This window comes from Tinamus guttatus, unplaced genomic scaffold, assembly GCF_059628265.1.
Source record: "Tinamus guttatus ecotype Peru unplaced genomic scaffold, ASM5962826v1 Tinamus_guttatus_pri_ptg000218l, whole genome shotgun sequence".
Lineage (NCBI taxonomy): Eukaryota > Metazoa > Chordata > Aves > Tinamiformes > Tinamidae > Tinamus > Tinamus guttatus.
The window spans coordinates 312,463-384,551 of record NW_028288752.1 but is presented as its reverse complement, the minus strand read 5'-3'; the positions used below and the strand labels follow the sequence as shown (position 1 = coordinate 384,551).

Below are 72,089 nucleotides of genomic sequence, written 5' to 3'. Positions count from 1 at the left end.
ACCTATTACATACACACTACAAAGAGGTGTCTGTGAGCAAGTAGGAGAGAAACAACAATAATAAACTAGAGGAATAGCTTTCATCGGATAATAAATGAATCGCGAATAGCACACATGTCAGAAACACTAATTCCAAAAATAAAACTGGAACAAATACCTTCCTACCTCCTAAACTGGAACAAATACCTTCTTTATCCTTAGAAAAGGAGAGACATTTGCCTGAGCTAAAGGAAGGAAGGAAGGAAGAAAGGAGGGAGGAAAGGAGGGAGGAAGGGAGGGAGGGAAGGAGGGAAGGAGGGAAGGAGGGAAGGAAGGAAGGAAGGAAGGAAGGGAGGAAGGGAGGAAGGGAGGAAGGAAGGATCTAGCCCTAGAACTAAATCTGCCCTGAAGAAGAAAGTTCATGAATTTCCTTCAGATTATTAGTCACAGAATTTCTAAACACAGCAGCAGCACAAAGCTGCAGCAGTCACTGTGGGCAATGAAAATGAAAATGAATGTAGACCCTGTGAAGGAGAGAGGGCTGAGAACTCATCTGGTGAGTCTCCTTCTCCAAGCACTCCTAAGGAAGAGGTAGTAAAACATGGAGCCTCAAATATTTCAGCTGCATGAGATCGATCCTCCAGAGACATATTAGGGCGGCTTGCAGTCCTGAGCATTAGAGGTTGCTCAGCCAAATCCTTAGTTTGAGGCCAAGGAATCAACCCCTGCATTCAGCAGATGTGGATAAGAGAAGATATAACTAATCAAATGCAACGAAAGCTTCGTCAGTCCCTGAATCCCTCCTGTCCCATGCCACTGCATTGACCTGCGGATCACTTCTAAGGAAAGAAAGGATTGTCTGTTTAACAGACAATAACAACTCTCCTGGGACCATTGAAATACAACTGTGTAATGTGAACACCTGGTGAGTACAGAGTGGAGGCAACTAATCTCATTTTGAATGGGCCACCAGCCCAAATACTTTTTTCATTTATTATCAGGGTGGACTGCACTTCAGATGGACTAGAAATAAAACCTTCATCTTCGAACAAGCCCCCTGAGCCATCCCGACAGAGAAAGAAAAGGAACTGAGCCATCATAGCAAGATAATGGAAAACTCGGTGTCTTCTTTCTCACATCTTTGCTCGAAGTATTTGTCTAATGTATACAGCACTATCTTTCCTCAGTGGTAACATTATGCAGGCTTATAAAAATTCAAAGGCTGCAGATGTTCAGAAACATCATAGGAGCAGCTAGAGATGAATCCGAACTATGATCTTTCAATCCCCTTTCAGATAGAGCTCTTTGAGACCCTGCATCTTGAGAAACTTGTATTGACTTTTTCTAGAAGAGAATCAACGGCAGGGTTGGGGTTGCTTAGGAGTGTTAATATTATGGAAAAGCCTGTCCATACTGAATAGGGCAAAGAACTAAAAAGATTCTTTAGAAACCAGTCTGGAGAACAATACAACAGAGAGCAAAAGCCCTTTGGACGTAATTCTCTCTGAAACTCCACAGAAGGATTTAACTAGATTAACTACATTTGCTAGTTCAAATGTAACAAGGCTACATTGCTTAGGTTAGGAAATAAAATCCTGCTGCAATGCCGCTGTTCAGGATTGAATCCTTTAAGCTTACTCCTTCCTTCCTTACTTTGGCCAATGAGCAGTTTGGATGGTGATCAGTTAAGGACAGGGATGTTTCAGAAACAAACGTCAGACGGTGACTTTATAATATAAAGATTCATTTAGACTATTGGATATTGATAACAAGCAAAAATCAGACAGTGTCTATATGAAAATATAGGGGAGTAGTGATAGGGAACCTTCACTAAAAGGGTCCTTTTCTTCATTAGCGTTTGCAAAGGATGCAAGTGACATAAATTCAGAATGAGGATCAGACTGGACATGCCATGTCACAGTGCTCTCAGACATCTTGTGCTAGCACCATGTGCTACTGTCACATTCAAGCACTCTCTTCACCTAGGCAAATTATCATCATCTTCACATGGGCCTGTAATCTCACCTCAACAGGACATGCTATGTGCTGCTGTGCACAGGGAAAGCCTTTCCTCATAAATGCTTCATCCCTTGAGGAGAATAGCTGCATTTATGCAAAGGTAGCAGGAATATCTTCAGATGCCTTCATTTCTTCACTGTGACTTTGCTCTCTGTGGCTGGAAAGCAATGAGAACAGAGGGTGACACTGAGTAGGCAGAAGATGAGAGGGGATAGAGAGCATGTTCTAAGAGGGACAGTTGTCTTTGCCTTCAAATTTTGTGAGGAAAACAAGCCGCAAGGTAGTCACACACCATGACAGTATAAAATCCCCTCTGCTTGCTCTGCAATCAGCCTGTGTGGAGGTCCCTAGAGAAGGGACAGGCGCAATAGAGACCAAGGCAGCAGTGGCCTTGGTCGGAGGCAGCTGCTTTAAAGCAGCTTCCAAATAGCTTCCAGCAATAGTGCAGTATATTTTAAACTGCCTCGTGGAAGAAATCTGCATCTGTCATTCAGTCAGGGTTTCTTTTCACTCCCCAAGGATTGTGTGACTTTACTTCATGGGTAACAGTAAGAAAACCCCCAGGTAAAGATTTTTATCAATTCCTGTGAAATGGTGAGATCTTCATTTCAATTCTGTTGAAATAGGAGGCCAGGGATGAATGGAAGAGCAGGCAGTCTGTGCAAGCCAAAGTGAAAAAATAATTTGCTGAGCCCTGACATTCAGATAAGGACATCCACTCAACAAGTCCAGCTCTGGGGTAAGAGTGTGCAACTTTTATTGCTTAAGCAAGTATCTGCTTTTTAGCAAGAATCAAGGAGGCACAAAGGTGCCGCTACGGAGATATTTCCAAAAGGAGGGACTATGGACAGAGTATCTAAAAGATGAAGTACAGAAGACTTCTGCTTTCTCAGGTAGTTAAAAACCAAATTACCAAGGTTTTGCAGAAAGGAAGAGACAGAAAATCTGTAGTATGCAAAATCTTCTCACCAGTTCCATCTGGCTATATATTATTGCTTCAGAAAAATGGAGATATTTTAGGTGCGGCTTTAAAACAGGCAGTCAATTCCTTGACATTACACAAAAAAGGCTGGTTTTAATTTCCATGTTGAAGTACCTCCTTTGGCTTCATGTCAATAAGCAGCCAGGACAGTATGGCTCAGAAGAACAGTAGGAAGCTTTGTAATGTATGATTACAGAATGCAGTTAACAGGGACAGTAATTTAAACATCTTTAGTGACAGATCTAATATTAGTTCCTTTCAGCCTAGCAAATGGAATTGGGGTATACTGTTAACAAGGATTATATTATATGCCATGCTATAATTACAGAATATAATTATCACGATGCTTGCATATAATAAATATTGTTACAGTGTAGCAGTCCTTGTCTTGGCCTCCTTATGCTCAAATACATGAGACAAAACACTTCCCACAAGCATTTTGACATGCCAGAGAAAAGACAAGAAAGGAAATTGGATCGAGGCCAGGGCAGGGGATGAAAGGGTAGCTCGGGCCTCACAATAAAAATGAAAATTGCTAAACGTTAAAGAAGGTGGAGAATGGAGAGGCAGGAACAAAAGTAGAAGAGGGGGATATCCCAGAGACAAGCAGAGGCAATGCAAGGTGGAACAAGGTTCTAGGGGCACCATGAGCAGCAGTATCAGTCCATGAGCGAAGAAGTATCAGTCAGCATGGAGGGAAAAGAGCACAGAGAGACCAGGAGTGAGACTGGGGAGCTACCAAATGGTGGGTACAGGAGGGCAGAGGCTGCAGAGAGCAGTACATGGTGGTGTTTGGTTGCTTCATGGACCAGGGCCGTTCCTCTGCATCTCCCACCCTGCAGCCACCATCTTGGCCACGTCAGGACTTGACAGCAGCAAATGAATGGGGTGAGGAACTGACAGGAATGAGGTTAACACACGGGTTCCAACTAAACTTCTAGAAAAAGTTTTAATTTTTTTTTAATCCCAAAATATCCTTTAAAGGAGCTCCTCAGCAGGAGATGTAGGAAAATAAACTGCTTATGGATTAATGAACTAGTCCCTCAGAGTCTTTCATAAAAAGTTACGATATTATAAATGAGAAATGTTGTAAGAATAGCTAAAATGGGAATTTACACAGAGTATGGTGCCTTTTATTTGCATATGACCTCAATGATTATGTGCAAGATTTGGCCCTCCCCATAAAGTGCCACATTATGGTTACAGAAATATGATGCCTTTGTTTGGCAGAAAATAAATCTCTTAAGGTAATCAAAAATTCATGTAATATATTCTAAAAATATCCCCCCCAAACTCTCTATGCCAAACAAAACAGAAGAAAATATTTGCCTGTGACAGAATATTGATCCATAAAATGCTTCTTTTCTTCTCTCTCCTTTGCCCTCCTGATTTGCTTCCAAATTCACTTCTGGTGTTTTCAACAGAGCAAAGGGCCCTTCTTGAAAGGAACATCTTGAAACATAGCTTTGCCTGCTATCCCCTGATTCTTATTTATAGAGGGCCTTTGTGCTATTCTAGATAGAGAAAATTAAATCCATTTTTAGCTGTTTAGACTCCCCTCAGCATTTTTAAGGACCTTAGCATGAACAAGGATTTAATATGAACATTAGCACAAAATTGCTTTGGATGCCATCTCCCCTGTCTAGAAATAAATGGAAATGAACCTGGAAAAACATATTTCGTTTGCTCTGCAAGTCAATCCACCTAAAAAAAAATCCTCATGAAGAGGATTCTGCTGCTGGAGGCAGCAGCGTAAAGTGTCCATGTGTTCAGCTGGGGGATTTCACATCCGCTTTCTAATGCTAAGGTGTGTGTGCAAAACACATCTGCTAGCTCGAAAATGCAGAGTTTAGGATCACTGGCACAGCAGTGCAAAGTAGCCAGTATACACCAGTGTATCTTGCTATACTGGTTGTGAAAACGAATTTGGACCAGCTGTGAAATCCTTGCATTAGCCACTGCTCACTTCTCACACCTGTTTGGCTTGGAGCCCTCCTTGCTTAGGAGGAGAAATTGCACCATTCCACCTCTGAGATTAGTGCAATGCCTCCATTGCCCAGCCGGGTTAAGATACTTTGGGAAGTCTCTGACTGAACAAAGTATTACAACGCAGGGCTTTTTTGGGGTGGGACAATGTTTGTGCATGTATATGTGTGTCTTTAGCAGCAAACACTGCTACTCATAGCAAAACTCTAGGGGATACGGATTTCCAAATAACAAATATTCCACCTGTCTCTTTGGCCTGGCATCCTGTCGCTCCAGCATAGTAATGGATTAAAGCTTTTGTGCAGCTGACTGGTGTCTCTGAGACCCATTTTTCCATCAAAGACTCTCTTTCCCCATTAGCAAGTGTTTTTATTTGTTCATACAACAGGGTTTGGCTTGCATGGGTCTGGCAAGCACTGCCTGTGCCTGCTGAAAAGAAGGTGGAGACCGAAGCCAAACTTTTTGTGACTGTCTTTTAACATATCCAAAATACCACTGATGGGTGGCCGTCCCTTCTGCTCCCATGCTGTGCTCAGGCAGAATGCTATTGAGATAAACCAGGCTAACCTTATGGCAAGTATAAGCTGACATATGGTGTACAAGGCCAACTTCACATCCACCCATTTCAATATTGCTTTTGTGGGAGAAAATCAGGTATGAGGGAGTTTAAATATCGAATTTTCTTGCAGAAACTTACAATTTCCTTATGGGTGAGGAAGAAAAATCAGGGCTTATTGATAATTAAGATTTCTAATTAATTTCTGTTTTTTAGGATTCTTACTGTGACTTGAGCAGACATTGGACACTTCTTTATAGGTTTTATCCAGTGAGAATTTTCAAGAAAAAATCAATAAAAGGATGAGCAGGTTTTTTATGGCTTGTAATTTGTCAGCTTCTCAGTGCTGGAAGACTGGACTAATTAATCTTATCCTGACACAGGAAGACGGTGCTTGGGACCCAAGGCTGGGGCTATGCCTAGCCCCCTGCTGTGCCACAGAGCCATAGTTTCATCATTCAGAGCTTTGTCATGCACTGCGGTTGAGTCCAGCTTTTGAGGAGCAAAACAAACATTTCCACCTCCAGCTTGAAATTTGGAAGCAGCTTGAATTAGTGAAAACTCATGGGCATAATTCTTGTCATGGACATCAAGCATGGACATTGTGACAGTGCCAGCTACCAAACACTTTTGAAACACAGCCCCAAGACCCAGCTTGTTGCAGGAACCTAGGCCTGAATCTTTCACCAGGGAGAAAATATTGCAGTACCTCATGTGATGAAAGTGGAGGAAAATAATTGTAGCTACTCCTGAAAAATCTGTCTTATGAAAAGAGGTGGGAATTCATGAGTAACAAGAGTGCTTATGTGTACTGTCGTATTAAAATGTGTTTCTCTGAGGAAAAAAAATCGGTCGTGAAACACATATCAAGTAAGACAGTTAAATTGCTCTGGGAGAGTGAAAGGAACTAATATCTCTCCTGAGAAGAGAAAGATGTCTTTCTTAAAGACACCATAGCTTTTCTTTAAACAGTGTGTCCTAGGCAAGGAACTTGCAACTTTTGCTGCAAATACAGGAGGGAATCAAATATAAGAATCACTGACTTGAAATAAGAAGCTTTACACAGCCTGGTTGAGATCCTTCCTCTACCATCTTGTACTATCAGATCCTTTTAAAAGAGTTAAAATAACCTCATGAGTCTGTATCTTACAGACATTTCTCTATGCTAATTTGATGCTTTCAGTTTAGGACTGGAGGTGCTCATGCCATTGATAAATAACTTGGTACTTTTTTTTTAACCAAAAAAATGCTTTGGGAATGTATCATTTCAGTAACAACCTACCTGTCACCTATGTTGTTGGTCCCTTTCAGATTGTAACTAGAATCATAGAATCCATCTCTAAATGTATGTTTAAAAACAGGGAGGTTTTACTAAGTATATAGAATTTCGCCCATGCTGAGCTTTTCACAACATAAAGCATTAGTCAGAATGAAGAAAGTTCTAATACTTATGTTAGAAGGCGGCAGAAATACATCTGACAAGTTGATCTTCATGTTTCCAGCATCGGTGATGACAAACCAGTGAAGTAGTTTCTCATTAGGTATTTTGTTGATTTCTAGTTTTATTACTGGGGCAATATTTTTCTATGCACTTACAGAAGAAGTAAAGAAAAGTTACAGAAAATAACTTTTAAAAAATCTTCAAAGATTTGCCAATTTATAAGTAGCTTCTGATCTGTAAGTGAAAAATAGTCATTTTTTGCCCCTGGAAATATTAGTTCCTTATGTTAAAACTTTGCATATCTGTGTGAGACATGCACATGTATGCACAGAAGTGTATATTGTTGTTTGAGCAGCCTCAAATTGGAATTTCCCATAAATGTAAACTATTCCATGCAAGTGATAGAGTACAAATGCAATTACACCAGTGTGTTTCTTACATATTTTGGGGAATTACTAGGATCTGGTTATCAAATTTATGATGTTCTGCTCCCGTAATAAATAATCTGCGAACCCGTTAAAACTGTGTTTCTCATACGTCATTAACTACGGGTAGACTGAACATATGTGCTAGCATAATCTCCTTCCCAAAGCCAGATACTGTATATCAAACTTCAGGGCTTTCTAGGTTGCCTCTTTGTAATACTCTTGGAACCCAGGGAATTAAAGTGCTTGCTATGTATTTGAGACTTATTAAAGATTTGGTTCATTTCTCCAGAAGTCAAGTAAGTTTCCCCTGAACTTAATTCATCTGAGTTCTCATGGAGTATCTCCTGCCACCATATTCAAACCTTACCAGCAAAAAGAAACCCCTCCAATTTTAACTTGTATAAAATTACATATAAGTAAAAGATATTCTGATAAATATGGCATATTCCAGTTTCACCCAGATTCACAAATGTTAGTTCACTTTTATTCTCCTCTGTCCTTGTATCTACCTGGTTTACAGCCACTAGCTGATATTTTGATTTTCTTAACATCCCACAGCAATTAATATCCAGCCAATTTTATACCCTCTAGATGCAGAAAACTCTACATCCCTCATAAAAAATAAATCACCCTGAGAATGAAAAAAAAAAAAAAAAAAGAGGGCAGGAAGATTAAAAGATTTGCCCATGGTTGTGCTGGAACACTGTAGTCAAACCACAGTGCAGCTTGCAGAGTTGGAAGCACAATATGGAAAACCACCCTTTCTTTAAGCAATAAATATCAATGCTTCTGCAAATATTCATGATTTCAACCTGAGAAGAATTTTGATCTTTCTGCCAGCAAATACCACATCTTCCTGTAAAACAAGCAAATTGCCATTTGAATAAGAGCTGGTATTTTTAAAACACTTCATGTTACTTGTAGCAATGAAAATTGCGCCCTGTCTTCCAAATATTCATCTTTTCCTCTTTCCCGTATTTAGTTGTGAATTTGTGAGAATATTTTTACCCTCTTCTGTTTCTGACGAAGCTCAGAGAAGAAATTTGAGTGATATAACAGCCATCTAGCATAATGTTTACTAAATAGTTCTCTCTTACATCCCTGCAACTGTTTTCTTTGGAGGTAAACAAACATTCTTACAAATGCAACCGATGACAGACATATGAAATGATAAAAGTGCCCATTGGGTAAATGAAAGATCTCCTTTATTCTCAAAAACATGCAGCATTTAGAAATCTAATGTGGAGTGCTGCACTATGCCAGATACACTTGGAAACCATCCCAAGTATCATTTTGAAACTCAGCCTATTTAAAAGTTTTGGCAACTTTAATCATGGATACAAAAGCTTCAGCGAAATTGCTGTTTTAATGAGGTCAGTTCTGCCAGGAAGTGACAAAGCAACCCATGCCATCTGTTTGCATCTACCCACATTTAAACTGTTAATGTGAGCCAAGCTTACAGTCATCAGTATTGTTTTACTGGTATCATTATCTGGCCTAAAAATAAGGTTTGCTGATGTAACTCTACTGAAATCAGCATTGTTATACCAGATATAAGCTTGACCCAGTGGGTTTTTTTGGCCAGAAAAGAAAATAGGAAAAATTCAGCTCCATATGCCATGAGTGCAAGTGAACCTTGGCAAAGAAGATGGATCTTTTTTTTTTTTCCACAAATGCATTACAAGCTGAGAACTAGCTACACTTGTGGCTCACAGTGACAGTATCTGTAATCTCTTTGGAATTTAAGTGTTTAGAATAAAAAGAAATTATCTGCGTCACAATGATGTTTCTATTCAATGACCCAAATTCAGTAGCTAAATAAATCAAACTGATTTCTTTACTATACAAGCCCTAAATCCTTCAAGATTTTTCCCTATATTTTCCCCAGCTATAAAGCCTTTGGACAGTCAGGCTGTTAAAACATGATTATGAGCACTACTGGCTTCCTTATACTTCAGTGCAAGACTTAAAACCACAAATTGCTTTCTCACTCCAAAGATGCACATTGCTGAGGAACTTCTGCTTATATTTCATGACACATCTGCCTACACATTAAAATGAACTAACTAGCCTCACTAACTCCAGCCCGAGGTGAATCCTAAGCACAGATCTGTAATTCCCAACCCTTTATTCCTCCTCCTCCAGTCTGCCATCATCTAAGCTCTGAGAAGAAGACACTAGCAGGTTGACTGAAAGGAAGTCAAGGCACAATTCAGTAAGCACCTAATTCTAGGCAGCATCAGAACTGCTATGTGACATTGCCTTACACTCTATGGCTTCAAAACATCCCGGAGAAGATGCAAGGCAAATACTCTTGCCAACCTATGTCATGCTGATGAAGATTAGCCTAGATATTTTAAGCAACAATGTGGTTCCATTCATAAATCTCTTGCCAAGTGCCACCTTTCAAAGAAAGAGAAAGAGCAAAAGAAGAAACTTTGTTTATGAAATGATGGTTTGTTGAAAGAACCAGCGAAGGTTTTCAGATGAGGATGATGCCAGTTTGTGAAAAACAAACAGCATTAGCACCGCTGGCAGCACAGCAGTCCTTCATGCTAGAATATTTAGGCCTACAAACAGCAATTTATTTATTTCATTTTTGACTATATGACATTATGCACACACACACGTAAAGAGATGGTCAGGTACCTTCTATATCTACGTAAACAGGTGCTAACACGAAACAGAGCAAATAAAATCAGAACAAGAGAGAACGTAAGATTTTAGATATTATATTTTGGATACCAAATAGGTCATTTCTGAGTGGATGGAAAGGATTTTTTTTTTCTGGTTTCCCTCTTCCTTCCCACATTTAAGAGTGGCATACTCTGAAATGTGTGCAATTACTGTTCTCCAGATCTCTTAAACATAATTTTATACAAGAAAGATGTTAGTTTAATTGGCTGACTATAGGGATCTCCTGCAATAGGGATATTCTCCCTGGTGGAAGCTCACCTAGCAAAACCCTTCCCCAATTCTTGAGCCTTTCATTATTTTATTTTCTTATTTATTCAAACATAAGTTATTATCACCCCTATCCTCTGAGTTAATGACACATTTTTTTCATTTTGGGCAGCTTATATTATAGTCTCTGAGATTATAATGAATGTGGGAATTTCAGTTTGTTTTTCAGCGGCTCATATACATTACAAATCCAATGCATATCACAGGCCAAAAAAAGCACACAGCAGAGGATGGCACTTATGTAAAAGCTCTACAGAGCGCTGTACACTGGCCGGCTAATGTGTCAAAACTAAGCATTATTTTACTCATAAGTCTACATACAAACAGAATTCTCCTATCTAAATGAAATTTCTCTGGTTTCATTTCCATGTTACTTAAATTACAATACTATCCGTTACTCATGACATTGTTCGGGCCATGAATGATAGCAAGCTCTGGTGCCTTATGAAGTCTGCTTTGTAAAGATCTGGCACAGTCCGATTTACGCAAAGACTTTTTCATCAAAAATTTTGAATGTATCAATCTTTCCTTTTTTTTAAAAAAAATGCTGCTTCTTTCATCTTAAATGCCTGATTCTTAATCAATAGGATTTAACTAAGTTGTAACGTTATTAGAAGTTTCCATAGTTTTGTGACTAATTGATGCCAACATTCACCGAGCTTTATAGATTTTAAATTACCTTATTTGGCTCACATTTTATTTAAAATCACAGGATATCATGTTCAAACTTTAGGAAAAGTTACAAGGTTTAACTTTGATTTTTCTTTAATCACAATAAATCACTGTTCTTAAATCAAGATTACCTCAAATGTCGCTGGGCTGGACCAGCCCAAAGGCACAAGCACTGCTGCGGTCCCAGGCAGAAGCATAGAGGCCAGCACAGAGGTACAAGGAAGATTTGTTCCTAATGCACAAAGACCAGGTATTAGTTTAAGCTCTGAAGAGCTCTTTCCAGGTCATGCAAAGCTAGGAAAGAACTAACCCAGATTATCTTTGACACACAGGTAATCAATCCCCACTCAGCTTTGCTCCTCTTGGGCTGTTCCTTTCTGAACCTCTTATTCCTACTCTTTTCCTAAAAAGCCACCTGCAGCAAGACCATCTCCTTCCTATCTGCACAACATGCAATGATCCCTGGAGGAAACATTTTCTCACTCTCACTTTTTAATTGCTTGCCTTCATGTTTCCTTGTTATTTCATTTTCCTCCTAGAGGTCTTAATGTAAGATTTCAGAGGTTTGTCTGTCTGTCTGGAAACATCCTCTCTCTAAATCAAGAGCTCTGCAATGACTGGTAGCATAGCAAGCAAATACAGAGAATAAAAAATATATTTTTCCTATTTTAGTTCCATGTTATGTTGTATTTTGTGGGAGAAGTGGTCATGCTATCCCTTGGTAGCATATAGTGGGATAGCAGCAGCACAGGCACTTAACTTTTAGATCTAAAAAGTTATTGTTAGTAACAGCAAATGGGTTTCTGTACTTTGGCATGCTGTGCCTTTACAAAGGGATACACAGATAACTCACCTGAACACACCAATACAACCTTTGCTGTCTATCATCCATAAATACCTACCTAAGTCCCCAAACACAAAAAGTTAAACTAGGGTATCCTGGATTTTAAAATGATAATAGAACTCCTATTACAGTAATATTTGACAGTTATTTTCTGAAGGTAAATCCACACCGACACCCCTCTGGAGCAAACCCTTGGGTCGCCAGCGCGGAGCCGGAGGGGTGCAGCAGCGAAGCGGTTACACGCTGTGCTCCTCGCTCCAGCTGTCTCACCATAAACTGTGCGGCAGCAGCTCCAGAAGTTCACAGTAGCGGTACTAATTTTTACCAGCTGAGGCTTTGAGCCTTTATGTTTTGTTTAGACTTCAGAACAGACCTCGGATTTCTGCAGGGTGATGCTCTTCTAAACAAAGGGCTGATGTTTGCTTCTCCGCCTTTGCTCCGGAGCTCGGAGCGCCAGGGAGCACGGATTGCTCCTTCCCTGCTAGCCAGGAGCGTTTACACGGCTCATCCAGGCTCCTACAGCAGTAGCATGCAACTCTTGCAACAAAATGTCATTTAATATCGCAAATGATGCTGCCATGAACGCAGGAAATAGAGCACCTACCACATGGGTGCTACTGAAATGAAATTCGCCCCGCGTGCCAGCTTCGCAGAAAGGAGCACTTTGTTTCTGCGCGGCCTTGGCAAGCTTTTAACCCCGGCTAATTTAACATTAAAGTTACACTAGCTGTCTGAGATCCATATTGTTAAAGCCAGCTGGATATGCCAAAAACTACAAAGAGAGAAAGCTTTTTGCCTAAACAAATAACACTGACTGTCACTTTGTATCAGGACTTAATCCTGTTAATGAACTACAGGTGGAGCAATTTCCCCGATTGAATGCATTTTTCAGAGCCCATTTCCATTCAACGTATTGCAAGCTGGTAGCCATAAGGTATGTGCTGCAATCCTGACCTCGGTCTTGCTCAGCACCTCGTTACTTAGAGCGCCTTTTGCCTTTAGGTTTTTTTCAGCCCCGTTATCTATATCACGACTGCAAGGAAATGCTGTTCCGGTCTATAGCAGGGTTTGCAAGCTGTGCCCAGATCTGAAGCAAACTGCGGATCTGCAGTCTGCCGTGCTTGGAAGTTTTTGAGGAATTTCAGCTGGTATCATATGAGATCTCTCTGCTGAACTGAATATTGGAGATTTCACAGGATTAAACTGCACACAATGGAAACGAGCTACATACCTGAGTCACTCCAGATTCTGAGATCTCATATTGTGCCACCTTGAAATGATTTGTCTTTCTTTTGAGACCTAACAGTTGAATTTCTCTCCCCATCTTGATAATATGGTCATTCACGGAAGGCAAATCCATGGCAAATCCAAGGCCTATCCAATGGAAAGTTGCCACTGGTCTCAGCAAGCCCCTGCTCACAACTCTTTGTAACCAGGGTGAGTACCAGGAGGTTACTTTGCACTTATCCTGGTTGTGTATTTTTGCTGTTTAAGTTCAAAATTCTGTGGTTTTCAAAACCCACCACTTTAAAAAGCTTATTCATTTTTGCTGAAAAAACAGTTCTACTGCAGAAAACCGCCAATGCCACCACAGGGATGGCACCTACACACCTAACTCCCTTAAGCTGTTTTGCACATCATTACCAGGAAGGATTTGCAGCTCATTTTTAAACTAAATACTAGACAAAAAAATAGGTATTTTGGATTAGATTAACAAGCGCTTTCCTGAGTACAGGAACTAATAAAAGGCTGGCCTCTAGCAGGAGGCTATCTCAGGCTTTATTTGTTTTTACCCGATTTAGATTAGTCCTGCAGTTTGATTTCACCCTTATTAGACAGTAGGAAGGCCTCACACTGTAGCACTAAGGACTCAAGGAAAAGTTCATGCACGGTTGGCAGCTAATTAGATATCCTACACCCCATCCGGCAGGGAAATCTTCCAGTCACCATCATGCGGATGCCCCAACACTATTGCTCTTGACTCTCCCTTCCCTGGTGAATTAAAAAGTTCTCTTTTTCCTTTACATATCTGCATAAAATGTGTAGTAGAAACTCAATATGAATTCTATTTTTAAAATATTGGGATTATATTTACACCTTTTTGGGATACATTTATACTTACTGCAGAACAGCATCCTAATGGCCAGACACCCCAGGAAAGGATGTTTGCAGCTGCTGCATTTTTTTTTCTTTCTGACTTTGTTTATTCATTTGTAAAATTAGTGGCTGCATTTTTTTTTGTTCTTTTTTGATTTTTAACCTAAATAGTCCCCATATTTTAAAGATATATTCAGTAGTGCCAAAAGAATAATACAAGGCTTATGGAGAAGAATTCAAACATAAATCCTACTAACTGTCAAGAAAAAGTTTATATTTGTTATCTTCACAGTTGTAAGAATCTGACTGCCAGAAACTTGGTCATTTATGAAATTATCTGGCAAAGCATATGCATGTATCTCTTGTTAAACCACCAAAACTCAGGACGTGCTTAGGCACGGTGAGCATGGCCTGCAGTGTTTCGCTCCTGCTCGACTTTCACAGAAAAGTTCTTTCTAAAGCATAACACACTTTTTGCTCTATTTTAAAAATAATCGTTGGCAGCAAACTGATATATTCCAAGCACCTTTGCCCAAAAAGTTTCATAAAGGATAAAATTCCCTCTTGTTCAGGCAGCCAGACTCATGTATCACTTCTGTCTTATTTATATATTCAATGCATGAGTGGCAGGGCAGTGGCTCACAAGGTGTTTGCTGACAATCTTTGCTTGAGTAAATTCACTGTGGGATGCCAGATCCTTAGATGGTAAAATCTGGTCTATGCCCATTGCCTTCAATTTAGCTGTACTATGTTAGTATATATTTCAGGATCTGTTTATTTCTTCTTCATAGGAAAATGTAAGAGGCTGTATTACATGAATAGCCACAGTTTTCACTATCTGAGGGCACAAAGAATGTGGATTAAGTACTATGTAAATTTGGGGAAGATACGTAACTAATATAACAGTATCTCATGAAAACTGATCTATGCAGTAATAAGACATTATTTATGGTATGTTCAAGTAGTTGAATCCTGATGAATGATATCAGGTAAAGTAAAATATTAATTAGCATAACTGGAGATTCTTAAGATATTCTGCATAAATTTCATTTTTTTACTAATTTTTTGAAACATTCTGCATTTATGAATTTTAGAAGCTAAATGAAGCACAGCAGTGACTCCAGTTTATTGCCTAACAAAAACTATTACTCTCTCTAAGAGTTCTGACAGGCACAGCTAAGTCTTACAAGAGCCATTCCCTTCTCTCCAACCTCTTTTTTTCCCTCGTGAACACTCTGTTGCCATATTAACAATCAATTTAGAAAATCTGCAATTACCTCAGCAGCATATAGCAGGGAGCTGATTTTCTGATTTATATCTCTCTCAACTTATTTTCAAGGAAACAGTGTAAGGAAATAACCATTGCAAAAGACAGGAAGGCTTTGTGTATGTGTGTTTTATGTTCAATCTACATATATTTGTGGTGTTTACTTCAGAGCCTGTAAGTTTAGTGATAACGTTTGTAGCTCTGTCATCAATAGCAGAAGTAAGAGTTTTAAGAGAATAATACTCTGAAACAAACGTTGTCCCAAATAGAGAGTGCCCAGATTGTCATTTATTCATTTTTTTTTGCACAAATTAACAATATTTGCAAAGCTACCCCTTGGTCTGGATTATAGACCCAGAACGTAAGGAGCAGATTTCATTGCACACATGTTACAATGATTAATATTAGCACTCAGAATGAGTTTCCTAAGGGCTGTGGGAAAAGGAGAGGAGAGTCACTACAACACAACGATTCAGAAGACCTTTCCTAGCTCTCTCTCTGGCAAGGGGATGGCTTTCTGCCCCATCCACATATTCCTACATAGACTCCAAAAAGCTGCAGATTTCAGGCCATTGGTGAAATTCTGAACTCTGTACTCCAGAAACCAAGAGCTCTGCCTTCCTGTCGGTGTGCAAAACTGCTCCTCAGTCTGCCTTAAAGCATTGTAATTTGCTAGTTCTGATTTATGGTGTGAGGGAGAGGGACTGTGGCTTGCTCACTTCCCAGAATGGAGCTGAACTGGAAATATGCAGCAGCCTTTCTGTAAAGCTATGGCCTCTCCATCACATTCACAGCAGCAAGTGAAGATACAGATCTGCCATGTCCATGCGCATCCACGGCAGGAGATCAGTTGTTCATCAGATGCTGGCACACATACACCCCTGCATCATACATAACCTGCACAACATAAATGGATTTGAGGGCTCTTGGAGAGCTTTTAGGAAGACAACATTATACTACCTAGCATATTGTACTCATCATAAGTTGTAGGAATAGCGGTGATATTAAAATAAAACCGTTATTATGTGTAGAAGCTGCTTTACATTGTATTCACCCATTTTCCACAAGAACTATTGAAAACTCTGATAATATATGAGTAAGTTTATGAGTTTACTGCTTGGAGACTTGCACTGTTTCTGATACATTTTTTCTCAAAGCCCACTGTGCCAACCAAATGTCAGTGATACATGACTTTCCATGAAGATATATAGTACTGCAGACTTTCAAAGAGCTAGACTGAGGCTGTTGACCATATTTCTTTAGACTTACACTAAAATTAGAGTATGTGAAGGAAGTAGGCAATTGGCAGAATTGGTCTTTCCACCACATAAGATCTATGTCTTGGGAAAAGCATGTTTTGTGGAACAAAACTCTAATGCATTTACCATCTGCTTGGAGCTCTTTAAATTCACACTAATAATTTGCAAATTCAGTAATTCACACACACAAACTGGTATTCTGTTTTCACATTTCAGAAAACATTTCATGTGTGGTATTTTAACATTTCTAGGCTTCATTGCTTTTACCAAGTGCACTGTATAACACCATCGCTATGCTGTGAAATGTTCTCAAAAGTAATGATAACTGCACTATGTTTGTAGAGATGTGCAAGGTATCTTTTATATAAGGAGAAGAGACGTTGCTTCTTATTCCTTAATCTATTTATTCCTTAATTAGGGAAATGAGCATCTTTTAACAGACCTGCTAACCATTACTAGGAACCACAAAGATTCTAATAGAAGGAGAAATCAAGCTACAGAAATCTGGAGGCACCCATTTCAGAGCTCACGATGAGAGAAATAGATAAAGCAGGCCAGGTCTCTGTGTCTGTTCCTAGAGGAGCAATCCCCAAGCACACACTAGCAGCGTGGTGCATTCACTCAGCTCTTCTTTAGGACTGCCACACTCAGTGGTTTCAAACACCTCTGGGGAGCAGGTCACCACTAGTGCTGCATGAGCGCAACGGAGGAAAGGAGCAGTAATACATTAACACCTGAGTTTGCTCATGGAGAAAACGTGGAAAGGCTGAACCTTCTCCAGAGCCAGGTTCCATTTGGCTCAGCAGCGAGCTGGGCAGAGAAGTCAAACAAGGTGCAAATGCATGCTAGGTTAATGTAGGGGTATGGAACAGCCTTTAGGAGAGTCTAGTGAGATTAATTATCCTCTTCACATAGAGCAAGAATTCTTTGGTGTTATTTTCTCCAGATGCCCCAACATGCAGATAGAGCGAACTCGGTGTTGTGGTGGAGGCTGACCTTATAGGAAATGTGCTGCATGTTTGGGAGGCTCTGTGCCCGTAGGGACAAAGCACCGCTTGTATGGGGTGATTCCTTAGGGCTGAAGTGCCTTCCCTCAGCGTTGGGCATCTTCTGCAGATTGCTTTATATGTGAGCCGTGACAGCACAGCTTGGTAAGTACCTGCTTTCAACGTATTTCAAGGTGTATTTCAAGGGGATACACAATGTCCCTGGCCAGGCTTTGATGGCTTCTAAATGGCCCTGGGCAAAATCAAGCAACTGCTGTTCTCTATGGGCAGGACTGTGTACTTTCCCATGTGCTCTGTAGGAAAAGAAAACAAACCAGTTTTTACACTGGTACTTTGGCTGTGGAGACCACAGAAGGAGAGAACTATCAAATTGCTTTTCCTCAGGTCACAAGCAGGTTAAGTTCCAGAGGAAAAGTAGTACCATCACAGATAAGCCAAAAATGCTGCATCTTGATGAGTTACGGCATTCTTGTCTGGCTGGTACAATACAAGAGTTCAGAAATAAGTGGTAGCAATTTGGTATTTTAATTAGCACAATTGTAGAAAATGCTACTTGGCAAGTATCCAATATTATGTCTAACAGACTAAGCATTTGTCTGCCACAGACCTCCTTTGTATGACAAAGCAATAAATAGACATGATGTTACTTTATATGGTATAAGAGTGTCACCTTGTGAAAAAGGTAAGTGATGAAAACACAAAGTTAAAGTTGGCAAAGATAAAACAAGAGGATATGTTAAGCATCAGCAGTGACCCAACTTCATGAATAGCAGTATTCTGACTTGTAATAAAATCTTATGGTATCGTTTATATGTGCACAAAACACACTTTTAGTGAAATGTATATTCTTTTATGTTCTCTCCTACAAAACTGTACAAAAGAGAAATTAGTGCCGTCTTACTACCCAAAGCCAGAAAAGTGCAGACACAAAGACTGAAAAGAAGCCTTGGCTCGTTCAGCCTTGACTCATCACCCCTTTCAAAATTATACACTGCAACGCTAGCACCAGCATCTGACCTCGGGGGTCCTGAATACCCGCTGTGCTGCTCAGGGGCCCTATCCCACGAGAGAATAGCCCATTGCCAACCTACTCTGAGTGCTGAGAATGTTTCCCAATATGAAGCGTAAATAATTTCTTCTTTCAGGACAGCATTGCTTACTGCACCAGGGTGACTACTTTCTGTCTCCATTATTAATTTTCATTATTTATGGAATACTGTATCAGAATTACTGTTATGGCTTTCAGTTTAATTCCTTTAGTCCCTCGCATTTGTTACCATCAGATGTTTTTCTGATGTTTTCCCCTTCCTTTTGCTATATAACTTTTAAATATAATGCCAGAATAGTTTGATTTTTACACGACATACCCTGAAGAGTGGAATGATTGAATAGAATAAATTTGTTTAGAGGTAACTTAGCACCCTCTGGTGTATCGTTAATGTACTGCAAATTTTCTTTAAGATTTAAAGGAAGGCAACTCATCACAAGGCAAGAACAATTTAATGAGATGCATGTCCAGGGAAGAATATAGAGATTTTTGTACTTAATGTCAAGTAGAGGCTTTTTTTTTTCTCCTCCTCTTAAAGAAAGAATTACAGCATTAAATATTTTCAACATTATTTTGTTTCATACAAATTATAAAAGCACTGAACCTGGCATGTTTAATTCTTCATGTGGCTTTTATTATCTAGAATTTAATTTTGCTAGTAATTATTTTTATAATATATCAGACTCAAATTTAAGTTTTGGAAATGTCACATGTTGGTCACTTAATTGGTTTGCATGATTGAAATTTTCACTCTACCTGAGCAGGGAAAGAAGATGCGATGACTTGAAGACATTTCTTACTCAATACATTACTCATGACATTTCTTTTTAATTCACTCAAATTATATTTTTTTCCTTTATAATACATTTCAAAGCTTCAAAATCTCCAAAGATGAGAAGTGTTATTTTGTTTTTTTCATTTTTTTTGTTTTTCAGAATTAGACTGTAGACATAAGTAGATTACTGGAGTCAGTAAAATTGTTGTTAAAGTTGTGTGGAAACAACTGGAGTGAGCAGCACTATGCACTATAAATAAACCCTACATATTTCAACAAATACTAGATATTTCAGTAAATAAACCCTAGGAATTTTAAATGAGTGTAAAATCAAAATTTAGCAATCAAAAATGGTATATTCTGGCCTTGCTGTCCTAGACGAATCACTTTGCAATATGATAAAATAGAAAATAGAAAGAATGTCTTCTTGCAATCTAAACAAATTTGACAGGAAAACTTTTGAAAAACTATTCGTATGGAAGATGGCAATTATATTTTACTAAACTCATTTTTTTCAGCTAGTGCAGCTCGTTTTGAACTACAGAAAAGTAGGAATTCATTAAAAGATTACAGATAGTTATCTTTACAATAGGCACTATTTATATATATACACACACACACATATATATATTTATTTATGCCTTTCTAAAACTATATTTCAAACTAAAATTCTGCTTGAAAAATAATTTACTTAGAAATCTCGTCTTTGAAGCATAAAGTTGGAGAGAAGAAGAAAACACACCATTTTTTCCTTAGTAAAAAGTACTAACAATTACTCTTTTATAACGGGTTTACATTTAAATAAGGAAAATATGAAGCTTAAAATTTGCTATGGAATCTCTTACTCCCATAACATTCATAAAGTAGATGTTTCCTCACCTAGTTAACACTTGATCAACACATCCACCTGTTCAAACTCAACACGATAGGTAGCCTGATGGAAGATATTAAATGATTAAATCAAATTCAGAGATGGTTAAAACTGTCATTCAATTCTCATTTTTCCAAATGATATATTCTTTTTGCCTCAGCAGAACTCCTTCATATTCCTCTTTCTGGTTTTCCTTTTGTTTTTTTTTTTTTTTCATTTTCCTTTTAGGTCAATCAAAACATATCTGCTCAAAAGAGAATGCTTGGAGGACTTGATTTCACATACAATCTTTAGCTTTAGTATGTTTAGAATAATTAGGGTAAAGTTAGTGCCAAAACAAAACAAAAATATTTTTCTTTCAAAATTTTCAAAATATTTAGGATTTCTGAAAAAACCCACAAATTAAAAAATGCCGCAAATTCATAAATATTTTCAACAGCCCTCCAGCTGCACATTTGCTGCCTCAGTCATACCAAGTTTTTGCTCAGACATGCACAATAATGGTGGGTATCTCAAAGAAAGATACTCTTAAAAGAAAAAGATGTCATTCTGGGACCCTACATTCAGAGCCTCCATTCAGAGCTATTTCTGAGGGAGATTAGGTAGCCTCCAACAGTTTTTTCACAGTTGTTTCTCCATTTCATCACATCCTGGGAAGAAATCACCGTTACCTAAATCAAATGGGAAGCAGTATAAATATTGCACTTATAAGCATGGCAGTGCTTGTTAGAATGTCATATATCACCAATCTTTCAACAATGCAAATAAAAAGTGATCTACTGAAAAAAAAAAACAGTTTTGAAATCAAATACTCAGAAATTAAAATATATTTTAGGACTGGGGCCCATCTCTAATACCGTACAGACACAACCATTTATATACAGAGGTCTATGCATATGCAGCAATGAGTGTTCACTGAGTATATAAGTATCTTTCGTTGTAAGAGTTAATAAAGGCTGTTTATTTTTACAAATACACATTTTTACATTTTAAGGCAAAAAAACCCTGAAAATTACTACAGTATTTTGTACTCTTGTTTAAAACTATTATAGATGTTAATCAGCAATATCAGCAACATTTTAGACAGATTATTCAAGATGAATAGTCAGTTATGTACACCAGTTTGACATTTTATAGAAATTACAAGTACTCTGAGATCCAAAGACTGTGCAGGGCTTCTCCGGATGCATACTGAACAAAATCTATCACAGATGTTTGCTTATCTTTCTACTGAATGTCCTCCAAAATTAGTGGATCCTAGAATAACAAATACAGATAGAATTATTTTTAATAATACTAAAGGAAAATTTTACTCATATAAATACTTTTGAAATTTATTAAAAAAAAAGAAAGAAAAATTATCAAAATCTAAAATTACAAAATACATTTTGATACAAATTTTTGTACAGCTGTTTTTAGCAATTGAAATATGCTTCTCTATATTTCTATAAAAGAATTAAACTTCAATTTCTTTAAAAAAATTGTTCTATTTTTGTGTTTTGGGTGCACAGGTGAATGTCAAAGTAAATGCTATTACTTTGATATAAACTGCAACTAATTTATAAAGCTATAGCTGAAATCAGATCAATAGTTAAGTTCAATACTGCTGCTTTTTTCTGCTTACTTAGATTTCTACTACAGAATTTAACTGGTTCATATATTATATCACATGCTATATCTCTGTCCAGAAACTGCCACATGTAAAATATCATGTAAGCTTTGACAAGCTATAAGCATTCAAAATTTGAAAATGACCGAATTTCTTAAAAATATCTTCATTTTGCTTTCACTAGGGTAGTTCATACCTACAGAACAGCCTAGCTATAAACTCCAACCTGCTTGAGTTGTGTTGCTATTGGAGTAGAAAAGTCACTTTTGTAAATGAAGACTAAGACATTTAATCTGAAGACATTTAATCTAAAATTTTACTTTCACTTTTAATATAAAGTTTGCAATATGAAGACTCAATCTGCCCCAGTGAAATTCCTGCCCTGCCCACACACGCCTCTTGGGCTGGTCTCTGTGCAGCTACTTTTGTTAGTTCTATGCTGCAGCCATTACCCTGGAGTAGCGCTCTCTCTGTGTTCACTTGGGGATATTTGTGTTAGTGTCTTGGTGACAGATGCATAAGAAATATGAGTTTGAAACAGAAATTTTGATAAATGAGGGAACAATACTAAGACTGAAAGTTCAAGGGATAGGGAAGATTGCTACTAAAGAGAATGATGAGATAAAAACAAACAATAACAGAAGAAATAAAACTAATATAGTACAGAACACAGGAAAAAAGACTAGATATAAATAAGCATATAAAATCATCTAATTCTTTTCTTCCAAACTGCAAAGATGCAGAGCATGCAGAGAAGTATCATGAAATATCTAACAGAAATTATACAATAGGTAAATAATATTAGAAAATAAAATGTTTTTGTCATTTTCAATTTTATTTTCATAATTTCTTTACTCTTTGGTCTAAGTCTGTTTGTTGCAAATATCAGAGCTTCTCTTTTCTACTTTTCTTGCTTCTCTGGAAAAACAGACTGTAGTAACCTCTTATCTTTTTCTTTTGATTCATCCTAGTCCCTTTTCTACCCAAATATCCTGCATTCTTATAGCCATTTTTCATCATTTTTTACTCTGATTCCTCTACAGCCTTTGTTTTATAGCATACATTTTTCTGCATTCCTTTTCTTCTCCTAACTCTTTTAATATCTTCACCCTTCTTTTCCGTTCCTGAATGCCCTTCCTCCTTTTTCTGTCTTGTCTGTTCATTCTCTATTCCTTGTTTACTTCAAGAGGAGTTTGCTTATTTGTTCGTTTCCATTATTTTTTCCCAATTTCCTAATAACTAGATCACTAATACTGTACTTGTTACATTCAAATACTGCAGTTTACTTTTACCTTTCTTTTTTTTCACTGGACAGTGAGAGGTCTATTGTCATTCTCTTTCTACAACACTCCATGTATTCATGCAGGAACTGTTTCAGGTTCATTCTTTTCATTATAGACTATTCTTTCATTCTTTCCCATATAACCCACCATTCTTATTCCTTAATAACAGTCCTTATTAAAGGACTCCTGTTGACTATCTCAGTGTTATCTGTGTTCATTACTCCTTACTTCCAGCTGAAATACTGTGACTTACTATGACTCCCACTGAGTTTACTTCTTCCATTAATTGTTTTCTGTTCTCCATTCTTTACTTAAGAATTGTTGGAAGATTAGTTTTTGCCAAATTATTATATGCTTTGCATTGTTCAGAATTGCTAGGAATTTGTTAGAAAACAATAACTTAAATTGTTGGATTTAAATCATTGTTAAAATACTGTGAGAAGTGAAGCTAGAACATGTCATAGCAGATATTCTATTGTACAGATGGAAAATATTAAATAATGCTAATAAACCACATTCTCTTTCCAATTTTGATACTTTGCTTCCAGTTCTCAAATATAATTTCTACACTACATGATTTGTTTCTCTGAACACCAGCAAATACGCAACAACCATATCTTATGCTGAAAATTTTTCACTAAAGAATGTCAAATACTTGCCTAAATGTTGTCTCTGCAGAATACCAGGGATGGTGATGGGATGTCTTGTTGCAGATGACTGTGAGGAAGGTGGTGTAAATGGATACACCTGAGGTGTTCTGAAGTCAGAAGTCCATGACCCCATTCTACTACTTTGTGATCTGGATGACGATGTGAGTTGAAATTCATTATGTGGTAGTCTTATAGGTGTGGATCTATTAGTGAAATTAGTTTCTGAGTAAGATTTGAAGCTACTTTCATACTACAAGAGACTTCAAAGTTTTAAAATCACAATACTATCATACTAAAATAAAAAATTATGAAATGTTATGTTTTACAGATTCTTTACTCATCAAATATTTACTTTCTTAGAATTTTACACATTCTAAACAGCAGAAGAAAAAGAAAATATGAGAAGATAGAAAAGATTTTTTAAAATTTATTTTTAATTCATGATAAGAATTTATATTGTTCTTTATGATTATAGAAAACATGAGTTTATATTTTCTGGATCCATTTAAAAGTTTTTCTTCATGTTGATATTTTTCACAAACTGAGACCTTTTCAATGTCTAGACAAAAAGCCTGAGAGAGATGTTGCTACACGGTGCAAGATACTCAGGTCACTCAGAGAAAAGCTCTCTAGGCAATTTCTCAGTAAAATATTAGTGATATTGTGATGCAATCTCTGACTTTCTTTTAAAAGAAACATAAAGAGACGTTTTACTTTCTAAATAAAAATTTACCACACTTATATAAAAGTACTGTGTCTGTGGATGTATGCAACTACAAGAACTTAGACTACCTTTGAATGTTTTCAAGCAAGTAATTTCAAAATGTAATCTTCAAGCAATAAAAAGCACATTCATACAGGTGATAGTTAGCTTGCACAATAACATTTCTTCTTTAGAAAGACAGATACAGAAGATAGCCTCTAAATGTACGGATTCATTGCCTTTGAATGTACAGATTCATTGAGGCCAGGCAAAAGCTAAATTTAAGTTTAACTCTCCAATAAAAGACTGTAACATCTTGAAAAGCATGAGCTGGATTTAATTACCTTGTAGATCCTGCTTTACTGTTTTGACTTGACATTATTCCAGATGGCTGAGAACTTCTGTAAGATACACTACCTGTAAGAATTACATTTTTTGAATATAGTATTAAAATGAATTATCCATTTTACTTAAGAGATGTTTTCCTTTGGAAACAAGGATAGGCACCTTAACTGCATTTTATGGATCAAATTTATTATCAGTTAATTCAAGCATGAAAAAACGTGGACAATAACAATAGAAAATGAAAGATAAGAGATTAACTGACAAAATAAAATCCTCCTAACACTTGAGGAAAGATCAAAATAGCCTTAAAAATGAATAATGCTTTTGAGGATTTAGCAAAGACAAGACAACTGCTAAGGCAGCATTTGTTTTCCAGTATCTCTGGCTAGAAGAAGTCTGGCAGAAGTGAAAGCTCTCATAATTCCTCAGCAGCTCTCCAACAGAAGGTAATGGTGAAAAATGGACTTAAATTTCAACAGATTAATCTCCACATAGAGCTTAGATGTCAAAAAAATCCCATAATATTGTACCACTCCTGCAAATCTTTTCCAAGATTGATATGGATAGGTTAGTTTCTTTCACCTGCTCTCACTTATAAGAATATTAAGGTAGCTCAGGTGCTTTAGTTCTTCAGTTGTTTTTTTTTTTTCCCTGCCCTATCGATCTCCTTTAAAGAAGCTTTACCTGATGTACCAATAAACCATTGTTTGTACCGACTCTTGCTTTTATAAATATGAAATCTATTACCCGACTGTGCTTTGATTCATTCACCTTTGAACACTTCATTTATGGGCTGATTCTGAAATAAGCTGAGCATATAACCGTTTTACATATAATTCCCCTATCTGATTACATATCTATTTATATTCAGTCAAAATGGAAAAAAAAAAAAAAACCTAGACCACAGCTATCTTGTTATCCATAAATTTATATGCAAAATTGCATTTAAAAAGATCTGAACAGATAAATCAGACATAGCATGGAAAACAGCCAACATAATAAGTAAAAAATACTTTTTTCTATATTACAGAATCACAGAATGGTTGAGTTTGGAAGGAATCTCTGAAGATCATCTAGTCCAATGCTCCTGCTTCAGTAGGGTCACCTACAGCAGGTTGCCCAGAGTCCTGTTCAGATAGCATTTGAATATCTCCAAGGATGGAAACTTCACAACACCCTCCGACAAAAATTCATTACACTATGTGCATTACAATTGTAATTATCCCTGTTCCAGGATTTTTATACAATGTAAAAACATAAGAGTGCTAAAAGCTCCATTTTTTGCCTGGAGATAGATCCTCTTAACTACTGAATCCAGTTGTAAGTTTGCCTGATCATCTATTGGTATAGGAGCATGCTAAATGGAAAAAGAGAATGGATGCCCATGACTGCTTTACCTATGGATCACTGGAAATACTGTGAAACTCTTCATAAATAAGGAATGCACATAGGTTCAAATGGCTGTCATGCCTGTTCAAGTGGCTGCCTTTTCTTCAGAGAGCTACTCTAGCTCTATTACAATTCAGTACCGAAAGGCAGTCAGATAGATAATATGTCTCATACCCTAATAAAGTGAGTAAACTCTCTTCCTTAAGAAATACTTGATCTCAGATGAATTACCCTACAATTCTTATCAATAATTGTTTTAACTTCCATTCAATTTTCCCTTATTTTCTCATCTATTATTTAAAATTATTTTTATGGACAGCATTAATCTCTGATAATGATATAAACATGAAGACTAACGGAGAGCCAAGAACAGGTACTGCCAGTACATATGTTATGTTCTACCATATATCAGTACGGTATTTTCTTTGCAATTGTTCACTATGGCTACTCAGCAAACATCATTTTAGCTACAAGAAATGATCCATAGGACAGAGCAGGTAAATATGGACATTTATTTTATTCTTCACTTTTAACCATTTCTCATCAGCTAGACCAAGTCTACATAAATTCCTTACATTTCAAGACAATCCAAGCTTGTTCACTAAAATGATAAATCATGGATTTTAAATTTGAAATATTCTTAAAGTAACATACATTTTATCCATTAAATAATAAGTAAAAAGTAATTTATATTTTATTTTTACTTACCCATACGTCCACCTTGGGGTGGAGATATTAGTGATAGTCTTGTTGGACCAGTCACTGTCTCAGGCTAAATGAATGGCAAGGCATTAATTACAGTATAGTAATTGCCAAAATTAGTAACATATTTTAAGCAATAGTCTTCTACAAGGAATACCAAACCAGCTTATTTTGGGCTTTATCCGTTGCAAGACATTCAAGGAAGGGTTGCCCTTGGGAGAAAGAAATCTCCTAGACCACCATTGTGCATTGCTAACTTCCAAATTATCCTCTCCAGGTTTGTTCATAGCATTAAAATGCAAAACTGTAGAATTCAGATACTGTTTTTTCACAGATACACAGAGAGAAAAAAATACATGTTCTTGAGTTTTACATGAAAACCTTTGGCATATGACCTTTCTGTCAGATAAACAAAGTATTATATGCTTACACCATTTATTGTGCTAGGATTCCATCCTTAGGAAATCTTATTTTCCTGATTTTTACCTATCCTGACCAGAGAAGAATTCCTTCCTCCATTTTCATTTAGAGCTTAAAATGTCGGTTTTTAATACTGCCCCTTAAACAGATGATTGCTACCATTTAGCTTTTTCTTAATATCTGAAGATGTTATTCACACATTGATGCCCCTGGACATAGTCAGAGCATCATCATGCAGTCAAGGAGCAAATAAAATTCTTTATGAAAGGTGAAAACTAATGACTGGGTGACTAGCTTAGATCTGCACTGCAGACAGCTACCCGATGTTGGATGCAGGTGGGAATCTTATGATATACTTCCATTCTTTAATATATTTGACTTTTAAATTTAATCTTCAATCTCAGTTGCAAGCAATACAGACATTTATTCTGGAAAAAGCTACAATATTCTTATGTAAATATACTTGGAACTCAAGAACTTTATAACTTGTCCATGCCATAGGGAGAATCTAGAAATCAGTGTTCTGATTTATCTCTTACTAGTTCCTATTGGGAAATATTTGACTTCTACTAAGCATCAGCCATAGCTGAAATCATTGCGTATTTAAGAATTATTCTGAATGGGGGGAATATATTCTTCAAGTAATTAACTGGATAACCAAAAGCAAGGTTACTCACTTTCCTTATTGGTAAAGGTACAGGATCAATCTCCATTGACTCTCTTCTTACAACAAAAGTCAAAATAAGTGTGGCATAATAAAAGTAATGAATTCATTATAATGACAAAAATGCATTATACTCCCCAAGTTTAATTTGACTAATATGTAATTAATAATGCTTAATGAACAATACCTAAAAAAGCACTTAGTACCTGCTCCAAAAACCTCTAGAGGTGAAAAAAAAAAAAAAAGAAAAAAGAAAAAAGAGAGAGATTTAGTAAGAATCTAGTAAACCAGATTCTAGTGATGATCTTGGTTTAGATTCTTATGGAGAAAGTTTTCTTTTTATGACTAATGCTGTTATACTTCTATTTAAGACAGAATAAACATGCATTTATCTTCACAGTAATGGCATTCTGAAATTATATTTTTAAATGAGTCAGCCATGGGTAAAGAAATCTGTTAGCCTGGACAAGCTATACATTTAATTTATTTTAAATTTAATGAGCACTGAATGACTAGTTAGGGTTGATCCTACCTAACTAGATAGCTAAAATGTCTGCACTAGTCATTTAGATTTTCTGCACAGTTCAAGGGAGGAAATACCATTGGAGCACATCTAGATAGTCTGTCCAAAATGTCTTTAGAAAGGTGTATCATGCCTTAGAGTTTTTTTGTTGTTTGATTTTTTTCCAGTGAATACCAAGGCAACCTATATCACTTGCTAATATGAAAATTAGAAAATCTAAAACCCTCCCCAGCTCTTTCATATCTATATAGTTTGCAAAATGGAACACAAAAATTAGGAAGCATAGTCATTTTAAATTCACTGCCAAAAGTATACATAGTCTACAAAATAAATGGTTTTATGTGAAAAAATAAGTATTTTATTATTGTAAGATTTTTACTGGAAATGAATGGTTTTGTACCTACATTTCAGAAGTGGAAGCATGACTAGGATGGAGAGAATATGAAGAATATCCATTCTGTTTTTTTGAAGGAACTGAAGTTAGCAATAAATGCAATATTAGAACATTGCTATATATGGTCACATATACATAGTTAATATTTTAAAGTAACACTTCTTACAGGAAAGTGGATTTCTACTTGTACTGGAAAATGCCTGTGGAGTAATTTGTTGAGGTGGTTTCATACTAAAAGTAAAACAAAAGGAACAACAGATACAGGTTAAAATCAGTTTAGTTAACTCATTTGTATAACTGGTCAGCAGAGCATAAGATCAAGGCATATTATTCATTAATAGTTTTCTACCATGTCACAGTTCACCATGAAGCAAACAGTGTACCTGATATACATCCATGCACAACAATGGCAATTTATGGTAACATTATACCAGAATGCCTAAAAAATCTTCCTTTTAAGGCGCATATTTTCCAAGCCTTAAAAATATAGTTTCCTACGGGAATGTTGGAGTATTTCTGCTATTCACCAACAGTTACAGAACCTGATACTTTTGCTAACAACCATTCGCTAGGCATTTGTGGAAAACCACTAGGTCAAACTGTTTTGGTAGATCTCTGAAAATCTGAAGTTCAGTTAAACCCTACAGCTGGTATAACTAAGATTCTATTTAGCTGAGTGGCAGATGAGGAAAAGGAAACAGGACAAAAATATATCAACTATGATAATCCAACTATGATAATTCCTCTCTACTCTGTCATCTTACATCAAGCACCTTAAGAGAGCATAATCCAGTATACTGTGTACATGACCCAGTCAGAGCAAAGTGCATATGAAAAAATAGAAAAGATATGATGACACAAGATGTTGCAATTAAATTGCTGGCTCAGTGGACTGGCTTATCAAGGGCATTTTCTACTACTGGACTTCATAAAGTGACATTCATGGAGAAAGGCATCTCTTATGAAGATGCATCCATGGGGAGTAGTACATTCTAACTACATAGTAAGAATTCTGATAGCCTGGTACCAATTCTCACTAAAAGAAAGAAAAAAAAAAAGGGGCCAAGGCCCTTAATTTCTATTCCAGCAGTTTCTGAAGTCTTAGAAAGGAGTATAAAATAGGATATAGAAGCAAACAGAAAAGAAAATGAATAATTTACCATAGGAGATCACATCAGATTTGATTTGACATTTTTTGTTTTGTTTTATTTTCTGGTAAGCGTATTTTTATATAGTAGTAAGATAGTGCATTTAATCTCTGTTAACTCCATCTAAGAATTAGGGTGCTGTACAGGTCACTTTAGTCTTTAAAGCGGAGATAAGAGGGAGTAATTCAGCTAACTATGAAGTAAATAATGCTATAAGATAAACAACAACAACAACAAAGTTAAGAGAGTGCAGAAATGCTGTTACTGATGTCTCTTTCAGATTAGTTGTGCACTTGCTTCTATTCAGTATATTCCTTATTGATTTAGGCATAGGCAGCAGTTTGTGAAATTTGTAGACAGATTTAGAAAGTATCATCAACATGAAGGAGGATAAGATAATAATAATAAAAAAGTGATATTTTCAAATAAAATATTTGGAATAAAATGAAAGTTAATGAAAAGTAATAACATAAAGCACGGTTAGCGTCACCAATAAGAACTGGTATAAATTGGAAATTCAACAATGGCCAATAATAAAGAACAAAAAAGACTGAAATACATAAATCAATGAGGGGATAATAATAATAAGCTACCTCTTAGCACATTTGTGGAAAAGAGTATTTTGGGATGATTTGGATAGCTTATTTTTGCTACACAAGGGAGATTACAATCATTTTACAAAACTTTGGTAATTTGGCAAGTAGGCTAGTTATAGATACACTACGAAAGATATCGTGAACCTTCTAACCTCATGCTCAAAAGCTTGATAAAGAGCAGACCAAGTTGGTGTCAATGTAAACTAAAATTCTAAAACTGTATATGCCTTCATGTGCTTAATCCATCATAATAAATACCACCTGCTGTAAGTTCATTTTTAGAGTAATTACTGGTTTGATTTTTTATAAAAAGTATTATTTCTGGACAAGCTTGATCAACATGAAGAAATTGATCTGATGCCAAGAAACATTATTTCCATAAAGTTAAAAATAAAGTTCATTTATTTATAATTTATAACATACATATAATTTATAATAACAATAAATAATATTTATAATATCAAAGAAATAGCAAAGCATGATTTTTATCATTTTCTCAATTATCCCAGATGTAATCTGATTATGAACAATGCTTGTTTATTTCTGCCAAATTAAACCTCTTACCGTTGTATCTGATGCAATTGTTGCGTTGCTTTCTTGAGAGATTCTTCCAATTTCAGTATCTGTGACATAATCAGAGATTTAAATAAACTCTATTTTTCATTTACATATACCTAGTACTCTAAACTGTTGAAAGGACTTGTGTTTCGCTGGTTTTAATCTTGGATATCATTGCCATTTCAGATTTATTGTTAGATAAAAAGTGGCAAGCCTGTAGCAGTGAGGGTGACAGAGCCCTGGAACAGGCTGCCCGGAGAGGTTGTGGAGTCTCCTTCTCTGAAGATCTTCAAGGCCCCCCTGGACGCAGTCCTGTGCCACGTGCTCTAGGTGACCCTGCGTGTGCAGGGGGGTTGGACTAGATGATCCCTAGAGGTCCCTTCCAACCTTAAGGATTCTATGACTTTATGAAAAGCGGCAAGCCTGTAGCTTTTACATGGATCATTATACTCTGGTAATACAGGACATATAGACAGCACTTAAAAATAGTTTACTTCTGTTTGTCATCTTTTCCAAATGGCCATATGGCCATAAAAATACAGATTAAAGGCTCAACTAGCCCAGTATTCTGTTTGGCCCAGAGCAAACCTACGGACCACCGCCCTAATACTCTCCCACTTTTTTTTTTTCATTTCAGAGGATTTATGGAGACTCTTGCAATCTTGCAATAAAATAATCTAATAAAAAAAAAATGTCTAATAGATCTGCCTTGAAAGAACTTCTTCCATACAACATTGACTTGAGAAGGCAGCAGTGTAGACTAAATGCCTCCAGGCAGGGGCCAAGCTCCAGGAAAACACATTTCTGAAGCAACATAATGATCTCAAAAGTCCCAGAAGATTTATTTTTTTCCCAATAAGAGTTAGGTCTGATCAAGAGAGTGGCTAGCGGAAATGTCAGGAACAATGTACTTTATCATGCCTATCTCTCGGACTGATGATTTTAAGGCCCAAATCCTTAAAGCAAGTGAAAAACTATTTCTTTCTTAATATTTCTAGGTCCTAGCACAAATGTGGAGACTGAACTCTTCAGAAATATGAACAGCAAATGTCCAGACCACAAATCATCATCCACATCTCAGTATCTCTGCAAGTCGTGGAAAGAGCAACAAAGAAGCATTTCATCAAGGTCATGAAAGCTGTTAACAATGATAGTGATGACTTACTAGAAATAAGGAAGGAAACCACAAAGACAGACAAGTATGAGAAACCCCTGTTGTGCATTTCATTATGCAGTACTCTGCCTTTCCCAAAGGCTGTGAGCCAAGGCCCGAGGAGGGTGCCAGGAAGAAGCACTTGTGTCAAAGGGAAGATTTGTGCTTCCTCACCTCCTTCGGGCTCACTGCCATTTGCCAAACTGTTTACACCTCAGGCCATTCCACCCTTCTTCATATTGCCTCTCCATCTCAAAGCTGGCCGCAGGAAGACTTGCATGGAGATTATCACTTTGACATGAAGACACACTCACTCTTCACTGCCCCTGTGCCTCTACCTCTTGCAAGCCACCCCTTCCCAGCTCCCTTGGGTGCCCTGGCCTTGACAGGGGACGTATCACGAACTGAAACTCACAGGGAGGAGATGAGTATATTGCTGCATGGAGAAATTCTTATCTTCCCTGCTTACCCTGGCCTCATCACCAAGCCGTTTCTCCAACAAAACAGCCTCACCAGTGCTAGTCTTAGCAGCACATAGGATGTATATGTCATCCACTCACTTCCGACCCTGCTTCAATGCAAGCAGTTTTAAATTTCGAAGTCATTTCAAGCAAGATACCTGCTGGTATGTTGATCTACCAGTATTATCAAGTAGCTATAAGTTATACACCTGGCCTCATCCTTAGAGCTGAGTAAAACAGTCATCTATTTGCATAAATACTTGAAAGTAGATGAGAAATTAAAAAGAAATTTTGAATTTCTTTCCATCTCTCAGAGAAAGAGATGTGTATTTTGCTACGTGTTCTCCAGACAGTGATTAATTCTATGCATCTTTCCACTGAACTACCCCTACCTCGGGATACCAGCCTCAGGTGCCTACTTTAGTTGGTCAGTCTGAGCCTTCTTTTCCTCTATACTCATAATCTGAGAACCAACATTTCCTTATTGCTTCCACTGCCTCCTCCCTGTAGTGAATCTGTGAATCTCTTTTCTCCCTCTCTCTTGACTGCATGTAGTCTCCATCGCTTCACAACTAATAGCCATCTTCTTATTAAACCACAACTAATAAAGTCATCACAGATTTTATACAATTAAAAACTGTCACAATGACAGAAAGGAGGAAATCTTGATAAACTGTGCTAAATAATGCTATTAAAGGTGAATGTATTTGCTAAAAATAAACCATATAAGGCAAATATAACCAACAAAAATAATAACATCAAACTCAGAATTACCTTTTGTTTTTGGTAAGCTATTAAGTGTCTACGATGTTTTTCCTGAAATTCTGAAATCTAAAAATAAAATTTTTACAGTTATATCAACCAGTTATACAACCCTTTAAATCCTTATCCAACAAATAATTCCAAGTCCAAGTTATTATCACCGAGGTAGAAATTTTTATAAAGTTTATTTAAACTAATAAATTGCAAAGGCAGTTACCTGAATTGTTTCTTATTCATTAGTGCTATGCAAACACATAGAATTAATGGCAACATAAAATGTAATGTGCCTTACTGGCAATTAAAACTTGTCTTGTGAAATATCCTATTAATTAGATAAAATTGTTAGACTTGTTAGGTCTTGTGGTGATTTTAGTGAGCAGCACTTCTAGTCCAAATGAGGATCATAAAACACGACAGACTGAAAGTAAAAACATACATGCTAGGCAAAGAAAGAGCTTGAGGAACAAATTACAAAAGGTAAAAACTAATACTAATAAATTTACTCATAAATCTTTCTTCTCGTGTGCCAGGAATAAGAAACCTAACAGAGAATGTGTCAGGCAACAGGAAACACTCCAAGGGAAAAAAAAAAAAAAAAAAAAAAGAAGAAGGAAAGAAAGAAACCGCAGCGGAGCAGCTAATAGAAATAGTTACTTTAGTTTCACTGTAGAAGTGCCTGGGAAGTTCCCACTGGATCCTCATCAAAGGATCAGAACTGTCTTCAGAAGAACTCATGGAAGAAAAGGCCAAAAAGAATAGTAAAGATTCTATCTAGTAAGGATCTTGATTAGCATGGCTAACTCATTCCTAAAACAGAACAAATAGGTAAGCAAAACAAATTAGGTACAGATAGGTAGGGAAATGACCAGATATTTTCCACAAAGATCCACGCGTGGACTTTTGCTGTTCAACGTGTTCATGCACAATCTTCAGAAAAGGCGAATAGCAAAGTTATTACTCAATAGCAAAGTTTGCTGACGATATCAAATTAAACAGGATAATGAAGTTAAGAGGATGTGGTGAAGACATTCAGAATGACTCTGAAAGTTTGAATGGCTGGGTGATAAAACCACATCTGAGAATTCAGTACAGATAATGTGAAGTCATGCACAGAGAGGAAAAAAACCTAAATTTACTCAGAAAATAATGGTCTCTGGAACTGCTACCACTCTGGAACAAGTTCTTGGGCCTATAATGGAGGCCCGAGGTTTCATAACATGAAAATGTCAGTTCAGCAGCCAGTGGTAGTCAAAAAAGAAAATCAAACCTTAGGAACAGGTTAAAAACGAATAGAATAGGCTTTATAGAAATAGAATAGGCATGATTATTCCACTGCAAAAACAAACGATGCTACTGTACTGAATATACTTATCTCAGAAAGGGAGCAGTAAATCTGGAAACAGTTCAGATTAATTAGAGCTATGGAACAGTTTCAGTATAAAAAACAACTGTGATTATGAGTCCTAATAGCTGGGGGAAAAAAAAAAGGCACTTAAAGAGGGATATGATACCAGTTTAAAACTAATGAAAGCACAGATAGGATAAATGGCAATGCTTGCTTTGGGCATCCAGCACAGGATGCAAGAGCATCAAATAAAACTTGCAATAGCAGATTAAAGACAGGCAAAAGGAAATCGTTCTTCAAACTATGGACATCCTGTCCATAGTATGTGGCTGACACTAAATATTCAGACAACTTGATAATTACATGCAGAAAAATACTGACCAAAAGCTTCTGAATGTCTTTTGACACTGGTGAAAGTTCTGAATATTCCTCAATACTTCCTACATTTTACACTTCAATATGTTTTCTAATCTTTATTTCAGTCTACAGAAAACTCATCTGAGTCTCTCAAGATCATGCCTCTTTTTTCATTTCTTTGGCACACTATAGAAGTTTGCATTCAAGTGTGATTGGTGTTATATTGCTCTCTGGATTTCACAGTTCACAGTTTACAGAATAAATACTGTTAATTACATATGCTGTTAAAAACTGTATGCCTGGCCAGAAGAGAGGAAGGCTGCTTGTTTACCTGTGTCAGCTGTGCACCCTAGGAAGAGACGTGCTAAGGAAAGGGAACATGCTCAGCTTTGGAGAGATTTGTGGAGCACAGAGCAGAACAAATATGAATCCATAATCATTGCCACTGTCAATTAGGAGATTCCTACAATGAAGAAAGCAAATAATCTCTCCTGGTTTAATTTTCTGTTGATCAGCAAGTTTTCCACAAGGTCAAATAAGTATCGGGGCAAGGGAGATGAGAACATATCGTAAAGGTTGCTGGTAGACTGAGGGAGGACACATTACTACAGACTGAGAGTTGTTTAAGCTGCCATAGAAATGCTCAGCAAGGAGGATAAGGGCAAGTCCCACAACGAAGCAGCAAAAGTGAAGGATAAAAAGATCTAAAGGGAGCTTATAAGTTTATACACAGTTTTTGTTGTTGTTGTTGAACTCAGTAAGCTACAAAAATTGGTGGATTGGAAAATAAAACCAAAAGAAAGGATCCTTTAGTATTTGTAGACTTGCTCATTTTATTTAAAAAAAAAAAAAAGGCAGGATGAATATTCACCTCAGGGCTTTGGCCAGTTCAGACTTCTATTGCATAATTTTTTACTGCTATAATTAGCGTGCACTGCTTAGATCTGTTTAAGGTTCTGGTGGATCTAATATTTAATTACCTAATTTTGAAAGTGATTTTACATCATCAAAATAAACAGAATTAGCAGAATAATTTTTGTTTTCTTAAGAACTTTCAAACTCTGGAAGCAGAGTGAAGATAGAAACAGTCAAAAGATTTGCTTTTAAACATTCATTTTTTCCATGTAAATACATGGAAATAGTAGAAGTTGCTACTGTGCTACCGTGTCTTGTGCTGCACAGTTCTCTACTTTCTAACTGTTACTTTATTCAGTTAGAAAGTGTAAGAGATTACAGAGAACTGCACAGCACAAGAATACTGGCCTTGTCACTTCCTCCACCAGGAGAGAAAACTTGATTCTGATGCCTCCCTCCCCATCCTGCTTGATAAACAAGCATAAATACACTTTCAAGTATAATAAAATTATGCAATGGGTATGACTGTATTTACAGTGAAGAGAGAAACTCTGTATCTGTGTTCTGACTGATAGATGGAAGTTAAATCTCACGGACATTTTTTTGCACTCACCTGTGTTATTTCTTTTGAATATTGGTTGCATAGCACATCTAGTCCCATGAACAGTGATTGAATATCAGGATTTGTCTACCAAGAAAACAAAATATATCAAGGTTAGAGTTTTATTTGCAGACAATATTATATAAACCATTTGTGATGTGTTCCATTTATAGATTGATGTACGCAAGCCAAAAATATCAATTTTAATAAACAGATGCTTTAAAATTTTAATAAAGAGACTGGCATGATGCATAGACTATAAAGAAGCTCAGTTTATTTAATGTGTATGTTAATCATCTGGAAGGCTTTATGCTTTCGTTTAAAAATATCACATACATATGTTCTTACTGCAACTAAGACAGTAGCAAACAGTTTCAAGAGACCATTCAGAGATCCACAACTAGGTTTCTGGCAGCTCCTTTGTTTTCTGGGATTCTGGCTTCTCCTCCTCCCTAGTCATTCTTCATTTTGGAATCACCTTTCATAATCCATTCAAAAAGAATAGAAACTATTGCAGACTAAGTGTCAGTTAAGATTAGAAGTACTAAATAGTCTCAAAAACTTTAAAAAATTGAAAAAGGAAATAAAGGTGAATTATTTAAACAAATAAGTATACCATCTGCAGTGAAAGAGCATATCTTCTAGTCTGCTAAGAAGCATGAAGACGTATATTAACAATATCACACAGAAATCAGAAAGAATTGGATTTTGGTCTACTTGGAACTAGACAAATATACAGAGAAACACTCTTTTCCACTCCAGGAAAAGTATAACACTAACACAAGGTGAAGTATAAAACACTAGATAACAACTGTACTTGCCAAATTTATTTTCAACCTGTCCTTACATTCTATATTTTCAGTAACAGAAATGTTACATGTACCTGCCTTACATGTACAAAAAATATATATATATTTGAGAGGTGAAGATCCACAGATCTTTATATTTTTCCCCTTAATTCTATCAGCTACTTCCATGTTCTGTACAGCAATCCAGGTGAGCAAAGATTAAATGTATTGTGTGGTAGCTTTAGAACTGGGCATGTAGCTGCCAAATGCACTTTTGTTTATTGATGAGCTGCAGTTGCATTTCTGTCATCAGAAGAACTAACCTGAGTGTCCTCGGTTTCCTCAACTACCACATTTCATGGAATTTACAGGAGGAAATTAATTGTATTGGAAACTTCCTTGACATTAGCAAAAAGGGCTCAAAAATTACCAATGGGTAAAGTGGCATTCTGAGAAAGAGAAAAGCAGATGCACAGGCAGCACAGTCTAATCTATTGTCTATAGTATTTCAGTAAAGAAAGCAGAAGCGAGACAATAAAACTTCATCTAGAATAAACTTGCTCATAAAAATAAATTTGGCTTATTTAAAATAGGAGAAAAGCTCTACAACCTATCTGGGTTCTAACAACGAAAGGACCTTGGCTTGAGTCACCATCAGCTATATCCTGCAAAAACAAAAACGTTCATTTGACAGCTTCATTGCTTATTTATAAACTCTTTAAAATAAAGGCTTGTAGAAATTTGCTTAGATTTTATTTGTCGCATAGAGGAGTAGCAGATGTTAACATGATATTCCAAAATAATGAACAGTGAGATTCTGATTCATCAGAACACTTCATCATCTTCTAATAAAAACCAAGAAGGGAGCATGAGATATATAAGGAAAATGTGAAGGTGACAAGCATGCATTACTATAAAGATGAGAATATTTAATGTGCAGATGTTGATTGCCCCAATATACAATTTAATGAGGATTTTTACTACATTTATAGGACATCCTCCTCACTGGGAATTTTGACATACCATCAAAGTTGTAAAGGATATAAGGTATTTTGCCTCTCAGGTTCCTGAATTATAGACTCATTTTTTTATATATATATATATGCATCTTTAATTATCATTCCAATCATTTTATCTGTTCTTAATCAAGCTTAAGTAATCATCATTAATGTCTTTTTTAAGGAATATGGTAATTGGCTTCCTTCCTGTCCTCCAGAGCACTGGCAGGTTCTAATGAAACATCTAATATATTTGTTAATAGCACAGCCGTTGCACTTTTTAATTCCTTCAGTATTTTTGAAGCAGATTAAGTTCTGTTGAAATACTGAAATTTAAGACTCATTGAACCTAGAAATTAGCCCTGCTCTGAGTACAGGATTGAAAAAGATGACCAGAGGCCTCTGACAACCTAAATTATTCTAGAACTGAAATTAAAAATTAAAACTTGCATCAAAGGGAGGCTGATAGTGAATATTTATGGAAAACTCTCCTTTAGACATTTCAAGAGTGTTTTGTTTTATTTTGTTACCATACTCTACAGGCCTTTTTATTTTGCTGGCATTTTATCATTTTGATGTAATTTCTTTTCTTTTTTGATAGCATTGTCTTTTTCGTGTTATTTCAGTTCTGAAGGATTCTGTATTTACAAACATAAAATGTAAAGTATCAGTATTCTACTTTTTCACATATAGGATACACAGATAGAATTTTCTATAGTTAAGTATCCTTCGGCATAGCTTTAAAAATGTCTACAGAAATCATGGTCACTATGATTCTTCTGGGTCACCGTTTCAGGGTTAGTCACAAACTGGCCTCCATTTCATATACAGGATTATTGTCTTATGGCCTTGCAGGATTATGGTTTAGCTGTACTGAGTGTTCTCTGTATTTTTTTTTTTTTTATCACTGTAAGGCAGGCATGCCTCTTGAATAGGCAGTCTGGGAAAATATATGTTTTCACAACCCATTTAGAAAATCAACTAAGAAGAAGATCATTTCCAGAGAAAAACGAAAAGTAAATCTTTCAAGTGATGTCTCAAGGAAGGGAACAGAGCTATTCATTCTCTAGTAAATGAAGACAAGAAATCCCCATCATATTCCAGATCACAGAATGCTTAAGGTTGGAAGGTACCCCTAGAGATCATCTAGTCCAACCTCCCTGCACACGCAGGGTCACCTAGAGCACGTGGCACAGGACTGCGTCCAGGGGGACCTTGAAGATCTTCAGAGAAGGAGACTCCACAACCTCTCCGGGCAGCCTGTTTCAGTGCTCTGTCACCCTCACAGGAAAGAAATTTTTCCTTAAGATCAACTCTTCATCACAACAGAAGGCAATAGCCATTACAAAAATAGTTTTGCTTGAGAGAAAATGGAAAAAGAAAAAAAAAAAAGGAAGAAGAATACACTTGAAAATACTGATGGGCCAGGATGCAGATTTTTGCTTCAGTTCATTACATGAAATAATTCACTGAATCATCACTTTTTCTGATGCGCAAGTGCCAAAGTCAATACACATTTCCATACTGGTCATTGATATTACATAGTAGCCACTCATGTTTTTGAAAAACGTGGAGTGATTTTCAGTCCAGTAGAATATGAAGATTTACGTGTACTTAAATTTGAAGAACTCTAATAAAAGCTGCATAGTGCATACGTATGTAAGCCTACCAACCTATCATCAATAAATATTCATGTCACAGTTGGCAAACAAAAGGGAAGTATTTTGTAATGCAAATAATTTAGCTGCTAAGCAAACCACAGATTAGTGTAATACAAAATTACTAAAGCTTTCATTTACCTGTTTTGAAAGGAGTAACGTACGACAAGGAGTGCTACAGATCAAACATTCATCTTTTTTGCCTGTAGGATAAAGACACATTTAAAATATACATCAAACTGAACAGAAATTAAATATATTTTAATCAAATTTGATGTCTACACCTTTCTTTGGAGCCTGCAGAAGGAATCTGAGGTTTATATATGAAATGCAAATAAAGATGAATAAATAATTTGATTCTTCAAACATTAGCACACAGGAAAAAAAATGTATGTGAATATCATCAAGCCTTAATCTTGAAAATAAGCATTCATGCAAATGATTTTATGAATATGATTAGTGTCATTGAATGCAGGTGACTTTTAGTTCCTTTGATTTAAATAGGACTACTTGTCTTCTTTAATTAAATGCATGCTTATGTGCACTAATGAGTTAGACCCAACCAGATTTATGACTATTTAGTTTGGGATTTAGTCTTGCTCTCTAGATAAAACATACGAAGACCTAAATTGAAAGAATTCATAATTTTGCCTTATGATTTTTTCCGGTAACGTCAATATTTTTATTAAAAAAAAATCTCTTTTATTATTTGCAAAAGTATTAGCAATTATGCCCATAAAAATGTATATGAGTGCAATATTTATAAATTCTTTTACCATCGTTGATAATTATATATCTCCTTTCTAAGGATCAATGTTCATAAACATCTTTAAGGCAAAGTACATCGTAAAACTGATATTATCATTATTACTGAGATCACAGCAATAAGAAAAAAGAGTATCTCTCTTTTTTTTTTTTTCTGCCAGATAATATTACCAGCACATAAAAAACTGTGCTTCATGTTCTTGGAGTCTTCAAGATGTGTTTATAGAGGCTGCACTTTACAAACCTCTCTCCTTAACAGTGAAAGTGTCAAAACTTTAAAGGTCAAGAAAAAAAAAAAGACTTTTGAGTTTTGAAATATAGATGGAGCGCTTATGATTTGTGTCCTGATGAAAGACAGAGCTTTTATCATGACCTCGAAGGGAAAAGACTGGTGTTTGCCTCCTATTTGGTCTTTTGAAAAGAAGCCTCCTCATCTCCCTATGTCTTTTCCACAAATCCTTACCAAGACCACGCGAGGCCTGGCCTGTGGCTCAGGTATCACGTCCAACACACATGAGTCTCAAAACATCCCCTCAAATCTCCCTAAGGCTGTCACAATTTCTCCAGTTGTTTCAGTGGCAACAGGAGTAAGATTTAACATATTTGAAGATTGTGGACAAAATCTACACCCTATAACACGAATCCATAATGAAAGTTATTCTTTAACCAGTGAAAATCACTTTCTAACTACCTTTCCTGGATGAGTGAGACCACCATTTTATCTTTCTATTACAATGCAAACATACATTTAAGTATTACCTGTAATTGTAATTAATACATTCCAAGTATAATACATGTAATACATTTGTTGATGTATACATGTAATATTGTAGTTGAATCTAGATACATGTAGATACATGTAGATTCAACTTTTATTAAATCCTTCAGTTTGGGGGTCTAACGGCTTATTTGCAAAACCAGATTGATCTAGCAGAATTCAGGTGAAGACAGACTCAGGCTATTTTTTATAGTTGAGAGAAAATCATTAGAAAAAAAAATAAAAGGTTCTTAAATAACACTTGAGTAATGAAAATGCTCAGGCCTCTCATTTGCCCACAGCGAGGCCGAGCTGCTAATGCGTCATGTGAACTTGTGCATGGCCGGTGCCCCAGAGATGCAATTAGGTCTATTTAGTGCCCCAAATCCCCACAGACGAGTGGCTGCGGGGTGCAGGCTTCATCCTGAGGACCACGGGGATGCCCCAAACCAGAGCGGTGCTGCCCGTGGCGGCATTGGCCATTACCTTTCTGGAGGCAGAGCTCACACATGACATGGCCGCAGCTGGTGAGGCTGAAGCGCGGGCCGGCCTGGCTGGGCTCGCAGAAGCAGGCATTGCAGAAGACCGGCACGGCCATGGAGAAGGGCCGAGCGGGCAGCTGAGGCCGACAGCGGCCCCTCCTTGCCGCCCCACCAGCCCAGGGCCAGGCCTACAGGCTGGTGGCCTCCGCCATGTCCCTTCCCCAAGGAGACCCTGAGGCGGCACCACTCCCCACCCCACCCCGGCCTGTGGGGCTGGGGAGGGCAACAGAATTTGCCCCTTGGAGGGGCGCAGGAGGGTCTCCTGCCTCTCACCACACACCCAACAAGCTTCCCCACATCTAAATTTTTTATATATATTTATGTTTAATGATCCTTCCTGGTGAAGAAGGAAGCAGTCTCCAGTTGCAGGCAGGGCTGGCACTCTTGGGGCTAGTGTGAGGTGAGGCCTTGTTAATATCGAAAACTCCAATAGTCCCTTCACAAACGCTCGTGCGAGGCTTGCCCCTTTGGTTTTAAAGCTTAGGTGCATCGTTCAGTAAAGTCTACAGTTGAAATATGTTGGGGCCTTAGGCTTTCAGTAAGCAGCAGCTAAGGCCTGAATCACAACCCCATGTCAAATTTCCTCTTGGACATAATTTCTTACATGGTTTTGACTCGTCTTTCTTGTCTTTTTCCCACCACCAGAACTTATACATGTTATAAGACAGTGCTCTATGAAAGTGAACTGACTACCCCTAATTTACCCAGTGTTTCATGTAATGACATTAAAATCTCCAAAATTTTAAATACAGAACGCACATCGGTGAGCAGCAGCAGTTACAAGACATTATTTTGATTCCTTTAGTCCACAGAATGTTGTTTTTTGTCTCCATATCAGCTTTGTGGATTCTCACCTACTCACAGATGTATTTTCATTTCCATGCTGTAAAAGTAAATGAACTTAGCAGGGAAGGTCACTTCTTTGCTAATGAAAACAAAAGATGAGAGGATAGAAAAAAAAAAAAACAGAAAGCAAGCATCATCTTTAAAACAATAATTGTGCCACAAGAATTCCACTGTTCTCTAGAAGACCTTTATTTTAAGAAAATCCTTTTACATGCTAACTGAGTGCTGAAATGGATCATCCTATAGCTCCAACAAGGTCAGATTAATCTTAAATTGCAAACCCTCTTACACTACTGCTGCGGAGATGAGCTCATTATCTGAGATTTTAACCACAGTTCTGGCACAGGGTTTGCACTTGTATGATGCTATAGCTACTCTGCTAGTTGTACATAAGATAGCTAAATTAAAGCAAATCAGGTATATCCATTGAAGCAGCAATAAGAGAAAGGGAGATATACAATTAAGCCATAAACTAGTAAGTTCCTTAAACACTCAGTACTATAGTTACTGAATAATTAAAATGAAAATAATTCTACACAGAAACAGAATGAAGAATTTAGCATAGGAATAACTTAAAATCAGACTTGATGTTTAGAAATAAACCTGTGATCCCGTTTACTTTGACATACTTCATAAAGACCATAATTTACATAAAGAACTGTGGGAGAGGGCAAATCTCCACTCTGTAGCATAGTGGTTAGGGCTCATCTTCAAGTAATTATTCATGCAGGTCTCTCCCTCTTTCACAGTAATTGTTGCAACCGCTGATCATAATGTAACCATAATATAACCAAGCGTGTGCTCCACTGCCACCCACAACAAGGAATATTTTAAAAGAAAACGCTCACAATTATATTTGATGAAAACTAGGTGTTACACATACAGAAGAGCATTAGGACGCTCTCAAATTAAGCTCCACAAGAGATATAGGTGTTTCTCTGCCTAGCATCCAAATCCTGATTAGGCTGAAGGGCAGTTTGTGCCAGTACAGAACCAGATGTCTGAGTAGGGTACTTTAAAATATAGGAAATATTTTTTAGATTTCAATATTAAATATAACAATCCTCAGCTGAACTTAAATCCTACCTTAATCACTGACTTCTTGTTCTTCTAGATATAACTTTGCATCTATAGAGGTGATAAAAGATGGGGTACTGATAGGGAAGGCACAGGCAGAATAAAGGCAGGTGTAGAAGATAAAAAGCATGAGAGTTATATGAAATCTTTTTCTTTCTTTCTTTTTTCCACAGATAGAAACATTTTTACACACTAGATTTTCTCTGAATGTTTTTTATTCTAGAGGTTATTTTCCTAATTCTAAGATAGTTCAGTATCTAAAGAATGCAAATAATCTGTTTGTATTTAATGTCTTATTAATTCAAACGTAAGACTTTACGTGATGTCCAATTCTTGAATCTATGCATTTACTTTATAATATTTAAACAAGCTTCTTAGCTATAAAGAAATCTTTGAGAGATTTGATTTGCCAGACGCCAACGGAGATAAGGATTATTGTCTGCACGATAGCCCACCACAAAATATTGCTGTTGGTTTCTTCACTTGTCTTCCGAAACTTCTCTTCACGTTTCTGATAAGAGAGAAAAAGAACAGTTATCCCTTATCACTGTTTATTTCATGCTGCTAGCCTAGTAACTAAACATCCATCCCTCCAGTATATGGCAGTGAACAAAAACTCTTCACAATGATAAAAATGAAAGTTTATTCTTCTTATCCATAAGGATGTCAGATTTTCTTATCAAAACTCATTTTTTTGTCAAATATCAATAGTTTTTTTAATGAGTTAATGAAAAGTAATACTGTAATTAAACAAATAATAAACCTTATAATACTTTATAAAATAAATAACCCGCTGTACATAATTTTTTCATAGTTCAATTAGAGAATACACACTCTTTCATAGTTTTGGTCTTTGGATATGTGATGAATTTGCTCAAGCAGATGTCCCAGTTTAAATCTAACATCATTCACTTTGTCTTTGGCTTGAGCAACGGCTTCATCCAGAAAATGTTCTCCAACTCTGATGTCTAAATGGATACGCTGTGAACATAAAAAATATTCTTATGACTGTATATCTTCTGTGTTTCAAATTCCTTAGGGAAAAAGAAACAAAACAAAGTTTTCATTTAAGCTTACTATGGGAAAACAGTTTTAATTACTTATAGGAATCCTTACAAAAATTAGAAGCGTCTGTATCTTTAAAGTATCTTTATTTTAAATTTAATCATACAAATTTAAAATCTTCACTCATATGAGGACATTGTTCTATACTAATATTGAATCAACCAGTATGAAATTATTTTCTGTTCCTTGACATGACTAGTTAAAAAAAAATAATAAAAATTATTAGAACTGCACATTGCACTTCACATTCCACTCCAATATTGCAGAAATCACATTCTTCAATGCTGCTCCAGGAACCTTTTCATAAATGTGGTTGTAGATTTCCTCTGCCTAACATTAGGAATTTGAGACTGGAAGGAGACCAGTGGAATTAAATGCGATGTTCTCGTAGATGTTTAAGTGGAACAATCCATAAGGTATCTATTTCATGTCTCCACACACTTTATCAGGTATGAAATGCTCTCCAGTATCCAGCTGCAATTGTAAGATCTCAATTGTAAGATCTATAGCAAATATGTCCCAAAACCTCAGGATTAGAGACACATAGGAGAAGAACAGAAGAATATGACTTGCGAAATAATAAAACTGATTTGAGTATGACTAACAATTTATTTCTGCATATATAAATATAGAATGCAATATTTTCCTCTTTAATTTCTGCGTTGTTAAACTGAACAAATAATGCTTTTTAATGCTAGCTATTGTTCTTCTCCTCTGCATTTTTAAATAGAGCGAGTGTAACTATATATGGAATTCTAAAAAATATCTAGCTAATGATTTGTAAAATGGCATTTATACATCCCCCATCACCATCCATACTAAATAAAAATGTTCTGGTATATGCTCAGAATTATACTGATGATTTGTAGTTATATAGGACCAATCAATACAGCTTTATCTCCCTTATTCTCTCTGGTTGATGTACTTAAAAAAATATTAGTAGAACGTAAGTGCCTCTGCAATGTATATGATTAAATTTCAACTCATTTTCACAAGAACAGCCCATAAAAACACCTTATTTTTTTTCTGTATAACGGTACCTCTACAGTACAGTTTGTATTTTTTTCAGTTCTCTGTCATCTACATACTTCCAAAGTGTGCATCTAGGATGATATTTACTTTAACTCACTTTATAGTTTTATAAGATGTTTATATCTAGGTGGTTATCTATCCCATTTTAATAGTAACTGATAGAAAAGACAAGTTTTTCTTATGCATTTTAGTCAATTACCTTTTGAGAAGAGGCCAATAGATAACACTTTAATACAGTGTTTATGAAATTGTTTGCTGAAATAGAAGTAGATTAAAGTAATGATATCACCTTTGATGGCTTTTGTTTTTCAAAATCTGCTTTAAAACCAGCTTCATGGCAATATCAAAAATGATAATATATTCTTAATTTGAATATCTTTCAAAAATTTAAATGCCAGATTTTCTGAAAGAATTCAAAGATACCAGAATCTTTGGTATGGAGTAGGATAAGTGGTTTTGCAACAGTATTTGTCTTAGTCAATCTTATGTATCTATCTTTCTTGAATCAGATGGCTGTTGGCATTGATAAGAATCTTTTCATATTGAAAGCACTGCACAAGTATTAAATCAATCTATAGTTATTAGTTTTGCCTCCTTAATCTTGATTTCTTAGATATTAGAACAGAGTCTATTTATCTCTTCATCTGCATAGCTCTAGATTTATCTTCTGCAACCACTGGGTTTCTAATCTCATTTTTTTAAACACTGCAGTTTGTATACAGTAGATAGTATTACAAAGAAGAATAAAGAATTACACTTACCAGTTTACTTCCTGCAAATGCCATAAGTCTTGTGGAGTTAGACTGTAAACAAATAATATGTTCCCCAGACATATAGGATGTAAAAGAAAATGTTGCTTGTGGCCCATACAGTTTTTTCAGTAGTACCTGTAATTCAGTTATTATGTATATTGACTATTTATTTAAGTTCTATGTATAAAACAACAAAAAACCTGTGTATTTCATGTAAAAATGCTAAATTGATTTCTCTCTTGAAAAATGTAAATTAATCTGAATTTCTGAATAGATTTAGAGAGTAATAAACAATTTGAGCTCACAACACCAAAATGTTTTGAATTTGTGCAGTGAACAAAATCCAATGTTCTCTAGAATAAGCATTTAAAGCTGAAAAACTGCAACCTTATTTAGACCCAGAAATAAACAGTGTTTGGTGAAAAAATTCAGTTCCTCATGGCAATGCAGGCAATTGCTATGGGTGATGACAATACACCATCTCATTTTTAACTTTACTTTTGCAGTTTAATTTATTATTAGCCTTTCTTTCAGCTGCATAAATACTTTCTATACCGTTTTACTTCCTACCTTTTAAATCTGATGTGTTTTCTCAATTGTATCTTAGGTTTTTAAATAACATTATTTTCTGAATCTAGTAGTAATGTAAAAAGTATTGTGAAGATTAAAGAAAAAAGGTGAAAAAATGCAAAATCCCTAGCTGATTAAAATAAAAATTTTAAAACCACACAAATAATTGCCGTTTGTATTTTTTTTCTGATGGCAGTCAGAAGGTGCTGATGCATTTCAACATCAAAGTATTTAATTAGCTGATATATTGTGATTTTACCTTTTTACAAAAAGTGTCCATGTTTTTAGATAGTGTTGCCTTCCAGTGCCAAAGGTCAATATATAAACCCTATAAACATCCATAATAACAAATTTACCTCATCAGAAGGAGCTGTGACAGTCACAAACATTCCCAAACCAGGAGCAGACTCAAGAAACTCTTGTTCATGTATATCCCACTGTTGTACTTTGTAATTCCCTAAATAAAAAGATACACACCTTCTAAATAAAAAATAGCTTAATAGTAAGCATATTTATTTCTTTTCAGCAAAAATATGAATATAAATGATTAATAATAAAACTTGATAAGTATTTTATAGACTTACGCCTAAAAATTGCTCAGGCATTTTATAAAACAATGGCAAATAATTGAAATTTATAATAGAGTAGTAAATTTTCTAAAATACTATAAAAATGGTTGATTGATAAATAAGACTTTTTGATTACCCCTAATGCTCTGGCAAGATTAGTATCCCAAAGGTAAGTTGAGACCTCCAAGAGAGGGTGCATGTATTTTGCCCAAATTCCATTTTTAAGATTGCCTTTTACATGGATCTCAGTCTTTGTAAAAGCTGGTTACCTGCTTCCTTTACTGTTCTCTTTCAGTCTTTCCAATATAGTAAAAAGAATTTAATGGTTTTATACCAAGTGGAATGGTATTTTAGTACATCTTGAGTTCCTTCTTCACAGCTAGTGTTAAGCAAAAAAGTAGCTCTCCCACTCATATGGGAAAAATCATCTTACAGAAATTCTGATATGAATAACTAAATCAATTAGAATATGTAGAAGTACATGTTGAAATAGCAATTCTACTGCCATAAAATTAGAAGATAATCTCTTTCCTAATCAAGTTAAGGATATGGAAAACTTGCACTGATATAAGTTAAATTTCTTTAAGTTAAGTAAGTGTAATGTATACACACAATATGTGATGACATTACAACTAGTCGCAGCTGCAGGGGGTTATTTTTACTGTGCTCTCTTTCTTATCACCACAGTTTTAGCATATTTAGCAGCCACAGATTTTCCTGTTACATTTCAAGCTCTTTTTATTATTGCATACTTAAATCATCATATAATAATGACAAATACCTACCAATTACGAGGGTGTCGCTAGGAACATCCTCAATTATACATTTCTCTTCTCTTTCCCCACTATGAAAATACAAAGCAGGTGCGAAAGAAATCCAGAAGTTCATAAGAAATCCTATTAATTGCCTTTTCATGATTTTTATGTATCCTAGTTGTACTGAATTTGAAGATCACTATTTACAAATGTATGTAGTCCTGTAGCTGCTCCTTGTTTGCTGCTTATCAGGGTGTTTTTGAGAGAAGAAAAAAGCTGTGAGAAAAGACAGCTGGTGGTTACACATTCAGAAACAACTACAGTATTTTCCACAGAATGACGTAACAGGAAAAAAGATAATATGTAAAGTCTTGCTTCTTTGCCAACATCTAGATCAAAATTTTCTCTCTATATATAGAGGAACATGGAATTGAAAAGGACATTCCAGGTGCTTGAGCTCTGTTCCCTAGATCACTGTAACAAACAACCTAGGCTCTCTCTTTTTATCAATTGCTCAGATTTCAACTTAAAATGAATTTTTCTTCTACCTCCCTTTTATCCTGGCTGGTTATTCAAGAGCTTCACTCCTCCCTTATTTAGAGATTTTGTAATTTCCAACTTAACATATTGGAAATATATCTACTATTTACAAAAATCTATGGACTACATAAAATGGTTGAAAGAAATATGAAGAAGAAAGTCAAAAGAATCCGATTAATAAAAAAAATCTGAAACACTAAGTGATACTATACAGCAGGAAAATTTAGAATTAACACTTTATTTAAATAAGATTTTTTTTACATTAGAATGTCGTTTTCTTAGATACTCCATAACAAATTCTCTAAAGAAAATTACAGCACAATTCCAATAAAATTATGGAATTATTGCCCTCTCTAGTATCACAAAGGCAATAATCTGTATACTTGATGCCTAACCAAGTGATTCTCAAGTGATTCTCATCCTTTAAGCTGAGATACCCGTGTCTGAGAAGCTGGTCTTGGGGATACATGATCACTTTCCAGGAGGGAAGACCCATCTTTGGGATCAGTGCCCTATTCAGAAGCTTGCTGTACTCCTCCGTAGGAAACATCATCTCCTTGCTGGACTTCTAGCAGCATTTCTTTTACTTGAGAAGATGAATAGGTAACTGGATTTTCTTTTCTGTTTTGCATTTGTATAACTGTGATTTGCTGAGTTGCATCCTCAACACTATATGCAGACCAAAGGATCATGACTGGCTCTTTCCCCTTACTGTTCAACACCTCCTCTGTTTTCTTCTTTCATCTCCCTAATAAAATGTCGCATTTGCATTTATTGCATTATAGCCATGTGTTTTCTATTAGATTCTCTAACTCATGGTCACCTGATAAAATTCTCACTGGTGTTAGTTTCTAACGACCTTGGTAGTTAATAGTAAATAGTTGATAGCTAGTCTTTAGCAAACTTTAGTTGGGTTTGGAACTGTTTTTGTTAATTGACTTTAAATACCATGAACTCAATTTTTGACTGGACAAGATGTATTATCTAGCAAAGTATTAGAAATTAACTCTATTTTTAGTTGACTACATTTATATCAGTAAATAAAACCATGTTCCTCTCCCTATCCATTTCTGAGAAGTCCTTCTGAAAAGCAGAGATGCTACTAGTGCTTATAGCCATGGAATTGGCTCCATCACACTATGAGACCATTTCTTTTCCTTGTCTCAAGGAGGAAGGGTGGAGAGAAATTCATCCTCTATTTCTCTATAGTAGCTCTTACTGGATTATTGCATACTGGAAACAAGATCTCATTCATGTTTATTGGCCTTCACTGCACGCTAGCTAAGAAGCTGTCTCAATAAAAATGTTTTTGTCTAACATTGGCCCAGGGTTACAACCATTATCAATTTAGTCAGAATTGATAGCCAAGAGCCTTTCACGCTAACTCTTATTATAAACGCTAATTATTACTAGTCACAGATCACACCAGTCCCTTTTGTATCCTGGCTTACCTACAAAGTACAGTCTGCTTTTTCCCAATCAGTAAACACTAAGCTGCTTCTCTGGGAAGCCATAGCCTATAGGAAATCATAAATGTGGACATCACTTCAGTTGTCAGATGAGCTTCGACGTATTCACAGCTAAATGTCCTTAAATTTATTTTTAAGCACTGGACAATTTTTTCTCAGTAGTCAAGTACCCTCTTACACTCTGGGAATTTAATTTTGTGTTCATAATTTATGTAAGACCCCCATTCAAATCTCTGGTAAATTTTGCCACTATGCTTACCTCTAAAGGTGTCTTCCATCATTGCAACAGTATCTGCCCATATAGCTGATTCTTCTTTCTACATAACCTTCTTACTTAAAAAACAAAGCATCTTTACAGATCCAATCTATTTTTCTTTCTGAAGTGTTTTCTGAGATTAGTTTAAGATAGAAATGAATTTACCTGTTTCCTTCCCTAAATCTTGTCTGGCTAGGACCATAGTATCTTGTCTGCCAGCTATCTGTAGCACGGGATAAAAGGGAAAAGTAAGGAAAGGCTCTTCTCTCCGATCAGCAACTAGGGAACTGACTCAATAAGAAACTTTTTCCCTTAAAGAAAGTTATTTATCACTAACTGGAGTTTCCTGAATGTGTTGTCCCTTTGCATATTCATTTCCTTTTCAAGTGAAAAGTGAATCAGTTTGCAAAACGGGCAAGAGGGGAAATCTGAAGAATGCAAGCCATGTAGAAATACTAGCTAGAATTTCCTATTCTTAGCTCTAACAGCTGTATATTCCTCCATGTTTGTAGATCAGCTTACATTAAGCTGATAAAGTTTGAATTTCTTTGGGACTTTGCAAGATTTTTCTCCTGAAACAAAATATAAAGAACAGTCTAAATGCTTTTACCCTCAGATAATGCATTGGGTCCCTTGACATGAATAATAAAGTTTTTGGTATTTAAAATATTTCAAAATGAACCTACATAGTCCAGTATCTCTCATTCAGTACACTGTATTTTCATAGAACTGGAGTTTGCTAGAATAAAAGTTTTGTTAGGTGACAGCATTTTCCACTCTAATTTCTTATTTTGAAAGCCTGGTGGTAGTGGTGGTGGTTCCTACCGAGGTGGTAGCCAAGACTGTGAGTCACGAGACCTTCTTTTTCCAACAAAGGATTGTCTGAACATTAAAAGTTGCAGGCTGGAGCAGTTTCTGAAGTATTATATTTACTTATAGTTGTATATACTTTAGTTTCAGTTAATTTTAACACCTTTGTAGTTTTCTCTATACAAAGATTCTGATTATACAAATAACAACAAACACATGTGAAGAAACACGGACACATTTATTGCATATATAACAAGAATGATATAATTTATGTTACGGTCTGCAGTGTTAACTTCCTAGTGATTATTTTGGAGACAATTGTCCCAGGAGAGATTCACAACAACAATTAGTCATTTTTTTAAATCACATCTAAACACTATAAATTATGTTTAGGATTCTTCTACCAGTATTCAAACTCTGATTTCTGCTTGTAATTTTCTTGGCTAAGTGTCCTAATGGTAGATATTCTTCTCATTCTTCTCTCAGAAAAAAAAAAAAAAAACACAACTTTTCATGCATTCATAAGACTCAAAACACATTTCCTTCATTACCTTATTGTCATAATGATACTGGAAACATCTGATCACTCTGAGTAATGTAGATAGTTTCTGATGTAATGCACATTAGACATGTTTAGAAAGACAACAGAAACGCCAATAAATTATAATAAACATAATTTAGAGAAAAAATTAGATTTCTAGGTATAAATAGCTTTAAATCAACAGATTATAGTACTTAAGAACATATTAGTTTAGATTTTATGATTCAAAGATTTTTTGATATGTGAACTACAGTCTTTCCAAATGTCTTCTTTTCTGCCACTAGAGGGTACTCCAAGAACTTACAGTATATTTATAACATGGCTTTATTTTGTCTTTTTTTTGGTCTGTAAATGATCAAGTACTGTTGTTATACTAAACCTTAAGAATTTACCCCCCCAAAAAAAAAATCTTGAGATAAAACAACTTTCCAAACCAGCCTAAAATACCTTTTTTTTTTCCCCCTCAGAAAAATAGTACAGCATACCTGAATTAGAAGGAACATTGACTGACATGTAGATTAAATTTATTTAAACTTATCCTACTTTTAAATTATCTAAATTATTATCTGTTCTTTCTTTCAGATACAATTATCTGGTTCACATCCTGTTTCTTCATCCAGATCTGGACAGGGAGTTCCGTCATTGGCAGGCTGAAGAAGTACAAAGCGCGTTCTGATCTTGGTCCCTGTTTTTCCACAAGGGCCTCTGCACAGGCCCCATGAAGACCATTGTGAAACCTCACAGTCCAGGGGTGTCTCTGCAATATGCACAAGAATAAAGGTAACTTTACAGAAATTTGTGCTTAAGGCAAACACATAGTTGGTAGGGCATTAAGGAATGATGATCAAGTAGTGGCCTTTCTTAAACAGCAATCATAGAATCATAGAATGCTTAAGGTTGGAAGGCACCTCTAGAGGTCATCTAGTCCAATCCCGCTGCACACGCAGGGTCACCTAGAGCACATGGCACACATGATATTAATAAAATCCATATGTTGTCTAATAAAGAAAAACAAATGTTTTCAGATCTTGAACTCATGGATATTTATTTTGTTATTATTGCAGTCTACAAACTGTTTGAGGTACTAAATCAGTGAGTGTAGCTATTATTTATTGAATTAAAATTATAAAATTGACATCGAAGAAAGGTGCATTTGAAATGACAGCATTCAAACAATTGCATGGCTAACTAAAAACATCAGAATTAGAGCTTTTATGGATCTTGGATCTTTTATATAAACTTGGATTTCTTCCTAGATAAGCTTAGGGAACTTTGTCTATCAAATTCCATTTAACTCTTTCTCCAACTTGCTTCACAAGTAAAGAAAATGAAATTCTTTTATCATTTTACCATCTTGCTATTTTCTTGGTAGGTGCACTGCAGTTCTCATCACCAACAGAGATATCCTTTTTTTTTTAAATAATTAAAAATACATTGAAAGTCCTTTTATTTATTGCATCCAAAGAAGCCAGAAACTCTAAAGTATGCTACATACTATATACTTGTAAATATCTCTCATGAAAATACAGATGCTTGTAACTTAGCAGGTTAAATAACAATAGTACTTGTCAGAAGAAATTGTGTCAGTACTGTTTATTACAGCACTAGAGGATAAAATAGCTGTGCACAAACCCAGCTCTAATTGGTGTACTGAATATGTGACCTCTGTTATAAATTTCTGTCACTGTGCTTCCTCTTAAAATGGAACTAACTGCTTCTGTTGTAGTCACTGATTCCTATGCTTCTAGTGACAGTGAGGGACATGATTTGATCTCCAGTAATTTAATCTGCCCTTCTGCCTCTGAAAAAAGGTTTTGAATAGGCTGATTTACTGGTTAATACACATTCCAGTGGGGATGTATAATTAGTAATGGTTTTTGAAATACCGTATTTTAAATACATTGCTTTAACTCCATACCCTAAGTAGCGCCAAATATTCCTGTTCCAATCTGCATAGAGAATGACCTTTATTTTACTGATTGTGAGGTGAATTAAACATGGAGCTATTGACATGCAATCTTCATTCTGGAGAAGACATTTCTAAGAATGCCCTGGGGATTTAGCCCATTGCTCTCTCATATAGGATTTGGGCTGTCAGTCTTCTTAATCTTTTCTATTATATTAACACTTGCTTTATAAAAAGCCAATAGGTAAAGAGAATATCCAGGTAGACAATATCCATCTGCTGTCCATCTCTCAGAACAAACATCGTAGTAGTTGATCTGAAGGTTTAAAAATGACATTTAAAACTGACTTGAGTCAGTAGTTTGTATATTCTCCTACCTAAATAAAAGGGGTTATTTGCTAGATTTTTAAGCAAAAAAAAAAAAAGAGAGAGAGAGAGAGAGAGAAATCTTTTTTTATGTGGACATGTGCATTGCTATCATAAATATATCAAGGTCAATTAACTGAATTATTTCGATTCTTACTTCAAACCCTCTGACCTAGAGAGAGGCAACAATAATACTTTTTCCTCTACCATCATTCAAAAACCCATAGAGAAGTATTTACTTCAAAATAAACAAAGGTCTATCTGATCAAATATTATTTATTTCTCATAAAGTTCTCAGATCTACATTGACACTAAGACCTGAGTAACCCTCACTGTGGATCTAACCCAAACATTTAGCTAGCTATCTAGCTCAGATAGGAAATTCATCCCTTAGTGTTTCTTTCAGATACTCTCCTTCATGTCAACTTGCTTGTTTTATTTCCTATGTGTTAGTTGGTTAGGATGAATATTCTATATTCATAGAAATAATTTCCAGACTATTTCATCCACATAACCTGCCAGATTTCCACATATTTTCTGAATGACTGGAAAAAAATAGAATAGAGCATATCAAATTAATAATCACTCACCTGACATAGACTCTATTATTTCATTGCTTTTAGCTGGCAAATTGAGATGAGAAACAGGAAGGCCCAGTTGATTTTTCTTTAATTTCACCATTGTTACTTGAGCAATAGGTGGCAAAATTTTGAGTTTGGGATAATAAAATGAATTTGCTGGGTGACTTGGAGAGGAACAAGTGATCTGTGAATGAAAAAGGGAACCTCAAATGAATTTCATCATCATATTAATAGCACTGTATTTGACACATTGTGTGATACTTCTTGGCAAGTAAAATGCACCAGTTTATAAGCCCAAAATTACAAAATTACTGCAGGTAATCCCAGGTCCATGGTGCAAAATACTATGGGAAGTGAGCACAATGAATTGTAACAACCTTTGTTAATGTATTGAAACATATGAAATGGTTCGAAGGGAAAAGTGGGTATTATTACAAGGTGGAAAATGATAGAATTTACAAGAGTATTAAATGATATTACTAAATGTGCTATAGCTACTGTCATATGGATATAGGAGGTCAAATGTAGCTGGTTTTCAGATAGGCATTCACACAGTCCTTTTTCATGTTTAAATTCAACTTTTCTACAGCCAAATGCCAATATTCAAAACATGTTTCCTACCACTTTTAAATGACAAAAAGCAAAGTATGAGGTATAGAGAATCTCGAGTGAGAAAAAGAGATTGTAAGTGACAGTACTGCTAGAGCAGCAAAAAGTTCTTCCCTGCTTTCTCTTGGCTCCCTTCCCTCAAATCTAAGTTTCAGGTTTCAGCAATTTTTTTTTTTTTAAAACCAAAAACTCCCACCCCACGTCAACACATACAAGAGTTCTCTAATTTCTACTTTTCTATGAAATTTCCTGTATGTAAATATATGCAGATAAATATTTAGTCCTCACTGGACTTTTGTGACTATTTCCTTATCCTTTCCTTATTTATGATGTTAAAAATCATCTTAAAATATTCATACTTTAATTATTTTAAATGTAGGCCAAATGTTCATAATATATCTACATTTACCTAGATGAATTTAAGAGACATAGAAAGTAAAAGCCACAGAGTTATCAGGTGTGTAGCAAATCATTATTTAGCTCTCCCAAATACTAAAATCAGAATTGCAAGAAAGAGAGCCTACTGTATAAATCACAAAATAGTTAATCTCTTAAGGGGAACACTTGAAGTATATAGTGTGATATGATAGATCCTGCACATACACCTACCTCTGTAACTGTGTCCTGTGGAATGGTGGCAAAATTTGGGGAGGAAAATGTGAAACCACTGTCAGTTCCAGCATCATATGGAAATAGATCTACTGACACTTCTTCCATCCAGTGGTCTCCACCACAAAGATTTAGGCTGTCAATACCCACAAACCAGTCGGGGCTTGGCACAATTCGTACAACAAAGGAAACCTAATGAAACAGAATGATCCATCTCATTTATTTTGAAATGTTACAGTCATATTTATAGTAGTCTTATTTTAGAATTTTCAAAAGTAACGCTTTGTTTTACTCTCTACTTTATAAGAATGTACAGAGCTCCTTGCATTTTGGATGTAACATAATTGCATTACATTGTTCTTTACCAATGAGAATTCAAATATTTAATTTTGTCTACTTGTGACATGAAATAAACCTTTAAAATCAATATGTTAATTACTTACTAAGGGATGTCTTGAATGCACTTCTAATTCAGTGGATGTTTGTCCTGTACCACTGGAAATGGCAGGAGCAGAGAAGATTCCGTGCACACTTTGAATTTTCTCTCCAGCTTCTTCTATTTCCTTCATTAATACCCATGCTTCACCCTTTTCAGCAAAATCACGAACACCATTGCTGGCATATTCATTTTTTTTCCACATGCTGTAGTCAGAACTATGAGTAACACCTATTTGAGTGAATACATTGCATGACATAAAAGGCTGTTTTAGATTGTCCTTTGTTCTTCAACTTCTCTGTTTTATTTCTGAGGTTAAAAAGCAATTGTGTATAAAAATGAGTGGACACAAAAACATTCAACCTATCACTGTTTATTTCAGCTGTAGCCAATTGAAAACAGAAGGCAAATGAAAACAGTTGCAGATTTTGAAAGCAATTTTGAAAGCACTGAGGACACTGCAATTTCTGCATTTCATTTCTAGTATCTCTGGCTATTTTCTTTCTTTTTGTACTTAAAACTGAATGTTAAGACCAAAAAAAAAAAAAAACAGAGAGAGAGCGAGAGAGAGAGATTCACAGTATTGAAGAGATTCGTCTGTTCTTAAAACTGTACATACTTCACTCACCTAGCATTGAGGACCACTGTGCCGGTGGCCTATAAAGTGGATACTGCTTAGGAAAAGCAGTCTGACTCCATTTCCCTGTAAAGATTATGCTGTATTTAGCAAGTTCCTCTGCTGCGCAAATAGAATCATCACCCACAGGCAAGCTGCTGGAGTAACCTAGAATTGTTATAAGCAATGTCCAGATAACTTTACAGGAGCAGTAGACAAACATCAGGTTTTCCATTCCCTTCCACATGAAAAGAAAAAGAGATTGTTAGCCGTATTAGTCACCCTAAACTCAAAATTGAATAACAGTTACTTAATAAAATGTAACATAGGGTAAGCTATAACAAAAAGAAAGCCTATATCCAAAGCACTGAATATTGTTATGCTTTTAAAAATTATTATAATGCTTCCAGATTTGATATTTCCATGCTGTATACAACAAATCTGCAACTCTATCTAGGACAAGTGTTACTAATGAAAATATAAATATCTTAACCCTGTTCATAGTGCTACCTCAGAGAAAATCTGTTTCTGATTTTCTTTTGAAATCTTATTAGAGTCACATCTTGAATTAATTAGAGTAGCAACTGTTTCTGTGGAAAACATTAGTGGTATATTTATTCTTCTAAAGATTAAATTGCAGGTTACTTTGCCAAAAGAAATGATTTATTTTAAATTTGTGTTCTGAAAAGACTGTTTTATGGCATAACATTTAAAGTCAAATACATTTCAAATACATATAAATTACTTTGCTGTCATAACTTGTGCATTTAAAAAATACAATGTAATTGTTTCAGATGGTTAAACTTAAGCATTAAGAACAATATTTTTAAGAGCTACTGTCGTAGGTTATGCAAATTTTGTTTTTTAAATTAATATAGTAATTGCATCAGACTATTGACTCAAGCAATTGTTTAAAATAACAGTCTGAAAAAGTTACTTTAAAATGCTTTTGTCCTTTGAGAAAACTATACAAATGTAACTGAAATGCTAGTAATATATAAATTTGTTAAAAGAGCTGTAAATACTCACTATATATTTCCTCGGGAGGACTGGTAGGGGGAGAGCACCTGCTTTTGCTGGCAGCTGAGCTGGTCTGCAAGAGAAGACAGTAGGAGTCTTGCTATTTATGCCTGAAGAGGATCCCTTTGGTCCAACAATTATTGTAATCTTTAGACTTTCCAGGTTTGCAAAAAGCATGCCATCTCCTTGCTTGCAATCTTTTTGGAGGTTTCCTGTATGTCAGCTGGTTCAGGTTCCTATCAGAAGACTGTGATGCCAAACACTGAAAACACTTTAAAAACCCTTCAATTCTTACTCACAGTTTGAGTTTTCTGGTGACTGCAGTTTTCTGTTCTTATTAATGCCTCTAAGCTATATGAATGAACTGAGTCCAATCCTGAAATAGTTCTAGTGAATACTCTTCAAATGAGAAGCATGTTTTCTTGTAAATTTTATTGTCTGACAGATGCTCCTTCCAAACATTTACAGAGAGCTTGCTAACTCTCTCACACCATATGTATGTGTTCAAATAAAAGGGGTGAGGCAGCTAAAAAAGTCAGAGGGAAAAAAAAAGTTGCAAGTTTCATAATTGCATATACTCACACAGACTGTGTCTCCTGCAAATATGAATTAATTTAAAGTAGTACAGTGTATATTTTTGTGTTCTGCAGTGCCGTATGCTGAATGATGAAAGGGCTTAGTAACACTGTGGTTTCTTTGGAAAGAGTGGTTTTGGGAAGCTCCAAGATTTTTCTTAGCTGTCTTCAGAGTAAAAACCCCAAACAAAAATCTTATTATTACTGCTAAATCATACATCCTCTCTAACACAGTACACATACACATAAAATTATCTGGTAAATACTATGCATAACACAATGACCCAATTAAGAAATAATATTTAATATTTATTTTAGATTTTTTTTCCCATCACCTTTTAAAATGCCCATAGGGAAAATTAGGGCTTTATGCCATCCCTGTAAGATTAACAAATGCTATTGTGGCAGATCAACAAAGGAAGCAAGTTCAAAAGTTTAGCATGCACCATGAGGAAAGTCTTGTATGGAATCTTCTTTTCAAAATGTGAGGGATATCACTTAAGTACTTCCACAGACCTCAGATATCATGGTACAGCATATGGAAAAAACAATTACTGCTCAGATGAAACTCCCAGACTATCATAGCTTAAACGATGTGTGCTTTTCTCCAGAAGGGGTTACCAATGAACCAGTCTGAGTCTTAGGGCCCTGTATGCTGGAAACTTTTTGTCCCTTCTTCTGCTATCCCACTTCCATGTGGTAAATTAACAGGAAAAGACCAGAAAAGAAAATAAATGTCTGAACAGCACTTCCATTGACTATACTCCTGGAAAAAATGGAATCTCTAGCAATCAGCAGTATAGATGGAGTCAGCACCCAGCATCAACATGTATGCTGGGTCAGCACCCAGCATCATCTATGTATGTCTGCATAGATCTTAGGTATTGTGCAATGGGTTAAGCAATCTAGATGTGGCCTTGTTGCTTATTTCTAAGTCCTATTCCTCTATCCTGTGTTCATGCCATTGAAAATAGCCATGTTTTTCATAATTTAGTTCTGTTTCAGGAGCCAGATTTCTCTAAAAAAACTATACTGAGTATCTAGATTTCATGGATACTTTTAAAACAATTCTTTAAAGTGTTTGTTGATGAAGGATATGTGAATTATAACCACAATTCCAGATCCATACATGTTTCCTTAGATAATTCAGTCTATTTTTATCAGAAGTGGGTGATCTTTCTACCCCATGCAGCCTTCTGAAAGAACTATACATAAGTCCCATGAGTATTCAAGTATATTGAATATAATACTGTTAAAATATAAGTGTTTAAGGGTACTATCTATCTTAAACAGAGTTTTCATTTTAAACTTCAGTCAGTGTTATTGTAAACATCTTTATCAGCACTATTACTGAGCCAGGTAACCTCACCCAATGAAACTCTGATGATTCCAGGAAGACTCTTAAAATAACAGTGAAGTGATTCGCTCTGGATCCAGGGGAGAATTTATTTAATATACTAGGCCATCTTTCTCCTAATGAAGAAAAATTGCTTCCAAAAGAAATCTCAGCAGACTAGATCATTCTAGTTCCATGACTACATATCATGAATTTATCCAGGAACAGGACAATACATGCAGCCTAGATAATTTGGCTCAGATACTATAAGAATAACATAATAAATGATAAAAGATATTGAATCACTGGGGGTAATTAACTTGAGAAGTCGTTTGAGGTTTTTAAGCATAGATTAGAGAAAAAAAATACCAAAAATAGCAAAAGTTATAGCTGGTTCTGCCTTGGAATATTAGTATATGATCTTCTGAGATTATTTCCAATTCTATAGTTCTTCATGATCAGTTTGTTCTTTTTCTAGAGCTCAATTACTTCCACTTCCTGAGGTCATCAGTCTCTTCAGCTTCAGAAATACAGCTAATGGAAGACAATTTGGGCTAGTTCTTCTACCTTCCTGCTTTGCCAGTGTAGGATTAGAGAGGCTTTGAAACTTCTAGTTTGAAAACTAGATTCTTTCCTCAAAGATTGCAGATATTTACAGGAAAATTTGATTTTACTGCTTTTTGTTTTCCACTGATCCCGGTCCATGACAAGATTCTTACCATTCCTGCACTGGTCTTTTCTCTATTTATAATGAGGAATTTACCGAGTTTGCATGAAAAAAAATCTTCAGGATTTGTTGGATTTAATAATGAGATTGCTAGACAAAATACAGCTTTAAACTTTAATTTAGCATCCTTTCTTGCCTCCCTACCTATGGCTCAAGGGGAAGAGAAAAACAGGAAAAAAACATACCTAGTTATGGTGTCAGAAAATACTAACTTGAAGACTTCCCAAAGTTATTTCTTTAAATGTCAGCTGTACTAATCATATGATTATGTCTCTGACATTGTGAAGGACATCAAACCCAAATTTAGTATCTCATAGCTGAGGGGAAAACAAACAGATTTCCACTCAATGATTTACTTTCATGGCTGGGAAGCCAAATTTCTGGGATGCCAAATTTCTGTGGGCCAGCAGTTGGAGAAAAAAAATGCTGTGGGATCAGAACCTATGCTTGCATTCTTTCTTCAGTTTTTATGTCCCATTAAAAAGCAGTTGAATTCTCATGGAAAAATGAAAAAAACTTCCATTTAGAAACCTTTCTCTCCATATATAATTTTTTTTCTTTCCTCTTTTATAGCAGAACAGCTTTTGTTCTTTAAGATTGTGTCTCTTCAAGTACACCTATTTTCCATCCACATTCATACCTGTATAGCTCCTAAATACTTGAAGGAGTAATTATTAATATTAATGCATTAAGATTTGTTTCACTTAAGCATCAACCCTTTTACTTGTGTCTCTGTGCAATTTTTGCTGCTTTTTATCAGTAAGAAAACAGTCCTATAGTTTCAGCAGATCCCAAGACAGACAGGATGAAAGTGGGAAAGTATAACACAGAAATAGTGTTCAAATATTTTTATTTTTAAATCATAGTCATAACTGTGTGTAAAATATTCTGTTATTTTTATTAAATTAAGAAAACAAGAAAAAGTGCTTATCAGTACAGTCGATATCATATTGATTTTTGAATCATTTGCACCATATGAAAACATTTATATCTACATTTTAGCCAATCACTTAAAGATAGCACATTAAGAGTGTGCAAAATCTGTTTTGATTAACCACTATAATTTAGCCTTTCTTTGCTAAGGAACAAGACTGACACATTTAATCATAACTTCTCTGTTAAAATGTAAGATTAAGAGAAAGGAGATTTAACTAAAATGACTGATCTGAAGTTAATTTTCCCACCTTAACTCAAAACAGGAGCTCTAGAAATCCTTTGTGTTCATTTATCTATATTTCTGAACCATTGCCAAGCTAATCTGAACTATTGCCAATTTTAACAAAATGACCTCAGTTTTTCTGGTAAGGAGTATATGTGCAACTCTGAATATGCACAGGCTGTTTAATATGCTTATAAATAACTAGCATCTCTTTGTCTACCAAGAAAAACATAACATGGTATTACTTAAGAAGGATTATGCGCTCATACTTTTTCTTCTGTAGTTACCATGGATACACATACTGTTATGGACACTCAGCAATGCCAAAAGGTTCACTTTCAATCAAAACCCTGTGAGCTTTAAGTAGTAAAATCTTAGTAATCAGAAGAATATTTTATCATGGGGAAACTGTGGTGTTGCATTAGAAGCTCGTTATAAAATGCAGCACTTACAAAGGAGGATGAAGCATTCACAACAACACATGGTACAGCAGTAATGAAGGCAACCTTCAATAGCAACTGATGCATTGAGATAAGGGTTTCATGTGCAGATTACACACCCAAATTGAATGCCTATTTATGAACTAGACATCTAAATTGCCACTATATATTAAGTAGGTCTAGCCTTTATAGTCAATAGAATCTTGAGAGGTATTCGGCTCACCATTGAGTGCTTACCTGCATTTGGCCAAATAAACAATGCATTAGTAGCTCTCTAGTCTGCACTAACTGTTTCGATGAGCGCTCCATTAACCAGACATCTAGCTCACTTTTGGACTTCTTGGGGGGTACTTTTCTGGATAGCCACTTCAGGGCAACAGTGATTTCCTAATCTATTCCTTAATCATTCATTAATGCAGCAGCTGCCTCTGTGTAAGAAAAAACAAGAATCAGCTGTATCAGTAAAGGTCAGAACCTTTTTCTCCTATTTCACTACAATCCTTCTGACATAATATGCATAACCTATTATTCTTGGCTCTCACAAATGCTTAGCAGCTAAAACACCCCAATAACTTAACCATCAAGGCTATCTATCCAACGTTTCTCTATCTAATTATGACTAATGGAGAGAGTTGCCTTGACAACAATGAACTCAACCAGAAAAAAAAAATAATTTAACCTATCTCCTTAGCTCATCAGCTGAACACAAATCAGGGATCTCCTTCCCTTGACACTATGGTTAACATTCATAATAAGTACGGAGCGGACTCACAAGGCCCAGGCACTGAGATAGTTCCTCTAGCCTGGATCTGGTCGTTCAGAGCTGTTCAGAGCTCTGTGTACCTGCAAAGACAACCAGTGCTGTTACTATATCCTACTTTTAAATTTAGTTTGTTCAAGTAACTGTAGTGAAACCTCTAACTCCAACAGGAAAAACTTTGAAGAAAATTCAGTATATATTGTATTGCAGCCTCACTAGAGTAGCAGACAGGACATTTCCACCATGTTGTGCATACACATCATGTAAAAACAATGTGCTGCTTAACGTATTATTAATTCCATAACTATTAGGCTGGATTGGGCTCAGAGACGTTATAGAACATCATTCCAATATGTGGTCATACCAAGATGGTAGGTTTCAAGTTTACTAAACTTGTTAAGCATATTGATTTGGGGATTTTTTTTCCAATGTTTGTGATGTAAACAGATACACTATTTTAATCAGGCTTACTCTTCTCTCATTGTTTTCATGCTAATGGAAATCTTCATTTCTAACTCTCACTTGTCGATAAATTCAAGAGTTTACTATTATCTCATAAAAATATTAAAGATAACAGTCTATACTAGAGCTTAAGAAAAACGAAACTAAAAGCTGGATATGTGGTTGAAGAAAATGAGGCAAAAATAACAGCAAGATGGTTGGCATAATCAAAATTTGTTCACGTTTTGTGAAAAATATGGCTTGCATCTTCCAACAAATTCAGTCTTTCAATTACATCTTCCACTTTACTTGTAAACTGTAACAAACCTGTACCATTAGCATTTTTACTTTTTTTTGTCCTATTGAATTTCCCTTGAAGAGATGCTAAAGCACTAAATAACACTATTCATACACAGTCTACTTTCTAAAGTACGTTGACTTTCTAGGTGCAATTTGATGCCTACTTTTCCTCAAAAATATGTCACTCGTTTGTCTCCCTGACAACACTATAGGATACTATCAAATTATATTTTTAAAATAGTCACTATTATGCTGGCTCTTCACATTATATTTCCCACTTTACAGTCAGCGTTGTTGATTTCTCTTGTATTCCTGACAAACGCCTTAAATATACTTAACTGATAGATATGGAGTTATAGGAGTTGTATTTAATTCATGTGAATAATGAGATACTCTAAAAAATAAACTGACCTTTGTGGGAAGTCATCCATTTAGTCAGTACAAGAAGGATGTGGAGCTGCTGGAGAGAGTCCAGCGCAGGGCTACAAGGATGATCAGGGGCCTGGAACATCTGCCCTACGAGGAGAGGCTGAGGGAGCTGGGCCTGTTCAGCCTGGAGAAGAGAAGGCTGAGAGGGGATCTAATCAGTGTCTATAAGTACCTCAAGGGAGGCAGGGAGGAGGATGGTGCTGGCCTCTTTTCACTGGTGGCCACTGACAGAACTAGAGGAAACAGCCGGAAACTGAAGCATCAAAAGTTCCACAAGAACTTAAGGAAAAATTTCTTAACAGTGAGGGTGACAGAGCACTGGAACAGGCTGCCCAGAGAGGTTGTGGAGTCTCCTTCTCTGGAGATCTTCAAAACCCGCTTGGACGCAGTCCTGTGCCACGTGCTCTAGGTGACCCTGCGTGTGCAAGGGGGTTGGACTAGATGACCTCTTAGGGGTCCCTTCCAACCTTAAGCATTCTATGATTCGATGATTCTGTGATATAGCAGAAGAGCTGCATATAGATCTAAAGCATTAAAATATCCATTATTTTCTACTATAGCAAAATCTTTTCTTCCTACCTCAATACTCTTGGTGAAGAGTCAGTGCAGGTTTAAGAGTAGAAGAACAGGTAAGTTTTGGTCATTTGGCAGGGTGCAATATATTTTGAGGACTAAAATATTTTATTTACCTTTCTCATGGAAATTATCTAATAAAATCAGCAATTATCTAATAAAATAACTTTCCTGATTCTTGTTTGCCCATATAAGACTTTCCTTAACTTGGTTATAAATGTGATCAAATCACGAAAACTAGGAACTTCCAATTTTATATGAATCACTGCTAAAAAAAAAAAAAGTCATTCTGAAGCAGGAGAAGATTAAAGAGCAGAAACAATTGCAGTATTACCTCAAGGACTTGTTAGACCTCAACTAGAATACTGTATCCAGTTTAGCATCCATCCCCCTCGCTCCCATACTAGAAAGATCATTGATAAACTGGAGCGAGTTCAGCAGTTGGCTACCATCTGAGAGTCTGAAAGAAACAGGCTTGTTCAGCCTGGAGAAGGGAAAGCTTTTGGAGTACCAGCAGCCTTCTAATACCTGTAAGGAGGTCATCATGAAGATGGAGCCAGGATCTTGACTGGTGCATGGTGGGAGGATGAGGGACAAGGGACCTAAGCTGAAGGAAGTTCAGACTGAATATAAGGAAGTTTTTTTTTCACCATGACAGTTTTGTACTTGAACAGTTTGCCCATAGATTAAGTGCATTCTCAGTTCTTGGAGACTTGAAGACAGGGATGAATAAAACCCTGAGCAACCTGGTCTGACCTCAGAGACTACTCTACTTTGAGCAGTTTAGGTCCCTACCTCTTGAAGTCCCATCTAAACTGAGTTATCCTGTCATCCTCTAATACTACGAAGAAATTTTGTTTCTGATCTTACTTCAGTACCACAAGTTTACAGTAAAATCTTTCACGTGTCCAAAGGCCTCATAGGTTCTCTCCACATTATGAAATTCTCCTTCATAAGTAATACTGTAACTTAATACTTAACTTAGTAATAAGTAACTTAATTGCCAGATTCATATTTATAAAGGAGAGGTATGGAAGGAGGATTTGTATGAAAGATCTGCATTCACGTCTACACCATACAGTCACAGTGCAGAATCCCTTGAGCTAGCACTGACCAATCTGCCTCTGAAAAGTATCTCAATCTAGAGATATTAGAACTAAATAAAGATGGTGCCACACCAGAGCTAATTAAGATCTATTAGCTCAGAAACATTTCCACATTAACTCAGTTATTGCAGTTCTGATGAACATCTCCATGCAGCAGTCTCTGTATTATGACGAATGACTACAGAAGTGTTTGTTTCTGCAGAGGTACTCAAATGCTTGTGGAGGAAGTACAAATAATCCTGTAGAAAAGTAAATGCATCCCAACAGTCTATTATGGGAAACTTCAGTATAAATGTCTTGTGATTTTCTTTTTACGGTAAGTAATATCACACCATTTTTTAAATATTTTTTTTAAAGGGCTGTGATGCTGTGAAGTCAACCCCTATCAAATGGATACTCTTAATTAACAATGCTAGTGACAGTATCCTGAAGGAATCAGATACTGAGTAATCTTTATTTTGGACATTTAGAACTGGGAGGTTATCACAGGCACAGTATGAATCATATATAAGTCACCGTTTTATAACTTGGGTGGAAATATGACCCAATGTGCGGCAAGAAACTTTAAACAGAATTATTGACTGTGACAGCACATAAAAAATAGATGTCATGACATTTCATACCCAAGAACAAAAGAAGGTCTTAAAGAGAGTAGCGAAGAGAAACAAGACTATTCTATAAAAGTTTATTGTTTCTGACTATTGGACTATTGTCCAATAACTCTTGTCTACAACAAAAACTTGAACTCAAGAAATAATGTAGCAAATAAACTATTGCAACTATTGCATTTGCCCTTTGATTCTCAACAAAACTCATGGTAATATGAAAAGTGAGTAAAAATTTCTACAGTATTTTGAAGTTGAAGAAAACTGCTTTTCAAATAATGGGATATATAATTTTCATCCCTGCATTATGAAGAATCATAGGTGCCTGAGTATGAATTTTATTTCTGAGTCATTACAGTGAAAAAATAAATGCAACAGAGAGATTATGATTAAGGTTTTCTCCATGATATGTTGCATTAACTATAAATTAAAGATAAGGTGATATCAGTTTATATTTCAGGAAGCTGTACTACTAATTTACCAGTTGGCTTTTACATAGAAAACTGAAACAATATCAGGTATCATGCTAGCAGGCACTGTGTGTTGAATGCTTGAATGGATTTTTAATTTTGGAGCATTACCAGAAACATAAACTAAGATCACTAGAGGATCTCTAAGGATAGGCCAGCATGAATATAATAAGAATCTGAAATATTCTTTTTACATATGCAAAACTGAGATCCTAATTTCTTTTGTCAATAGAAATTGTATTGTCCTGACCACATTTTAGTCAACCACCTTGAAATCTGCAGATTCAGCTAAAAGAGCTAAATTGTTTGCAAAACATTTTTATAATTAAGCATAAAATGAATTACTAAAAAATATTACATGAATGTAATACTGTTTACTAAAACTATGGATAAATAAGCACAGAACTGGGATAAAAAGCTTCAGTGATAATTTATATTCTTCTCTTTCTCGGTCCCTATGGAGTTTGTTATATAGACAATAACAGTCCTATAGGACCATCATAACACGACACAGCCACTTGAATTACTATAATACAAAAAGCCAGAATAGTCAAAACTGGAAATTTAAAATCATTGATTTACTCAGCTAAATAATGGGCATAATCTTCTGTAATGCATGCTCGGAAATAGCTATGGAAATTAAATCTGAATCTCAGATGCATTCTTTAGTGTTTATTTTGACACAGCAAATGGATGTTTAGCACAAGAATGTACTTCTTAATGTGTTTTGTGGACAATATTTAGTAATAATCAATTTATTTCATAGAATAATAAAAACACTGGTTGGAAGAGACCTCTGGAGGTTTCTAGTCTGATTTCTCTTTCAAAGCAGGGTAGCCCCCATCTCTCCTTTGGGTTGGGTTGGGTTGGGTCAGGCCAACCTTGTCTTTGATTTGTGGAGATTTCCACCACTTCCCTATGTTCCTATGTTGCACTTCATGAAAATGATTTTCCTCCTGACCAATCAGGATCTTCTAAGCTACAAATTGTGGCCATTTCTGAAGTTTCGGCTCTGCCTGCTTCGACAGCAAATGTTCTTCAAGTAGTTGCAGGTCGCCATTAGACTGTCCTTAGCCTCAGATTTAGTATTGTCAGCAAATTTGCTGAGGATTCAGTGTTTTTTCATATCCTGTATGTTGATGTATGGCATAACGAAGAAACTTTTTCCCTTTTTTTTCAGCTGTGGATCCTCTGCCTTTCCTAGAAGTCCTCTATTCACTCTCTGGGAGTTCTTTTAACAAGTTTTTGCAAGTCACTACCAATACTCCGTTTCACTCATTTTCTTATTGTTGCATCTGGTACTTCTCATTTTCACTATTTTTAAAGCTATATCAAGATTTGCTTTCTTGCTGTCTGAACTCAGAGGCAGATGTCTTTATTTTAACAGTGATTTTGACTGCTTTCCTGGCTAAGTAACTATTGGCAAATTAGAACGTGTAAGCAGCTTTAGTATCTTACTCCTTGCAAGTAAAATAGTTAGAGGTTCCAAGATGCAGACAGCAAGGAATTCTCAAAAGCACTGATCTGCCAAGTTTGGGATCATCCCCAGCAACAATATCAATATTTTCCCTTTAACAGTCATTCTAATGTTGTGAAAAATAATATAAATACAAATAGTCCTGTCCTTGTATCTGCAGATAAATAAAATCTTTTCTGATTCGTGGCATGAAAAGCTACTTTTGCAAATGCTTACAATGGTAACAGTAGTGCCTGACCTGCCTTATTACCCCCATAATAAAATAAAGCAACATTTATATTTCCAAAAACTAGAGTTTGTGTAAAAATGTACTTGTGAACTGCATAATAATTTATGAAGATAAGTCTAGATATAGTATCCCAAACTAAATATAAATATAATATAATATAAATAAATATATAAATATATAAATAAATATAATATAAATCCCAAACTAAAATCACAGCAATCCCGTAGTCCCACAATATTAAATTATTTATACATTTCCTTTGTTGGACTTAAGTCCCATCAAGTACAGGCAAATCAGACAGCCAAAATTAAATATACCACATATTGCCAACCATTTTTCTCTCACACAAATCCTTCAGCCCCTCTGAACTAATGTTATAACATATATTAGCAAAGCACAGCAAGATGAAACTTTGCTCAATAAGGATCATACCAGCAGGATATAGGTTACAATGCATCTGCAGAGCACATGGAATCTGGAGTTGAGTTCATGTTTGGTAATGCTGTCAAATATCCTAAAACAGATAAGGAATGAGGTGAAGAAAGGCTGTACAAAATTTTGGAAACTAGAATAGGGATACATGATTTTTGTTGATTGTTTGCTCCTGGAGCTAATACATTTATTTTTCTGTATGGCTCTAGGACTGTGTGAGGATATAGGAAAGTGGAAAACTTGGCCCACTGTATGACGCAGGTCTATGAATTTGCAGTGTTGAACCACAGATAAATTGATGATGTGTTAAACAGAACAGAAAATATACATTGTTTGCAGTATGTATTAAATGATAGGTGTTGTCCCTCAAAAAAAAATCAATTGAAGAAGATAGAAAAGCAGGCAAAAATTATGGGAAACAGAAAACATTGTAAGGGTATGTTATTAAATAACTTATACTAACTAGTAGAGACTAACTAGTCTCTACAACTAGAGACTAGTTGTCATCACTAAGTAATCTTTAAACAGCAAGCTTATTTTTCCAAGGTTTCTAGTCCATTACGGTAGCTGTTTGTCTCCTACCATAGGACTGGCCAAAAAAATTACATCAGGGATAATTTATTAATATTTCTATAGTTAATTCCAAATAAGGAAGACAGACCCTCTGTCCCAGAAAGCTTATATATAAACATATGAGTTTATGAGGTTATGATGGGATTCTGAGGAGTTCTGGGCCTTTAGCTAGCACTAGCCAATCTTATTTTTAAATGAGCATACCCAAAGACGCTGAAGTGCTGTTGTGCCTGTGCTTTCTTAGAGCAACCCCTTAAAACAGAGCAAATGTAGATCTTCTGGATGATGCATGCAAAATAAAAGTTTTGCAAACAAATCTTCCCCCTGTTCTCTATTTCCTTTCAGAATGAGCCTCCCCTTCCAGATGCTTTCGATTCCAGCAATCTGCACTGCCTTCCTGGGTTGCAGCAACCTTCACACAGTCTCCCTCCGGGTCTCTAGGAATGTATCCTCTCCTTGACCTCGCAGGCTTGGCTGTAGGTCTGTGCCTTTGCTAGAGGCAAGCCATGTGCTTGCTTCAAGTCTTCCCATCTGTATCCAGACGTTACGATCTCCTCTCTCCACTCCCATCATCCACCTGACACGGGAAGCAACAGCCAGGAAAAAGTGGAGAGACGGCCTTCCCCACTGCTCTGCTGTCACACGCTTTTAAACCAAGATCATAAAATACAGACTAAACAAAGAACAAAATGATTTTATGATCTGTCATGATGGCAAAAAGCAGCAAAAAATGGAGGCAGATTGTAGTCCTATCTAAACCACAAGGGTCATCCCAGTTCCCAAATTCAGATGGATGCCTGGACCATTTTCCTGTCTCAGGGCTGGGCTGGGTAAGGCCAGGACCCATCAACCAGCCCTGGACTCTGGTTTCTGAGGAAAGTCAACCCAGATGCATGAGCCAGAATGGTGGTGTGGAGCACGCCAGGTTGCCAAACTGGACATGCAGGAGACTTCTAATAGCAGACTTGCCCTGCAGAATCCTTCTCTTCCAAAGTCTAGAGAACACCAAGCCTGGTCATCATGAGGATGATATGAATACACTCATGTGAGGCAAGAGAGAAAAGAACAAACGGATAGATGCCACCAAATAATTAAAACGCACCTACCACTTTTTTTCACTCCTGTAGTAACTACCCAAAGGTGTTATCAAATAATTTTCTGCCTAGCTTCTAATGCTGCTGAAGGTTGTCATGAGATCTGATCGCCTCTAAGACTACATACAAACTTAATTCTAAACTGTGCAGATGAGAAACAAAGAAAAGCATATTAGTGTTTCTGTTGTAGAAAATAGCTTATCAGAGAGTTGCTATTACAGTCAGACACGGCTATTAATCAGTACGGGTTTTGTAAGCTGGTGACATTTATGTAGGCTGGTGACAATTAAAGTTCTCACCTGTAGTAGGGACAGAAATATGACACTGCTAGATGCTAGGGGAGAAAATAAGAGGTTCAGAAATTAACCTCTTTGTTAATGTGAGTGGCTCTGGATTTGCTGATCATACCTCCTATGTCACCTTTTTGTGAGGTTTTCTCTTCTGCGGGATTCTTTAGCTCCATCAGATTTCAAAAACTGTCAGTGATACTAATCTGCAGGAAACATCAATTCCAAACCCTGGTATCTGCTGCTTACCAACTTCATTTTGCTTAATCACCAGGGAGTTTGCCACTGCTGAGATTTACCATGGCCTGTGTGTTTGTCTGTCCATATCCTACTACTCACTGTTTCATCTCAGCACAGCTTTTTTTTTTTTGTCTGTAACCTCAAAGGTAAATTAGATTCATCAGATCTTCACAGTATTTTCTCTTAGACA

The 72,089-nt window shown here is 36.0% G+C and overlaps 3 protein-coding genes across 3 annotated transcripts; all 3 read right to left on the bottom strand.

The window, feature by feature from the left end:
* Positions 1-21,414: 21,414 nt before the first annotated feature.
* RNF212 (ring finger protein 212) lies at positions 21,415-42,277 on the bottom strand. Its single transcript, XM_010225643.2, has 12 exons — positions 42,166-42,277; positions 40,299-40,360; positions 36,726-36,800; positions 33,568-33,624; positions 31,186-31,244; positions 29,044-29,108; positions 28,888-28,957; positions 27,974-28,019; positions 26,883-26,946; positions 24,785-24,857; positions 23,747-23,940; positions 21,415-21,452 (listed from the first exon to the last, which is right to left on the bottom strand). The coding sequence occupies exons 1-12, from the start codon at positions 42,275-42,277 to the stop codon at positions 21,415-21,417; spliced, it is 915 nt and encodes a 304-aa protein (XP_010223945.2).
* A 2,213-nt stretch (positions 42,278-44,490) lies between these two features.
* LOC104578106 (transmembrane emp24 domain-containing protein 11-like) lies at positions 44,491-49,113 on the bottom strand. Its single transcript, XM_088524956.1, has 5 exons — positions 48,918-49,113; positions 47,920-48,020; positions 47,003-47,128; positions 44,979-45,125; positions 44,491-44,655 (listed from the first exon to the last, which is right to left on the bottom strand). The coding sequence occupies exons 1-5, from the start codon at positions 49,045-49,047 to the stop codon at positions 44,506-44,508; spliced, it is 654 nt and encodes a 217-aa protein (XP_088381082.1). The 5' UTR covers positions 49,048-49,113; the 3' UTR covers positions 44,491-44,505.
* Positions 49,114-52,548: 3,435 nt separating this feature from the next.
* Positions 52,549-59,226, bottom strand: SPON2 (spondin 2). The gene is made up of 6 exons (XM_010222777.2): positions 58,656-59,226; positions 57,639-57,864; positions 57,018-57,241; positions 56,575-56,766; positions 55,366-55,540; positions 52,549-53,260 (listed from the first exon to the last, which is right to left on the bottom strand). Exons 1-6 carry the CDS (start codon positions 58,821-58,823, stop codon positions 53,082-53,084), a joined length of 1,164 nt encoding a protein of 387 aa, XP_010221079.2. The 5' UTR covers positions 58,824-59,226; the 3' UTR covers positions 52,549-53,081.
* Positions 59,227-72,089: the final 12,863 nt, after the last annotated feature.

Bases quoted from the DNA above. Each gene is read 5' to 3' on its own strand.
- SPON2 (XM_010222777.2), bottom strand. From the start codon at position 58,823: ATGCTTTTTGCAAACCTGGAAAGTCTAAAGATTACAATAATTGTTGGA. The intron at 56,767-57,017 runs GTAAGTAATTAA...CTGTTTCATTAG, and splicing joins TGCATTCAAGACATCCCTTA to GTTTCCTTTGTTGTACGAAT. The intron at 55,541-56,574 runs GTAGGTGTATGT...TTTCATTCACAG, and splicing joins CACAGGACACAGTTACAGAG to ATCACTTGTTCCTCTCCAAG.
- LOC104578106 (XM_088524956.1), bottom strand. From the start codon at position 49,047: ATGAAAAGGCAATTAATAGGATTTCTTATGAACTTCTGGATTTCTTTC. The intron at 47,129-47,919 runs GTAAATTTGTTA...ACTGAATTACAG, and splicing joins TCACAGCTCCTTCTGATGAG to GTACTACTGAAAAAACTGTA. The intron at 44,656-44,978 runs GTGTGTATTCTC...CTCTCTTATCAG, and splicing joins AAGACCAAAACTATGAAAGA to AAACGTGAAGAGAAGTTTCG.
- RNF212 (XM_010225643.2), bottom strand. From the start codon at position 42,277: ATGGCCGTGCCGGTCTTCTGCAATGCCTGCTTCTGCGAGCCCAGCCAG. The intron at 36,801-40,298 runs GTAAATGAAAGC...TTTTCTTGGTAG, and splicing joins CGTTACTCCTTTCAAAACAG to ACAAATCCTGATATTCAATC. The intron at 28,020-28,887 runs GTAGGTACAAAA...TTTTGTTGTAAG, and splicing joins CATGCTTCCACTTCTGAAAT to AAGAGAGTCAATGGAGATTG.